Source organism: Oryctolagus cuniculus, chromosome 4 (assembly GCF_051225735.1).
Source record: "Oryctolagus cuniculus isolate XC-2025 breed Fujian yellow rabbit chromosome 4, ASM5122573v1, whole genome shotgun sequence".
Lineage (NCBI taxonomy): Eukaryota > Metazoa > Chordata > Mammalia > Lagomorpha > Leporidae > Oryctolagus > Oryctolagus cuniculus.
The window spans coordinates 132571967-132632914 of record NC_142870.1 but is presented as its reverse complement, the minus strand read 5'-3'; the positions used below and the strand labels follow the sequence as shown (position 1 = coordinate 132632914).

Here is a 60948-nt window from a genome sequence, read left to right as displayed (position 1 = left end):
CTTCCCTTACATACACTCTCTCATTCAGCCCTCACGGTCACTGGTCAGTCACCCTGAATCCCCATTTTGCAGAATGGATAAGCCACCTGCTCAAGGTGATGCAGCTAGTGTCTGGGAGCCAGTCTGAGGTTGTATCTGCCCAAACCCAAAGTCAGGATCTTGTTTTTTCACTGAGTCCAGATCAAATGTACAGCAGTGGAGCAAGCATTCATTGTGGTAGTTTCTAGTGCTGATAAATGTGTCCAATTTCAGGAACATGAAGGCAGTTGCAGAAACTCCTGTTCCTTATCTTCAGGCTTAGGGCACAAAGACTCTGAAGTCTCAAAGAAACTCTTGAGCTTTATTGCACACGCATCAGATGATGAGGAAAAGTTATCACTGCTGTACATACAATAGGGAGATCTTTTCAACAACATCATTTTGATAACAAAAATATCAACCGTGACTCTTTGAAGTTTCATATATGACCACCTATATACTTGCCTGTCTGAAGAGGTAGTTTTTAAAATAAAATTCTCTTTTCTGATTAGATAAATTCACTCACTCTGTTAGGCTACCTACAAGTCTGAGTAAAATGTTGTTCTCTCAGATAATTCATAATTAACTGAGTTGTAACCAAGACTAAATATCCCTGGCCCCTGAGACTTCTTATATGGCCTACAAATGGCTTTCGTTAATTCAACTTTCAAAGAACATTTATTTGGCACCTACCACATCCATTCTCTGAAGGACAGCGTACAATGAGTAAACATTAGAGCACTGATATTTTCTTCTTCTTGAGGAGCCTCAAATTGCTTTCAGATTCGCGGTTACTGGGGCAGGTGTTACGGTAGAGCAAGCCAAACTGCCACTGGGACACCTACATCTGCATCAGAGTAGGTTCCAGCCCTGGCTCCTCTTTATTTCTGATCCAGCTTCCTGCTGATGTGACTGAGAGGCAGAGGTGATGGCTCCTGCTACGATACGGGAGACTCAGGTAGTGTTCCCGGCTCCGGCCTCAGCTTGGCCTTTCTCCAACGGTTGTGTTGTCATTTGGGAGTGAACCAGCAGACGGAAAAACTCTTTCTTCCTCTCTCTCTCTCTCTCTCTCTCTCGCTCTAGCTCGCGCTCTCACTCTCGCTCTCTCCCTTCCTCCTCCCTCCCTATTCTCTGTCACTCCGCCTTACAAATTAATTAACTAATTTTAAAGGAATCAAAGTTACCTCTGACAAAGGAGGAAAGAGAAGGGGAAAGGACTATGGATATGAGTGCTCTCACTTTTTCAGCAATGTTTGTTTCTTTATTTAAAAAAAAAAAAAAAAGAGGTAAGAGAAAACATGGCAAAAGAATGATCACCACAAAATCTACAAATTTAAAGCTCATTCCTTCCATCCTTGAGTTACAAGCACAGCAGTAGAGGAGAATTTTTAGAACAAACAGAACCGGATTCTAATCCCAGCCCAGGGAGCACAATAGGTCTGCTCATTTGAGAAAAGTATTTGCTAAAGTGACTTGTTTTCCCCTTTCTGCAAGTGGAACTATTCCCTACTGTAAAAGGTAGAGGAGTAGCATGGGCATTTAGTGCTAGCGTTTTGTTCTCTCCCTCCCCAACTGATAGAACCCCCTGCAGGTCAGGGACAGGGGGCAGGGACAGTGCAATGAACAGCATGCAAAGAGGAAATCAGCTGCCACTCAAGAGAAAGGCTGAGGCAAAAAGCTTTAGGCAGAGGGTTTCAAGGCAGGCAGCGAAGAACCATGAAGTTCATCCTGCACGTGGTTTTGATCGCGACCACCTTGGCCATCGCTCCTGTCCGCTTTGACAGGTAAACCTCGCTGTCCTCTGTTCCTGTCTCTGTGTGCAAGGCAGATCAGGAAACGTTTCTTTGCAGCTCACAAAGTTTTCATCTTTCGCCTTCCTAAAGGGACAAGGTGCTCCGTGTGAAGCCCCAGGATGAAAAACAAGCAAACATCTTAAAAGACTTGGCCAACACCAATGAGGTAAAGGTGTTTAGAAGGATGTTGAATCTTTTCTTGCTGTTCTCTAAAAGCTGCTTCATTTTAAATTTTATTTTAAATGCCCATGTGGCTAACGATAATTAACCAAAGGGGAAATGAATGGTGGGGGCTATTGTACACATATTTCCCAGATTACACTTCTGTTTTCCTCCCTAAAACCTTGCAAACAGATTTTTCTAGGTAAAATTGTGAAGTCAAGGGACATTCTCAACACCATGATCAGGACCTCTTTTTAATCCCTGCTGTACCCTGCCTACGCCCATCTCCTTCTTCCCACTCCCACCCCAATCTCCTCTGATGGCATAATTTCTGCTCAAGTCCTAACTAACAATGAATGCTGAGATACTGGCCAATATCAAGGCTTGACTTTCTCCAAGTGTGGGTGCATTTTAAAAGGTCATTCTTAAAAATTAGAACAGTCTTTTAAAGTCCAACAGGCTAAAACAATCGTATAATTTATTTAGCAGTTCCTGTACCTAAGGTACATTGTGGCAGCCACCTTACATATGCTATTTCAAACTCTCTAACAGATTTTCCATGTCAGCATCATAATTTAACCGGTTTGAAAGAAAAGAACTGAAGTTCAGAAACTGTCAATCAAATGACCAAGAGCTCATGGTTCCAGTCCTAGCTCATACAAGGCCAAGCCTGCATTGTAACATGATTGCTCCCTCTAAAACTTTACAATCACCTTTCTCCATTTAAAGCTTATTACTTATTGGAGGGCAGCCTACCAGGGAAAGAGCATGTTCTTCAGAGCCAAGTGCTGGGGTTCAAATCCCAGCTCTGCACTAGCTCTCTACCTTGGGTAAACAACTGGACCTTACTGGATCTCAATCCTCCTTTGCTAAAGATGACTAACACCCATCCCTACTCCCTGTGATTGTTGACTAATACCCATCCCTACTCCCTGTAGTTGTTGGCTAATACTCATCCCTGCTCCCTGTGGTTGTTGGCTAATACCCATCTCTACTCCCTGTGGCTGTTTAAGGACTAAATGAGCTTCAGGTGGCACCCAAAAGCAGCCCTCCATGATGACCACTGGAGAAGTGTTTTCTACTGGGATTGGTATATCATTTGAAGTCATTCATTCTCTTCAGTTTCCTGTCCTCCCACCCTCTTTCTTGCCCTTCAAGCTCCATAGACATCAAGAGTTCAGCCACCTGGCCCTGTATATCTTTTCTCATGAGGAATGTGTTTGTCTTCTTCACTTGGCCAGGTCCTACATAGTCTCCAAGACCCTGTCCAGGCAGCATCTCCTGCAGGAAGTCCTCTCTGTCCATCACTTCTCATTGGCTCACTCTGGGTTGCTCCTCATGTTTCCAGAACACCTTATACCTTCCTCTGCCATCAGCTACCATGCTGGAAACAAGCATATATGGCTCTGTCTCCCACACAAAACCTCTTGCTTCTCAAAACTCCTTGATTAGCCTCTTCTGTCATGGCAACAGAGCTCTGTGTGAGGTGCTTAATAAATGCTCATTAAAGTCCACTGAACTCTAAACTCTTGCTCCACATGACCATACTAGAACACAGAAAAAGCTTTTATGATAAGATCACCTGCCTAACGTGCCTTTAAATCATTCTGCATCTCTGATGTCCAACTCATGCTATAGTTTTTGATCAAAATAAACAGACATGTTGTTTGGTTCATAGCAGCTACATACTGTCCCATAATTGAGTGACCCAGAGCTACAGTGGGTTTCTATTATGAGACATCCAGGGGGACTTGGACATGCCCATAAGGTTTGTGTGAGAAGTGAAAATTGAGTAATTGCTTCGCATCTCCCAGGTTGGAAACCTGTACTTCGTTTGGTTCACAACTCAGTATGATTTTTGAAGAACCACAAGAATTAGAATCTTCTCAGAGTCATTCTAAGCTGAATGTTATTCTTCTGGGCTCTTTTACTTAATTTCTGAAAATCTTGGGGAGAGAGAGATAGAGAGAAGGAAATCCACACTTCTTAAATGCCTGTGTTGTGTCAGACCTCAAACTCATTTCATGACTTCACAACACCCCTGGCTATTAGGCCCATTTTTCAGGGGAGAGAAATGAATCACAAAGAGTTTTTGTAACTTTCCCAAGAACATATAGCTAAAACAATGACAAGGCTGAGAGACTACCCCTTCTGTTGGACACAAACCTTCCAGGAATTCCTGAGTTTACAGGGACATCTGGTTTTGAGGCCTGGCCAGGGAGAGAGGGAGACAGATATTTAATATAAATCCCAATTAGATCCAGATGCTATGGCTAAATCAATTGTGAAATAATCCTATTCAACCCCCAAATGGTAGAAGCAAACAGATTGACAAAAACAGCTACTCAGCATTTTTGCCTAAGTGGATGCAATGTACAATGTCCTGAAAAAGTAATCAGTACAAATGATTTCTTCCCAAATTTCCAATATTCAACTGCTCTTTGCAAAAAGCTCATAAGCCTATTAAAAGAAGGGTTCATATCTTAGTCACACTGAACCCCAAGTTCCCTTCATGGAGTTTAACATGGTCATTTCTTTACAAATATGTATTGGGTGAGCAAGTGAACAAGTGTGTCTAACACTGAACTCATCTCTGCAGCTTGACTTCTGGTATCCAGATGCCACCCACCACGTGGCTGCTAACATGACAGTGGATTTCTGAGTTACTGAGAAGGAATCCCGAGCCATCCAGTCTGCCTTGGATCAAAATAAAATGCACTATGAGTAAGTCCTATGTAAATATTTAAATGTATTGGATATTTGAAGTTTGGGGGGCCTTGAATTTGAAAGGAAAGCATTACAATAAAGATATTTTAATTGGGTCCTCCCAAACCTAAAGCTCTATCTGTAAAATCAAGTTCACAGTTACTTCCAGCAGGTAGGATCAAGCCTGACAGCTCATTTCCTCTTATATTTCGTCTGATCTGCAGGAATGACAGTCACCTACATCTGCCTACTCCAGGCCAGCCCCTCATAAGCACTGAGCCCATGTGAAAAGGCAGGGATGGTTCAGCCACACTTCATCACAACCAATAGGCAATCAACCCAGACAGAGCTCCTGAGCTACCGCTGATGGCCAGCACCACGTTCTTGTATTTGAATTCTCCTGAGCCATAAGAGGAGGCCAAAATACAGTGCTTATCCAAAAGCAAAAATGTGTTCATATGAAATATATAATGAATAAATGATTCTTTATGAAAGAAATTCTTTCTCATAGAAGGCAACAAAATAAGGTTTAGATCAAAGAAGAGAGAATCTCAAATAGCCAAAGATACAGAAATGAGTCGTTCTGACTCCACGGAGAAATAAGAGGAAATCAGAATTTATTGGGCACCAACCCTGGGATGTGTACAGTCTGGGCCCTGAGGCAGTAAACAAAAGGGAGTCCAGCAATGATTATCACAAATCAATGCATAATTTAGAAAAAAAATGTTTTATACTTTCAAACATTTAGTGGTTGGAAGTGGTAAGGAGAGCAGTTTTAACTTTCCCAGGCCTTCTCACCGCATATGGAGACGCTCACTGGCAAAGCACCACTACACACTACTTCTCTCCTTGTGAACCTACTATTCCATGCTTCCACTACCTAACTTAGTGTTTTAGTTCAAAGAGCCTTCTCCTAGAAGAGAGAAAGATTCCACTGATATCAATAACATCATTTTGCAGATGCCCATCATGACTTGAGAGCATCTGTGATATTACTAAAACATCCCAAATAAATACTCAGGTAACTCTAATGAAATTAAGGAAAGACATCCATAATATGAGTATGCATTCCTGTGTATGGTTTAAAAGTAGCAGGCTATTCATTGCGATGTTTACTCATCCTTGTTTTTGGTTTTGCTCTTGTTTCAAGTGGGCAGTGATAAAAATGTAGAAGCTAATAAATTGTGAAAGTATGATTAATCATACTTATACCAGCATTTGGCTTTTGTAAGTGAGTATATTGACATGCGCCTTTCTGTTTTTACAAACGGTGTCGTTAAAATTAGAGTAGACAGTTCATAAACGCACCTCCAAGACTGCAGAAACTCAGAGTACGTTACGGGTTCTCATCTGAAAGCAGTCGCCTCTCCACCACACAGCAGCCCTGGTTCCTGAGTCTCCTGATTCACTTCACAGCCAAGCTTCTCAAACGAGTGCCTCAGTTATCACATTAGCCTCCTTCCTTCATTCATATAAGCCTATCTAGATTCCGATCATCAATTAATTCTCACAAAGTATCCAGCCTAAGGTAGAATAAAGTAGTGTACTGGTCAAATTTTATACAACTTTGCTTGAACAATAGGCTAAAAAATGAGATATTCTGTCCTTTTAATAACCTTGTAATGTAGGCAAATATCTAACTGACTGGCATGAGTGTAGATACTGAAGTAAATCAATAGAAGGTGACTGCCATCCTCCCCTTTATTAAACAGCTCACACAGTCCCTCTCCCCACTTTGGTCGTCCAGGTCTCTCCCAGCTTGAAATGACTGTAGCTCAGCTAGAGGCCCGAATCCAGACTCTCACAAACATGTGCCTTTCACTTTGTCTTCTACCAAGAGTGTTTCTTGCTAACTACATCAAAAACCAAAGTGGTAAGCTACCTATACAAATTAGTTTTATCTAATTAAGACACAATTTCTAGAAATTGGCCCAAATTAGCCACAGTTGTGGGAAAGCCACATAATTGATAGTTACCTTCCTCAAAAATATAAATATGTAAAATGATCGGTGCAGACAAGAACTATTTAAAATCTTGTTTCCAAGTACTAATTATATAGATAATTTTATCTGCATATTAATTATATTGCTACTTGGTGTCACTCAGTAACGGAAGAGGGGTTCCAAGAACAGAAACATCTGGTTGGACCCAAGCACCAGGCTGAATAAAACCACAGTAAAAGGCTGGTTTGACACCATGATGTACTCAGACACCCTTCATTAGACAGTGCATAGAAACCACTATTTAGTTTCAAACATCTGTGGGTGATATTTTTTTCAATTTTAAGAAAATTAAATTATGAATTCAGATTTTGTTTTAAAGTAGCCTACTTGTTTCATTTTTATTTACAGTTGCACAAAATCATAAAAGGCTGAGTCCACAAACAAACTCAAACAGACTGATGAACACATGTCGAAAGGAAAACACATCCATCGGCCCAAGCCTCAGGGCAGACACCATATTTATTTAGCAGTTAAAAACCCTGGTGTTGTTACTAGATTTCTTTTGCATTTCAGATATTCTAGCTTTCCTATGATCAAAAGGTAAGATTAAAAATTAAAGGTTTAATGAAAGGTAATCCAGAAGACAACATAAAAGACAATAATAGGACATAAATGCTACAATTAAATAAAATCTTACTAAGGTCCACATAAGATTATGTGAGAAATGCAAAGGAGATATACTGACTGACACACCAATAATCAACACTTCATTTTAATGTTTAATTATCTAATAATGTTCAGTCGTAACTTCATATTCCAAGTGTATACCCAGTCATATCAAAGAAATCATTACAATGTGTCACTGCATTCACTTTTCCTTCTGCTCCACACTTTCACATACTACTTGCCCAAGACCATGACATGTATGTTGGGTCTGCTACAAATGTTGAAGAGGAATCAGTGGAAAACAGAAGAGTGTAGTAGGAAAGAACATAGCATCTGAAGCAATTCTGTCTGTGTCTAGTACCATTCAACTCATGCAGTAAGAAGTTAACACTGATGAAGTTTTTAATATTTTCCCACTTCATTTACCTCACCTGCAAAATGTGGATAATAAGAGAATGCATTAGGGGCCAGCTTTGTGGCACAGTGGGTTAAGCGGCTGCCTGCTATATCAGCATGCCATACAGGTGCCGGTTCAAGTCCTGGCTGCTCCATTTCTGATCTAGCTCTCTGCTAATGCACCTGGGAAGGCAGAAGATAATGATGGCCCAAGTATAGGAGACCTTGATGGAGTTCCAGGCTCCTGCCTTTGTCCTGGCCCAACCTGGCTCTTGCAGCCACTTGGGGATTGAACCAGCAGATAGAAGATTTCTCTCTCTCTCTCTCTCTCTCTCTCTCTCTCATTCCCCCATCTCTAACACTCTGCCTTTCAAACAAATATATCTATTTGAGACTGGAATGTATTTCATAGAGGTTGGCTGAGACCATAAAGTTGCTCCTTGCACATATTCTTTATTTGTGTTAATATAGGTATGGGAAAGGCCACTTGCACATGTGCTTACATGAGTACATGCACACACATACACACATAGACACCCTCATATCAAACACACACACACACACACACACACAAATGCAACAGGGAATAATTAGAGGCTATCACCATATGGTCTCTTTTCTTACTAGCAAATGCATTACTGCCTTAAAGTTTATTATCCCACACATAGTGTGCCCTAAAGGTTGGGAAATGCATGTCAGCAAGTGCAGAGTTTGATGCGTGGCAACCCAGAGAGGGAGTCACTAGGGATAAATTGGATTGAGTGGAAATCTGAACTCATGCTTTGTGAATAGTCCTTAACCTGCTGCACTGCAATAAGAGAATCCAGACCAGTTTATCAGGCATCCTAATAGCCTTCCCCATTGCTTGTGCACACGTGCGTACACACACACACACACACACACACACACCAGAGTCTATGGCCATCATCTACACTGCCCCACAGGTCTGCATTCCTTTGTTACTCTCTAAAAGCATCCTTCAAAATGTCAAATGCCTCTTCTTTGAACCTCTTACCTGTTTCTTGACGCTGGGAGGCAGGTTCCCACAAGACTTGGTTGATTGAGCAACCTCACAAAAGCTTCTAAAGACAATACCCAGGGGTTTCACTTTTGTGATAAGGCATTCTTATAGAATGGTTGCAATTAGGGTACCAAAGTCAGAGATGGCTAAGTTCCAATCTCAACAAATGTACCTTACCGGTAGTGACAGTAACCTCCATAAAAATGGCACTTACATAACAGTGTTGACAGGACAAAATGTAAACACAGTGCTGAGCAGAATGCCTGGCATATAAGAAAGCCTCAATAAACATTAGCCACTTATTAAATCCCCAGTGATAATTATGTGTCCTTCCACCTACATTCAGGAATTCTTTTTTAAAACAAATTAAACCAATCTTGGAACACTAAAATAATATTTGAGAAAAAGTAATTTGGTTTCATCTGCTTAAGCCTTGCTGCTGGTTAGTGGAAGGGCTCATGAAAATAACATCTGGCCCTAGTTCTTAATTTCCAGCCTTAGGCTTAATTTTTAGTCCCTATCAGCAATAATCTGGCACCATTCTCATGTCCTCATGCAGCTGCATTTGTGGGAAGGTTGTATTTTAGCTCACACTATTTCTTTTTTTCTTTCTTCTTTTTTTTTTTTTTTTTTGGCTGCTGTTATCACAAGAGCTAAATTGATATGTGTAAGTCTAAAAATATTCTTAGATACAAGCTTCCTGTGACTAATTAATACCGCCTTATGTTGCAAATCAACCTCTGGGATCACAGAAATTTCTCTTTCCCTCGGTTCTTCTACTTCTATCAGTGCAGGTGGAGCAAAAGCCATATGCCCTCTTTAAAGCTAAAAGCAATTAATTATATCTGTAGCGATCCCCCAAAATATAATTACAAAAATCTCAGGCTCCATGTGAGTTTTAGTGCAATACGCCCTATCTAATCCCCAAATTGCTATCACAAATTTATTTTCTCAGAAATCCCAGATTCCTAAGTCCAAAGCTAAGCATTCAATGAGTTACATATAATGTGCATAATAATGTGTTTGCCAGTGCTGCTAATGGGAATCAATATTCATGAGCAGTACTTGGTCCCATGTGCTAAATAAACTCTAATTAGGAGATACAGCATTTGCGCTGCGCATCAGAACTCAGATCAGTCAGTCAAGCTGCAAGGGGAAACCGAGACGAGTGGAGCTCTGCACTGTCATAGTTCATTATCATAAACAACTGAAGAAATCAAAGAGCCAAACCACCACAAGGAGCCAAAGCCCAGTTTAGAAACATGTGCCATCCATAAAGTGTCTGTCCATTCTGGGACTGAACCTAACTACTACTGAGAAACAGCGGATGTGAGGCCGGCCAAGTGCTTCTCGTATGTCACCTTATTTCATCCTCACTCCAATCTTGCATGCTATATTTTGGCCCATTGTAAAAGTGAGGAAACTGAGGCTCAGCACAGCCCAAGATCATATTAAGTATTGAGAAGCAGAATTGGGATTGGAACCCAAGAATGTCTGACTACAGGACACTGTTTCCTTATTTGACAGGATACACAGCAATGGAAAGAAAGCATCGTATGGTTTTAAATAACTAGATTGAACACTGAAAAACAGACAGTACCTTCCTGCTTACAGGACTCACCGCCAACAAGATTAAAATCACGCGCAGTTCATTACCTAAAATATGGAGTCCATGGGAAATGAGATCATTCAAATAAGAAAGTTGTTCACAACTTCAAAACATCTTTTCTTTTAAATATTTTCATTGAAATATTTCCATTATATAATATCATTCTCTGTCCTGAAAACAGAGTATATTGAACGTAGTTCATCTTTGAGTGAAAAAATATTTTAAACACAAATTTTCATTCTGGGCTATAAGAGAATCACATCTTTAAGGGCTCTCGACACTTCAAAGTATCTTGGACCATTTGGACTCACATCCAGCAACCCCTGTGTTTGCTAAGTCCTACATCAAGGTGGTTTTACCTTGGTGTTATACCTTTATGTTGTTACTATTGCTGTTTTCTGTCAGCTGTCATCTACTGGATGCCTGTGTGCTTGCTTTCAGCAAGTCATCTCACCAACATCCAATGCCTCCCTTCTAAGTTAAACAAGCTCTTTGGAAATGTATCCAAAATATCAGGAACACCGCTGTTTGTGAGGGAGTTTGTAAATCTGCTTTGCTGTAACATAATATTTAACATATTAAGAAATCTAATCAGACTTTAATGCAAGCATAAATGGAATGTATGTAAATTGATCATATAAATAAATATTGCTATATTAATGTCAAAATTACATTCAACATCATACCTAGTGGAGAAAAAAATTTTTTCCTATTTAAAAAAAGCAGGAAAAAAAGAAAGCTTTCTTTTGCTACTTTTATTTTCATTGTTCAAAGAGTTAAGCCAGTGCAATAAAGCAAAGCAAAAAGGAAATAATTCCTGAAGAAAAAGGAGAAAGCAGTTATTTGCAGAAGAAATAGTCATACAGAAAGCTTTAAGAAAACTAAAAATAGAATTACTGATTCAATCTCCATCATGGTTATTGGTCTGTTTAGGTTTTATATGTCTTCATGACTGGATTTTGGTAGATTATATGTGTTCAGGAATCTATTCATTTCTTCTAGCTTTTCCAATCTGTTGGCATACAGCTCTTTGTATTAATTCCTGTTGATTATTTTTATTTCTGTAGTATCTGTTGTTACATATCCTTGTTTATCTCTGATTTTAGTGATTTGGGTCTTCTCCCTCTTTTTTTTTTTTTTTTTTTTTTGGTTAGTTGGGCCAATGGTATATAAATTTTTTTCAAAATAAATTCTATTTATTTTTTCAGCTCTTCATTTCACTGCTGTTTTGTATTCTTATTTCAATTTTGTTTATTTCTTCTCTAATTTTAATTAATTCTCTCCTCCTACTAATTGGGGTTTGGTTTGTTGTTGTTTTCCTATGTTCTTAAGATGCATTGATAGTTCATTTATTTTGTACTTTTCCAATTTCTTCAAGTAGGCACCAATTGCTATAAACTTCCCCCTTAACACTGCTTTTATTGTATCCCATATGTTTTGATATGATGTATTGTCTTCATTCATTTCCAGAAATTCCTGATTTCTCCTTTGATTTCTTCTATGACCCACTTGTTCATTCAGGAGCATTTTTTGGTCAGTCTTCATGTATTTGCATATGATCTAGAGATTCTTGAGCTGCTTATTTCCAGCTTCATCCCACGCAGTCAAAGAAGATGCATGGTATGATCTCAACTTTTTTTAATTTGCTGAGACTTGCTTTATGTCTTAGCATAGGTCTATTCTAGAGAAAGCTCCATGCACTGATGAGAAGAATGTGCATTCTGCCACTGTGGGGTGAAAAGTTGTGCAGATATCAGTTAGGTCCACTTGTTCCATAGTGTCAATTAGCTGTTGGTTCTTTGTTGATTTTTCTGTCTAGTTGATCTGTACATTGATAAAAGTGGTGTGTTGAAGTCCCCCGTTACTACTGTATTGGAATCTATGTCTCCCTTTAGATCCATTAACATTTCTCTTAAATCCCAGGAGCCTTGGCATTGGGTATGTATACATTTATTATAGTCACATCTTCCAGATAAATCGATCCCTTAATCATTACATAGTGCTCTTTATCATCACTTTAGATAATTTTTGTGTTAAAGTCTATTTTGTCTGATATTAGGATAGTTACATTTGACCCTCTTTTTTTGCTTTCTGTTAGCATGGAATATCTTTTCCCATCTTTTTACTTTCAGTCTGCATGTATCTTTGTTGGTAAGATGTGTATCTTTTAGGCAGTAAATTGATGGGCCTTGTTTTTTAATACATTCAGCCAGTTTGTATCTTTTAACTGGAGAGATTATTATGTTTTTCTTAAGTTTTATTATTTTGCCTTTTACTTGAATGACAGAGTGACACAGAAAGACACACACACACAGAGAGAGAGAGAGAGAGAGAGAGAGATCTACTATTCACTGGTTCACTCCCCAAATGTTTGCCACAGACCAAGTTGGGCCAGACCAAAGGTAGGAGCCAGGAACTCTGTCTCTTAAGTGGGTGACAGGAATCCAGGTATTTCAGTCATCACTTGCTGCCTCCCAAGATACACATCAGCAAGCCGCCGGATCAGAAGCAGAGGCTGAACTTAAAGCCAAGCACTCTAATTTGGGATGTGCACATCTCAAGTGGTGTCTCCATCATTGAGTCAAATGCCAGACCCAAGTTTTTGTTTTGTTTTGTTTTGTTTTGTTTGTTTGGACAGGCAGAGTGGACAGTGAGAGAGAGAGACAGAGAGAAAGGTCTTCCTTTGCCATTGGTTCACCCTCCAATGGCCGCCGCGGCTGGCGCACCACGCTGATCCGAGGCCAGGAGCCAGGTGCTTCTCCTGGTCTCCCATGGGGTGCAGGGCCCAAGCACTTGGGCCATCCTCCACTGCACTCCCGGGCCACAGCAGAGAGCTGGCCTGGAAGAGGGGCAACCGGGACAGAATCCGGTGCCCCGACCAGGACTAGAACCCGGTGTGCCGGTGCCGCAAGGCGGAGGATTAGCCTAGTGAGCCGCGGCGCCGGCCCAGACCCAAGTTTTACTATACTTAAGTATTAGTTCTTATGCAAGAGTTAAAAAAGAGATTAATGTAGCTAATTAGAATATTTCAAAACAGACAAAATTCCTAAAAATATTTGACTATATGATGAAAATGGCATTTTTATACATATAATTTTTCAAGATTTAATTATTTATTTGAAAGTCAGAGTTATGGGGCAGGGGGGTAGAGAAAGAGAGAGACAGAGAGAGAGAGAGAGAGAGAGAGAGAGAGAGAGAGAAATGAATGTCTTCTATCCACTCACTCACTTCCTGAATAGCTGCAATGATCAGGGCTGGGCCAGGCCAAAGCCAGAGAACTGGAAACCCCTCTGAGTTTCCCACGTGGGTGCAGAGACCCAAGCACTCAGGCCATCTTCCACTGCCTTCCTAGATGCAATAGCAGGGAGCTGGATCAGAAGTAGAGTAGCTGGGACAACCAGTGCTCACAAGGGATGCAGGCTTTGCGGGCAGGGTTTTAACCTGCTGTGCCACAAAGCAGGGTCCCACATAAATACTGAAGTCAGGTATCTTGCACTCAAACTCCACCATATATAAATCGTGTTTAATCTTTCTGAGCAATAATTTCCCCTTTTGTAAAACTGATAATATTGACAAGATTAAATAAAGTAATGTATTCAGAGCAGTATTTGATCCATATCAAACAAATCAATGTCCGAGCCAAAGCAAAAATATCAGGTCAACTCTTGAATGTCTGGTCCTGGAGCTCAGGGGAGAGACTAGACCTAGACATGCAAGTGGAGGCAACTGGCAGGTAACCATTAGAGCTGGGGGACTCTGTGCAGTGATGAGATAAGCTGATGAGGAAGAGATGAAAATGGGAAGAAGGTGGTGAGATAAACCTGACCCCAGCAGTAGCCTCCCCACGATTTTTCCTGCCTCTTATTTTACCCCTCCAAACTACCCTAGCCATTTTCTAGCTCCATAACATAGCCAAGTTGTTTAAATAATTTCTGCCTCAGTTTTGTCATCTGTAAGATCAAAATAATAATCTCACATGAAGAATAAATTTTTAATGCCCATAAAAAGGTTAAGTCAATGCCTGGCACATCATAAGTGCTGAGTATTTGATGATGAAGATTGATCATGGTCATTATCATTATTGTTGTTATTCAGGTTTCCCCCAGCTTTCTGAGTGTCAAAATAATAAAGGATGGTCATGAGAGTTGTGTATAAAGATATCTTTTGTTGCCTGTCTTGTTGCATGTGTGAATGTGTGTGTGCTTTGGAGGACAATGATGAGTATGACAGCAGCATAATACAAACCACACATTAATTTTAAATATGCTAGTTGCCACATTAAAAAGTAAAATCCCACAGGTAAAACTGATTCTATTAAACTTAACAGATCTGAAATATTATTTCAACACATAATCAACATAAAATTATTTATGAGATAGTTAATACAACTTTCATACTGCCTTCAAAATTCAATACATATTTTTTAAAGATTGATTTATTTATTTGAAAGGCACAATGAGAAAGACAGAAAGATCTGCTATCTACTGGTTCAGCCCCCAAATGGCCACAACAGGGAGTAGGAACAGGCCACAGTTGGGATCTTGGTACTCAATCCAGGTCTACCATACAGGTGGCAGGGATCCAAGTACATGAGCCATCACCTGCTGCCTCCCAAGGTACACATTATCCAGAGCTAGAATGGAGAGTAGAGCAGGACTCTAACCCAGGCACTCTGATATGGGACATGGAGCAACCAACCAGCATTTTACCCACTGGTCGAATGAATACCCCATCAGTATATATTTTACACACACAGAATCTATTTTGAGCAAGTCCCATTTTAAGTGCTCTACACCCACTTGTTGTTGTAGACTATAATATTGGACAACACAGGTCTAGATAAATTGGGAGATCAGAAGCCAGACACGTGACATGTCCGAAGGATATGGCTAGAGGAGAATAATGAAGAAACATCCAACTTGATTAAAGATAGAGGAAAAGGAAGGGAACTTTTCTGCAAATGAATGATAGCCATGCTTCTGTTCCCCATGATAAAAGAGCATTTTGTCACCTCTCTGTCAAACAGGATCCTGGTTGATGATCTACAAGAAGAGATTGAGGCTGGCGCCACAGCTCAATAGGCTAATCCTCCGCCTGTGGTGCCGGCACACCAGGTCCTAGTCCTGGTTGGGGCGCCAGATTCTGTCCCGGTTGCCCCTCTTCCAGACCAGCTCTCTGCTGTGGCCTGGGAGTGCAGTGGAGGATGGCCTAAGTCCTTGGGGCCTGCACCCACATGGGAGACCAGGAGAAGCACCTGACTCCTGGCTTCAGATCAGCACGGTGTGCCAGCCACAGCGGCCATTGGAGGGTGAACAAATGGAAAAGGAAGACCTTTCTCTCTGTCTCTCTCTCTCTCTCACTGTCCACTCTGCCGGTCAAAAATAAATAAATAAATAAATAAATAAATAAATAAATAAATAAACGAGATTGAGAAACAGTTTGATGTTAAAGAAGATATCCCAGGTAGACACAGCCATGCAAAATATAATGACTGGGACAAGGTAGATTATAAAATGCTTCTACTGTAAAGAAAATGTGACCTCAACATTTGTTTTCATTTGGTTTAACTTCTCAAAACTGGTTTTGCTCTTAAGATTGAGGCGTGGACTGAAAAAATGATGTATAAGCATCCAGAAATGGTCTTTCACATCAAAATTGGATCTACTGTTGAAGACAACCCACTATATGTTTTTTTTTTTTTTTTTTTTTGACAGGCAGAGTGGACAGTGAGAGAGAGAGAGACAGAGAGAAAGGTCTTCCTTTTGCCGTTGGTTCACCCTCCAATGGCCGCCGCGGCCAGCGCGATGTGGCCGGCGCACCGCGCTGATCCGATGGCAGGAGCCAGGAGCCAGGTGCTTTTCCTGGTCTCCCATGGGGTGCAGGGCCCAAGCACCTGGGCCATCCTCCACTGCACTCCCGGGCCACAGCAGAGGGCTGGCCTGGAAGAGGGGCAACCGGGACAGAATCCGGCACCCCGACCGGGACTAGAACCCGGTGTGCCGGCGCCGCTAGGCGGAGGATTAGCCTAGTGAGCCGCGGCGCCGGCCCACTATATGTTCTTAAGGTAAAAATAGTTCCAAAACCACTGGTTCTTATTACTTTTTTTAAAAAAAAATGAGTTTAAAAGTTAATTTGAGTCACTACTGAGTTAATATTAAGAAAACAAAGACCTCTAGACATTTCAGCAATAAAATAGAAGTGATAGGTGGTTTTCAGTGGAATCAAGAAAATGTCTGAATAAAATGTCAGAGATTGCACAGCGGAGAAACCCATACAGATATGTCATCCCACAGCTTTCTTACAAGAGTTCGTGATGTCTTTTGTGTATAAAACAGTGAGACCCCAGGACAGTACAGTTTAAATCTTATGTTGAAGGGCAATTCCCTCTGTAATGAGCTGACAATGGCCATTCAGCTGCTACTGGATTTTTGTACATTCAAAGAAATAGCTCCTGAAGCATTCCCTCAGTAACAGGAAGCCCATCCTTACCCTGAATCCCGATCCATTCATCGTCTCCAATCCCCAAAATAAATCCAAACTCTCTTTAAAATGACATTCCTTCAAATATCCAACACCATTCTTCCTCCCCACTCCAAACACAATCTAAGGCCTGCTGCACTCCGGGATGAGCATCTCCAATTTATGAAACCAGAAAAGCAAAAGGAAATGATAGAAGGTATCTTATAATCTATTTCTCATAAGATGTCAGCAATAAGAGAAACGATAGATTATGATATTTTTAAACTCTAAAAGTAGCTCTGACCATAAGAAAAATTCGAAAAATATTCAATATAATAGATTATGAATTATGTGTAGACATTTAAGGACATATACCACGGTCCTCTCAGAAAAGTATGCATATACATTCTACAATAGACAGGGAAAGCACTGTTTTGAGAATATGAATGAGTTATTGGATGACATGAGATCAATGTGTGCGTTCATGCAAAATATCTTAAGTTTATTTTTAAATAGATTGGGAAAAAAGATGAAAGAAGAAAGGCTATTTTTATGGATTGTGGCATTCATGCACGAGAATGGGTCTCCCCAGCCTTCTGCCAGTGGTTTGCTTACCAGGTAAGTGAATCAGAACAGGAACACTCACAGTCTCATTTGACTGTCAAGTCTCAAGTACTACAAGTGGCAACACTCCCTTCCAAACGAGTGCAGCCTCACCTAACTAGAAGACCCACATTTGACGCTGTCAGGGAATAAATGCTCTGGATTTTCCTCCTATTGCTCCTCCTAGAATTCCAGCTGAGAGTTGATGAGCCTAAAACTTTCTCAGCTTTAACATGAAATTTCCCCTTATAATTAAGCATGGGAAATCTAAAACTACCTTTATATTACAATCTGCAAATTTCACCTTTTCTCAATGAGCTTAAAACATAGACCTTTAGTTCTGGTTTGGATGTGTCACTGGCCCCACATGTACTTGGTATTTTCATACTTAAAATTCCTTTCCAAGTTCAAAATAACTCATTTTTTACATTAAAACTAGAGTAACTGTGTGTTATTCTCACTCTACCAATGATGTATTGATTCCTACTATCTTTTCTAAAAAATGATTTATTTATTTATTTACTTGAAAGTTTGAGTTACACAGAGAGAGCAGGAGAGGCAAAGAGATAAAGAGACGTATTCCATCCACCGGTTCACTCCCCAAATGGCCGCAACAGCTGGAGCTACGCCGATCCAAAGTCAGGAGCCAGGAGCTTCCTCCAGGTCTGCCACGCAGGTGCAGGGGCCCAAGCACTTTGGCCTTCCTCTACTGCTTTCCCAGGCCATCAGCAGGGAGCTGGATAGGAAATGAAGCAGCCAGGACCCGAACAAGTGTCCATATTGGATGCCAGGAGTGCAGGCAGCGGTTTTACCTGCTACACTACAGAGCCAGCCCCCCTACTATCTTTTACTTTTGTTCTTCTGCCAACTTCTGCATGCATGACAAGGTTTTCTAGGCATGGATACTTTCACCAGAGAAGAACCTGCCCAGAGAATTGACTTGTTCCTGCAATTGTTGTAGCTCCCTTTATTCAACCCATAAAGGAACATATATGTGTGCCATAAATAAGTACAAATATTTCATGTTGACTAAGAATAAATATAAAATTATAGGACTACAAGAAAATCTCTTAGCAGGCAGGCCTCATGGCACAGCAGGTTAAGACACCATGTGAGATACCCACAGCCCCTTGAGAGTGTCTGAGGTTCCAATCTCATCTCCACTTCCAGTCCAACCTCCTGCAAATGTGAACTCTAGGAGATAGCAGATGATGGCTCAAGCACTTAGGTACCTGCCACCCATGTGTGAGACCCCAGTGGACTTCCTGACTCCTGGCTTCAGCCTGGCCCAGCCCTTTATGATGTGGTTAACTGGGGAGTAAACCAGCAGATGGGAGATACTTTCTCTCTCTCTCTCTCTCTCCCTCTTTCTCTCTTTTTCTCTCCCTTCCTCTCTCCCTCTCTCTGTCTCTCTCTCTCTCTACCCCATTCAAAATAAATTAAAAGAAATAATTTATTTATAAAAAAGAATGGTCATTGCAACTAATGTGACTGGTCTGACAACTGCTTCTCTTTTTCTTCTTTAATATATATATGGGTTGTTTATTTTTGCATCATTAAAGGACAATACATTTGAAATCATCTGACCCTGGGCCAATGACTCAAGGAAGGGTAGTTATTACAATTATAACCACAGCTTTCCACACAGTAGCTGATTTTCACACAAGAGCCTAATTTTTTCCTACTCCCACAGGCAACCAAAAGTTATGGAAAAATAAAATTATGACCAAACTCTTGGATCAAATGAATTTTTATGTTCTTCCAGTGTTCAATGTTGATGGATATATTTGGTCACGGACACAGGTATTACTTAGTACTCTCTTGTTTGCATTTAAATGATATATTATTTATTGGTTTTAATACACATTGATTGTTAAGCATTTAGTTTTTATTAATATAAAGAGAAGAGATTTCATGTAGTTCACAGATAAAATTCTAAGAATACAGTGATATTTCTCTCCATCCCTCCACCTTTCCCTTCTCTTCCTTCCTTCCTTTCTTTTTCTCTTTGGCATTTATTTTAAGGTTGGGTAACTATTTAGTTCTTCTGCTTTCCCAGGCCATAGCAGAGAGCTGGATTGGAAGTGGAGCAGCCAGGTCTCAAACTGGTGCCCATATGGGATGCTGGCACTGCAAGGCGGCAGCTTTACCCGCTACACCACAGAACTGGCCCCCTGCCTCCACTTCTGACCCATCTTCATGTTAATGCCTAGGAAGGCAGCAGATGATGGTCCAAGTACTAGGGTTCCTGTCACCCATGTAGGAGACTCAGATGGAGTTCCTGGCACCTAGTTTCAGCCTGGCTCTGCCTGGTTTTTGCAGGCATTTTGGGAAATAAACCAGCAGACGGAAGATCTCTGCCTTTCAAATAAATTAATTTTTAAAAGGCGGGGGAGGAGTCACTTAAAGACATTATGAATACATTGATTTCAAATGAGAAATTGTTATATTCCATAAGTTAAGGATGGAATTGAGATGAGCTGTTGTATAGAAAAGATTTAAAAAAAAAAATCTGTCTTTTCACCAGATGTTTTACTGCCCTCCTGTTGCTAAATAAAATTAATCTGAACTTCCAGGCAGATAATATCATATCAAGCTCTCTTCCAAAAATTTCATTGAACAGTAATAATTTTATTTGTATTATATCTGAACCTATAAATGCTGAAAATTTTAATAAAATTATAATTAAATATGGGTGATTTCAGAACACTATTGATTATTTTCTAAAATAAAGACCTAATCAGTGGTTTTTAAAGCTAAATGAATTATGTCATCAACACCTAGGAATATTAATATTAAAAACTGTGTTTCTGAAAAAGCACAAATTATAAGAAAATATTTTTTCTTTATAATAAATGCCTCAAATTAACTAGACAGATTTTAAATAAAGCTTTAGATACCTGCAGAGAGAATCTGAGATGATCAAATTGAAAAAAAATGCAAACTGATTTTGTATTAACACTTCTATCACTCAATCTGGCAGTACCGCATGTGGAGAAAAAATCATTCCAAGACCCGAAATTCCAACTGCATCGGCACTGACCTCAATCGGAATTTTAATGTCTCATGGAATGGTGAGTAGCAGACTTCTTCTTCTGGAAAACTGAGCATTAAGACACCAAACTTAAGTAAACCACCAACTTGTTTCAATAAAAGTAGGTATTCCTTGAGTATTAATTTTCACATGATGGAAGATAATCATCACTGCTACTGAGAAACCTTTACTGTTTCACTGCAGGAGGATGTGTGAGGGACAGAGCTGCTTATCCGGCCATCTGTTAAACAATAAATCTAGCTCGTTAAAAATCAGGCACGATCCAGATGCACAAAAATTCAGATAATCTGAAGAGATCCTCTTCCTGGTCTGACAAAGACTGAGAAACCAGTGCCCTGTTGTGGCACAGAGGGCTAATTCACTGCTTGCAATGCCAGCATCCCGTATCATAGTGCCATTTTTTTTTTTATATTTGACAGGCAGAGTTGTAGACAGTGAGAGAGAGACAAAGAGAAAGGTCTTCCTTCCATTGGTTCACTCCCCAAATGGCCGCCATGGCTGACACTGCACCGATCCGAAGCCAGGAGCCAGGTGCTTTTTCCTGGTCTCCCTTGTGGCTGCAGGAGCCCAAGCACTTGGCCCATCCTCCACTGCCCTCCAGGACCACAGTAGAGAGCTGGACTGGAAGAGAGGCAACCGGGACTAGAACCTGGTGCCCATGTGGGATGCTGGCACCGCAGGCAGAAGATTAACCAAGTGAGCCATGTTGCCAGCCCCCACTGTGCCATTTTGAGTCCTGGCCACTACACTTCCAAAGCAGCTCCCTGCTGATGTGCCCGGGGAAACAGAAGATGGTGGTGCAAGTATTTGAACCCCTACCATCCATGTGAGAGACCTGGATGGAGTTCTAAGCTTCTGACTCTGTTGGGGCCATTTGGGAAGTAAACCAGTGGATGGAAGATTTTTCTCTCTTCCTCTCACTCTCTCTGTCAGTCTGCCTTTCAAATAGTAAATCGATCTTTAAAAAAAAACAAGATTGAGAAATTAGTGGTTAAAACCAACATACAGGTCATTTATCAAGAGTTTAGCAAACAGAAACATCTGAGGCAAAGCAAATGAAAAGCCTTAATGAAATGCTCTGCCAAGCAGAGGTCTGATACCTTAGATGGTGTTCTAGGTCCTGATGACTTTGAACTCATCATGACCTATTTCAAAGAGAAATTACCACTGCCCCCCTTCATATCATTTGGTTGTAAGTAATGTCTTAGTTTTTACCTCCATTCTTCCATAATGAATATGACAATAACTGCAGACAAGCTTCCTGATGAAACAGACTGAATAAACTTGGGCTCAAAGATTAGTTCCCAGAGAATGAGAGCTGCAGTTGAGTTGGAACTAGGTCTATCTGGTCCAAGCCCTGAGTTGCCCCCAACATATCAACTCCTGAGCCCTAGGAAAGCAAGGGAAATGAACAAAGCTAAGAACATTCCCAGGAGTTAAGTCTGTTGCAATCTGGCATGTGTGTACAGAGTTGGTGCTCAGTGACGAGGACAAGAGAGACATGGAGGCAGCCCTGTAAGCATGAGAGGTCAGTGTTTAGAATGATTATGGAATCCACGTTAGAAGAGGCAGAGCCTATACTATATGGAGCAGACTGTGATCTCATCCACCATATCTTCTGCAGCTTTCCCTGACACCAGTAACCGTGTCTGAATTTCTATTGGGGCCCTGCGCCAGAGTCTGAGAAAGAGACAAAAGCTGTCGCTGACTTCATTCAAAGCCACCTGAAGTCTATCAAGGCTTCTAGCACCTTCCACTCCTGTTCCCAGATGCTATTGTTTCCCTATGGGTTTACATCACAATTGCCACCCAACTATGAAGATTTGGTATGTACAAAAAATCTGAGTTCATACGTTAACACCATGGTTGCCTTTCTGTCTGTTCTTCATTAACAACTTGGGTTCTGTTGAAAAAATTTCAGATTTTAATGCCAAAGAAAATAACTAATGAAGTTTGCCTTGGAGTTAAAATCATGATCTTCAGACTAATTTTTCACTTAATAAAAATATATCAATAATAAAATCTTTCAATGTGATTCCAAGAAAAATTCAGTAGGAAGAAATGTCTAGGTCTCTCTCTCTCTCATTGTCTCTTGATCTCTCTCTGTGTCTCTATTTCTCAAATACATTTTTATGTAAACAAAAGTTCTTGTATATTATGAAAAACTATGCTATAATTTCAATTTTTACACCAAAATAAATTTAATTCCATTTTTCTATAATTTTTGAAGTACTCTCATATAGATAACAAAGAAAATAAACAAGCAAATGTGACCTGAGTCACTTATTATCCAAACTACCTGAGATTTGACCCCATGAGTTTGATTAATTTATGCAAATTAAGCAATGCAATTTCAGGCTACTCTGGAAAATGATATTATGGATAAAAATGTGTAGATATACAACAAATCACTTTGAGTAAAATGAGAGTTCTGACAAAGCAATTAAATTGACTTTAAAATTTTATTTCTTGGTTATAAACTTTAAAAACATCTTCACCTGAAAAACAATTATGTTAGTGACAATATTCCTGTAGTTCATTCCAACAATCAGTTCTCATGGCACACAATATTAATATACATCAAACGTCAAGAAATACTGCTCTGAAATAGAAACCCCAATTTAACAGATTTATTTTAAAGAGCATCAACTACCTTTCTTCGCTTGGCACGCTGAGGTCAGATGGGGAGAAAGTCCTGCACCAATATAGACCTATTGAAGACAATGGAATGGAGATCACAGAACAAACTGGAGAAATTTACTTGGGAAGAGACAAAAACTGAAACCTGTCTCCAGAAAAATATCTGAGAGGATATTCTTTCTTTCAAAAGAAAGGAGCAGAGGAGAATAAAAACATAAAATGAGCTGTGGCACTACTGTACTTGTACATAATTGATTTTTCATTAAGAAGAATTTTTATAATGACAACATATCTTGTTGAAAATGTTCCTCATTTAACTGTTCATTTTATTTTGATCCTCAAATGCCAAATAATCAGTAACATTTACTTTTTTTAAACCCACTATGTTATGCCACATGGTGGTATTGGCTATAATGCTCACACCACTGATGATGCAAGTATTTACATGGTGTTCTATTGTTCTGCTCCAACTTTCCTTGCTCTCTAGGTCAAGGTTGCCAAGATTGGCACTGACGCTCTGTCAACTCGATATGAAACCCACTACATCTACGGCCCAACAGCATCAGTAATTTGTGAGTTTTTCCTGTTATTTACAGTGTTCTTTTCTCTGGTTCTTTTTTATCAATAATTTTTATTACCACATTTGTGAATTAGGATTAAAATTTAAAATCGTTAATTTAAATGCCACCTTTCATGGGAAATTCTGAATTCTATGTGAATCCAGTGGCTATATTCTGTCTTTTTCTTGGGATAAGACTTCCCTAGGAACAAATTATACTGATGTTTTACAGGGTTATAATGTCAACAGAAATTATTAAATAAAGACAAATTCACAGAATAATTAACCTATTTCCTATCCCCTACCACCACCTCTATCAATGTTTATACTTACAGAAACTAACAAGACCTTATTGACACTCTACATCTCTTTTAAAAAACCATTTAGCTTTCATTGGCCTCTATTCCTTGCCATTGCCCTTATGCAAGTGCAGTCTTTTCCTTAGACATTCAGATCCAGCCACTTTGGTCATATGGAAACCAGTTTCTCTTACATATCCCGTTCCATTGTGCTCAACTGAAATCCACATGGTGGACTAAGAAAAAGTGTCACAAGGTTCTAGTTCTGTTGCTTTTGATTTATATTATTAGTACCACTTCCTATTCTTCACTATTTTTAGATTTTCATTTTCTGTGTTTCTGAGCTATTGACTTAGATTTCTTGGCCTTGATTTTCTTGTCTCTTATTCTGCACCCCAGAAATCAACAGGCTTTTTCTGTACAGGATCACGTAGTAAACCATTTTGGCTTTGCTGAAGGCATCAGCTTCTATTGCAGCTACTCAACTGGGGCATTGTGGCTCAAGAGCAGCCACAGGCAGTAAGTTAACCAATAGGCATAGTTGTGTGCCAATAAAACCTCATTCACAAAAATAGGAAACTAGCCATGATTTGAACAGGCTGAGCAATATGCGCAACTGTTTGTTGTTTTGTTTTGTTCTTACAACTTAGGCACTGTGCTTAGCCCTTGATTTTAATATTCTCAATTAATCCTCATAAAGACCTTATGAAGTAGGCAGCACTATTTCCCAGTTACTAGTAATTGCTAAAGCTGGGACTTAATTCCAGGTTTTAACAAAACCAACGTCTATGATCTTCACCACTGTGAACCTTATTCCCCCATTTGATTTTTGCAGCTACCATTGCTTTTCTATTTTCAAGCAATAATTATAACAACAAAAATGCATTAGTTTTCACCAAAAAACATTCATTCAGACCTTGGGAAATGAGATCATTTCTGTTTTTATGGCAAACACCCACCAGCCTTAGTTTGGGATTACTTTAGTAAAAATTACCTTTTTCCATACCAAGTCTAAGCTTCAATTCCTAATACCAAACATTATCTATAATCTATAAACATTCTATAATCTATAAACATTCTCTATAATTTGCTTATGAAATCTTACCTTTGTAACAAAACCTAAGTCTTCTAAAGTAACAACAACGCTTCAGATCTCTCAACCGCACAACCTAAAGCACAATTCAAGGCATGGACAAACAGCAGAAATCATTCCCATAAAATTATTCAATAAAAATGAAGGCTTGGCTTACTCAAAAGCAGTGAACATGATGAGTTGAAACTCCAACAGAACTGGCCTTGATTTAGCCTCTTGGCACCAATGATAGCCAACCTTGTTAGCATAAAGACTGCTTTTTATCTTGTAAACATTTCACAGATAACCCCACCACCAACAAACACACATTCATACTTCCATGACGCTTTTACAATCTGTGGATTAAAAAAGTAAATATGTGCTTATGGATTCCTTGCAATAACTCTGCATGGCCACAGCTTAGCAACACCTCCTTAACCCAAGCTAGAAGTCCAAATGTGAAACAAAAACTACATCGTCAGTAATTTTTATGGAATTTTAAAAAGTCAGAGTTATCCAAAACAATTTTGACAGCCTATTTATTGAAGGCTTCTTTGGTAAAATTGGAAAAATGACTAAAAACAAAACAAAAAGACAAGTCCCATTCCAAGCAAACATGTACCAACCATCACCTAGAAACCAGTCACTGTTACAGTGCTAAAGCAAAAGTGTACTGACACAGATGATCTCCAGCATCCAAATAGATTTTGCTATAATGTAGCCATTCAGGGATTCATTACACACACAGGTGGATGACAAGATTTCAAAACTGATGAGATACACCCAACTACATGTGTGTGTTTGTGTCAAAAGTGCACAAAGCAAAGAAAAAGGGAACAGACTAGAATAGCAGTTTAAAATGTCAGCCTACTTAGGAGATACTGAGAAATACCCAGGGCCATTTAAAGCACCCAGACAATCATGTAAGAGCAACTAAACTGAGTGGGAAGAGCACAGAGATATTCTCAGAGACAAAGAACAAAGAGTTCCCAACAGGAACAAACTTTGCAAAAGGCAATTACAGTGTCAAAGAATACTTTAAAAAGTTCACGGGTGCTGGCATTGTGGTACAACTGGTTAAGCTGCTGCCTACTACAATGGCATCCCATATGACTGCCTTTTCAAAAACAGGATGCTCCACTTCTGATCCAGCTCCCTGCTAATGTGCCTGAGAAGACAGTGGAGAATGACCCAAGTACTTGGGCCTTTGCACCCATGTGGGAGACCCAGATGGAGCTCCTGGCTCCTGGCTTCAGCCTGGCCCAAGCTGGCTGTTGCAGCTAGTTGAGGGAGTGAACCAGCAGACAGAAGACCTCTTTCTCTCTGTCTCTCTCTCTCTGTCTCTCTCTCTCTCTCCCTCCCTCCCTCCCTTCCTCTTTTTGAAGTATCCTTGTATGTGTATGGGGGGGGGGGCATAGTGGATGTGTGAGTGTGTACATGCAAAATGTAAGGCAGCTATAGCTATGCAGGACATTGTATCACAATCCCTTACTGAACAAGAATTCATGGGACATCTATGTAATAGCTCAACATTCTCAGTTTCAGAGATGAGAAAAGTCAAGACACAATAGCTGCTCTCATGGAAGTTAAATTCTGTTTGCAGGAGCAGACAGCAAAAGATGCCATAGCTCCAATGCCATCTTGCGCGACCTTCAAAATGGAAGGATAGGGTCAAGAGGGGTTACTACTCTGTGTAACTGTGTACCATTGTTTTTACATGTGCTTGTTGTATTATAGCAAAATGTCCTTTTAAAAGATTGAGATTAGGAAGGAATTTCCTGTTTTATACAGGGCTGTAGCAGCTTGATAAATGTTTGAAATTTCTAGGAGTGACTGCTTTAATACTATATTTGATTGAATGTTAATCAAACATTCATGAGAAGCAGAGGGGAGCAAAGTGGTTAACTTGGTAAGAATACAAAACAAATGTACTCCCATGACTAAAATTTAATCATTCTAATATCCTGTCACTTAACAAGCCCCCAGATTTGGAGGAAAGCATCCAGCATTTGCCAGTTTTTCTCTTTCTGTGCTTTGATGAAGATAGAAGAAAAAGGATGAAGGAACACTTTTTTAAACTCAGATCATGGAGGGATCTCTGACCTTCAGAATACAATAAATATAAGTTTGTGATTTAAAACTAGGAAACAAACATATCAGGTAAGTTACGTAATAGATCTTGAAACCTGGGGAAATAGCAGCTGACATAATCTATAGTCTAAAGTCCAACTTCCTATTAGAATGATGGAAGAATGATGATCAGGCCCTACCCAAGATTCTTATTTCACCAGGTAGGTGGAGCCCAGGCACTCTCACTTTAAAGTAGCCAGAGTGAGGAGTTGTCATTTAGCTTAGTGGTCAAGATGTCCAGATCCCACATCAGAGTGCCTGGGTTCAATTCCCGGTTCTGGCTCTGACTCCATCTTCCTGACGTTGCAGACCCTGGGAGGCAGATGTGATGATTTGGGCCCCTGCCACCTGAGTGGGAAACCTGGATTGAGTTCCAGGCCCCTGGCTTTGGCCTGGCCCAGCCTCCCTTGTTGCAGACATTTTGGGGTGAACCAGTAGATGAAAAATCTCTCTCTCTCTCTCTTTCAAACAAAATAAAAGCATATCATTAAAAATCTTTTCCATTATCAGCCCACAAGAGACAATGATTCTCAGTGCGTGCACAGCAATTTCACCTATGATGCCTCTGCCAATAACTTCAAACTTCATTTGCCCAAACCCCTGAGTGATTGATGCTAATACATTCTTTAGTCGTCCTTGCTGTTTCTTTTCCCTATCAGAACCCTCTCTGGGTTCTTTTTCCTGTTAATGTCATTTTTTTCAAGCACCTAGATTGAAAGTTTATTTTTGTTTTTATCAAATTCTTTGACATCCCTCTCCCACTGTTTCTTAGATGGAACCCTTCATTTCTACTCCCAATGTGGTGATTCTTCCCCGTTCTTTCATTTTATAATACTTCCTGAGGGTAGTGTTGTGGCACAGCAGGTGAAGCCACTATTTGTGGCAATAGCTTTCTGTACCAGAGTGTTGGTTCAAGTTACAGCTGCTCTTATTTCCAATTCCACTTATTGCTAATATACTTGGGAAGGCAGCAGAACATGACTCTAGTACTTAGAGCCCTGCCACCCATGAAAGAGACTAGCAGAGAGTTCCTGGGTCCCTGATTCAGCCTGACCCAAACCTGGCTGTTGTCACCATCTGGGGGTAAACCAGCAAATGGAAGATCTGTTTCTGTCTTTCATTCTGCCTTCCAAATAAATAAATAAATATAAATTTTTTAAAAATATTTCTGAATTGATATACTCCTTCCAATCCATATTAATCACCCTAAAGTGCTGAAGTGTCTTTAGTGCCTTCCAGACAAAATCTCAACTCCTAGTCTGATTTAAAAAGTTGGCCAAGGGGCTAGCACTGTGGCATAATGGGTAAAATCAATGCCTTTCGTGCCAGCATCCCATATGGGTGCCAGTTCAAATCCTGGCTGCTCCACTCTTGATCCAGCTCTCCGCTATGGCCTGGGAAAGCAGAAGAAGATGGCCCAAGTCCTTGGGCCCCTGCACCTATCTGGGAAATCCAGAATAAACTTCTGCCTTTGGTTCAGCCAGCTGTGGACATTGCAGCCATTTGGGGAGTGAACCAGTGGATGGAAGACCTTTCTCTCTCTCTCTCTCTCTCTCTCTCTCTCTCTCTTTGTAACTCTGCCATTCGAATAAATAAATAACTCTTAAAAAAAATACAGAGGTTGGCCAGGCTCTCCCCACAAATTCTCACTTGGTCTCTTTGCTCCAACCCAGATAGAACTCACTGGTCCCTAAAACAGCCTCCATGCTTTCCCGTCTTTGTAGCTCTCTATACAGAATGATTTTTCCATCTCCACCTGGGAAAATACTCCCTTTCCTTAAGGCTGTCCTCAAAATCCACCTCAATCATGGGGAGAGTATTGGAGCAGGAACCAGGTGTGAAATGTCATCGCCTCACCAAGCATAATTTTCTTTGCTTTAAATCTTCAGAAACTTTTGTTATCTTTCCTATGGCACTTAACATATTCTGCTCTGTCTCTGTTGGTTTGCACTTTGGCTTCTCTCTCCTCAACTGTAAATTCTGGGAGACACTTCTAGGATCTTCATCTCTGTGCCCTGCACCACTCACCTTCCTCAGTGCCAAGTTAAGTGAACTGAGCAAAGTAAAGGTTTAGGAGATATTTGTTGAATAGTTTAAGAGCCAACCCTGCCTCTTTCCACCAAAATTTTCTTTCTTTCCTTCCTGCTTTCTCTTTTTCTTTTCATCATGGCTGTGAAATCTTTCAAACATAAAATATTTATGCCAGTTAAGCTCCTTACTTGTTCCAAAACACAAATGATTTTATATACCAAAAAAACTTTTCTACTACATGAAGCAAAATACATATATATGCATTTATAGTATGTGTACTCATTTACATAGTAAATCATCTCTAGATGTGTGTTTATATTTCCAATTCTTGACTAAATAATATTATCTTTAGCAAAATTTCAAAAAATGTAACATGGAAATTTAGATTTGGGGTTTAAATATTTCCTTAAAATAAACTGATGTCAGCTTTCTTGGTTATTTAACCATGACATCATTTTACCCTACCAACATGAATAGCAAGTGATTTAAATGACTACAAATGTTTTAATTTTGTATAGTCTGTACAACTTTTCTTAGTGATTTTCAACCACCAGTGACTCCCCCCTGCTTAGTTTCCTCCGCTGCTGGCCCTTGCTCAGAGCACCTTTGTGTGGAACATGTGCCCAATAAACCCAACTTGAAGTGATTTAACAAAAATGTAGTTTTTCAAATGCAGCACAAGTTTAAAATGGATGATGGGTTCCACAATCACAATGATGTTTTATTATATACGCTATTCCATCAGATCACTACTCTCATTCAATTCTGCAATTAACTGTGTCCATAATTATTTTTTGGCTAACTTTATCCCAGTGATTTCTGTTTCAGGGAAAACATTAGCAATTGTCTCTAATTAAATATTTACTGCTTCTGTTTTGCAGACCCAGCATCAGGCATTTCTCTAGACTGGGCTTACAACCTGGGCATCAAGCATACATTTTCCTTTGAGCTCCGAGACAGAGGCAAATTCAATTTTCTCCTTCCAGAATCTCAGCTGAAGTCAACCTGTAAAGAGACCATGCTAGCTGTCAAATTCATTGCTAAGTATACTCTCAAGCACTTAGAGAATTGCCCTCACTTTGGATGAGCCAAGTCATCCCTTGTTTGTGCCTTTTACCAGAAGGTCACCAATCACCACTAGATAGAGCTTCCACACCAGTGTAACAGAGCATCTCTAGCTCTCTTGTGTTCTGTGTGATTTCTTTTGGCTTTCATGTGTTCTCAGTAGCACCTAAGCACAGTAGCTTTAACTGATAACTTTTAACTGCCCTTCTTTGCTCCAAGTGAACTTTGAACACAGAAGAAAGTATTATTTTCATTATTTTGAAAGATATGGTTTTTCCAGAAACTGAGTTTCTCCAAAATCATATTTCATCCGAATCCTGTTTCTCTAGAAACAGATTTTCACCACAAAGCTTCATCACTACAGGTGCTAATATAATAACAAATAAAGTGCTTTCCTGCACTTAAAAAATGCATATATCCAATTATGTGTCAATTAAAAATAGAATACATAAGTAAAAGCACATCTTCTGCTTTCAATAAACTATATTCTCTGCATTTAATCTATTAGTGTTAATAAAATGAATGCCTCTCATTCAGTCTGTTAATGAGAAAGAATAGCTCCAATTTTCAAAAGTATAATTTGCCTATATATTTTTTCTGATAGAAGCAGATATTGTCTATATGTTCAAAACAACAAAAGGATTGCCTAGCAGTAAATTAAATGATTTATATAGAGCTGAGTCTCAGCGCATAAACAACCAATCCAGTTCTCATCAACAGAATGTACACTAGATTCAAAATGGTTCCATTTAACCGGCTGTCATCAAAGGAAGCCACCTGCCAAAACATCTCTTGGGAGTTACAGCCATCACAGGATACCAGTCAGCTGTATCACCTGTCTTCCTAATGAACAGGAAGGAAGGCTGGAAATGCATTACAGGTGGAGGAGAGCAAGCCATGTTGGCCAAAGGCAACTTTGTTACCTTTATGTGATCCATAATCCTACTTTTTAGGATGGCATTTCAAAACTCTCATCCCCAACATCAATCCCTCCATGTTTGATTAACTAACAACAGTGGTGCAGTCTACATTCCACAAATCTGGAACACAGATGCCCATCACAAGGCTGACCAAAACTTGAAAGACAAGTAGAAGGTTCCTTGACTTCCCAAAAAAATTTACTCTCAGAATACTCTGGGTATAATCTTTGAGAATTCTGAAAGGGCTTTGAAACTGTCAGCAAATAATCGGGACACCGGGCCAGCTCTCTGGCCCAGCAGGTTAAGCTGCCATCTGCAACACCAGCATCCCATTTGTGCTCCTGCTCGAGTCCTGGCTGCTCCACTTCCCATCCAGCTCCCTGCTAATGCGCCTGGGAAAGCAGCGGAAGATGGCCCAAGTGCTTGGACCTCTGCACCCACATGGGAGACCCAGAAGAAATTCCTGGCTCTGGGATTCAGCTTGGCCCAGCCCTAGCCTTTGCGTCCATTTGGGGAATGAACCAGAAGATGGAAGATTTCCCTCTGCCTCTCCCTCTTTGTAATTTCGATTTCAAATAAATGAGTCTTTAAAAAGAAATAACCTGGGACGTTCTTCATTAATTCTTTAAGGACTGGTAAAAGAAATGATGCCTTCCAATCTACAAGGTGACGGTGTCTCTGATAGTCATGAGGTAGGTAAAAGTTTTCCACGAAAAATGGTGTGGGGGAAATAAAACTGCTTTACAGGTGGAGAAGGGAAGAGTGGCAGAGCCAAGCAAAGGCAGGAATTGGGCTGCTAGCGGGCATCTGGGCCAAGGTGCAGGTGAATCCTGCGAGGATCAGAGCCAGCAGATGGTGGGCAAGAGCAGCGAGACGCTGCAGCACACTGACTACAGCACGAGGTGCCTCCCGCAGAATTGCCACATCTTCATTGGCACATTTAAGGCGTTTGACAAGCAACTGAATTTGATCCTCCGTGACTGTGTGATTTCAGGAAGATCGAGCCAAAGAGCTCCTAAGGAGCAGACAGGGGAGAGAAGCCAGTCCTAGGTCTGGTGCTGCTGCCAGGGGAGAACCTGGTCTCCATGACAGCAGAGGGACCTCCTCCCACAGATACTGGCTTTGGCCAAGCACCACTTGCTGGAGCTGCTGCTGGCCCAGGGATTGGCAGGGCTGCTGGCAGAGGAATCCCAGCCAGTGTTCCCAGGCCTCAGGCTCCCACAGGACTTGCTGACCCAGTCTGTGGAGCTGGTGGGCCACCCCAACAGGTGAGGACCCCTCAAGGAAGAGGCACTGTTGCAGCCGCTGCAGTTGCAGCCACAGCCAGTATTGCAGGAATCCCTACCCCGGTACCCGACCTGGCTGTGCGGGTCCTCCCCCACTTATGGGCCAAGGGGCACCTCATCCAGGCATGATGGGCCCACCTCCTAGAATGAGGCCTTCTATGGGTTCTCCAATGGGAACTCCGCTGGACGAGGAACTCCAATGTGCATACCCCCTCCAGGAATGGGAGGGCCCCCTCCCTTGGGAATGCACCCACCCAGGCTCTAGACTCATCCCCGCCTTCCTCAGCTGCGGGTTTCCTGTAAGGCTGTACCGAGTCACTTTATTTCCTTGTGGCCTATGAAACTAGCCTATAATGAATTCTTAAGAGAATATCATGCCGGCGCCGCAGCTCACTAGGCTAATCCTCCGCCTGCGGCGCCAGCACACCAGGTTCTAGTCCCGGTTGCCCCTCTTCCAGGCCAGCTCTCTGCTGTGGCCAGGGAGTGCAGTGGAGGATGGCCCAAGTTCTTGGGCCCTGCACCCCATGGGAGACCAGGAGAAACACCTGGCTCCTGCCTTCCGATCAGTGCAGTGCGCCGGTTGCAGCGTGCCAGCCGCGGTGGCCATTGGAGGGTGAACCAACAGCAAAGGAAGACCTTTCTTTCTGTCTCTCTCTCACTGTCCACTCTGCCTGTCCAAAAAAAAAAAAAAAAAAAAAGAGAGAGAGAGAGAGAATATCATTTAAAAAAATAAAAAAGAAAGAAAAGTGTTAGAGGGGCCGGTGCTGTGGCACAGCAGGTTAACGCCATGGCCTGAAGTTTGGCAACCTACATGGGCGCTGGTTGGAGACCCGGCTGCTCCACTTCTGATCCAGCTCTCTGCTAGGGCCTGGGAAAGCAGTAGAAGATGGCCCAAGTCCTTAGGCCCCTGCACCTGAGTGGGAGACCCAGAAGAAGCTCCTGACTCCTGGCTTCAGATGGGCGCAGCTTCGGATGTTGCAGCCAATTGGGGAGTGAACCATCTGACAGAAGACCTCTCTTTCTCTCTGCCTCTCCTCTTTCTGTGTAACTCTGACTTTCAAATAAATAAATAAACCTTTAAAAAAATAAAAAAGAAGAGTGTCAGAGTCAAGAAAGTAAGAGACAAAACTGATGCTATGGAATTATATTGTCTCATACAAAGAATATAACATCTATAACTAAATATTTAGCATTCCAGTCTGCATAAGAACCTAAATTTTTTCCATCAAACCTGCCATGAGGGAATTATACACTCACTCACACTTACGTATCCAGCTAAAAAAGGACTGAAATAAACTCTAACCCTAAAATTCATATAAATTTTTCTAACTCCACTGGGACTTTGGATGGAGGAAGTGAGAGATAATCTCAACTGTTGAATATTGTCCTGTGTCCATTCATTATTCAATTTACAAAAGACATGTAAGTTTTAAATTCCATTCACCTGAGTTATTATGTACTTTAATATTTCTCTTTTCAATGAGAGAAAAATTACCTGAAAGGCTAAATGCCAAAACTACCAAGCCCATTCCTTATCCTAATCAAATAGTCTCTGAATGGCATCCCAGGGTGTTTGGCTTCTTTGACTTCATATGAATTGTGAAAATAAATATGTGAGTTAACATTCTACATTAAAGTTTAAAAACTGAAACTTGGGGCCAGCACTGTGGCATAGCAGGTAAAGACACTGTCTACAGTGCCGGTCGGTATCCCATATGGGCACCTGTTCAAGTCAAAGCTGCTCCACTTCTAATACAGCTCCCTGATAATGCATCTGGGAAAGCACTGGCAGATAGCCCAATTGCTTGGGCCCCTTTACCCACGTATGAGACCCAGAAGAAATTCCTGGCTCTTGGCTTTGGCCTGGCCCAGACTTTGCCTTTGCAGTTATTTGGGGAGTGAGCCAATGGATGGAAGATTTCTCTCTCTGTAACTCTGCTTTTGAAATAAATAAATAAATCTTAAAAAGAATAAAACTAAAACTTCAATTCATTTATGAGGAAGTTTGAGTAGTCAGTGTTGTATTCTTCTCTTGTCCCTTCTCATTTAGCAGTAAAAGGCCTTTGAACCCAAGTTATAAGTTCTTCTGTCTCTTAAGATATTCTTAACAGTATGGCTTACAAAAAAAGGTATTTTAAATTATAACATTCCTTTCCAATTTCCTTGAAATAAAATTCACTCAAGGAGTATTATTTCACATTTTGAATTTTTTAGTCTATGGCAATATTCTGGCCTCTAAAACAAGTATCTTTATTTGATGAAAACTGAAACTTCTTGGGGCCAGCATTGTGGCACAGCTGGCAAAGCTGTCACCAATGACAGCAGCATCCCATGTAGGTGCAATCTTCTGCTGCTTTTCCTATGCCATCTGCAGAGAGCTGGATCAGAAGTGGAGCAATCAGTACTTGAACTGGCCTCCATATGGGATGCCAGCATCGCAGGCAACAGCTTTACCAGTTACACCATGCCTCTTATTTGGTTTTTAACTATATTCAAAAAGTATATAAAATTTCTACTAGATAGCTAGAAAATATAAAACACTTCCAATGATTAAAAACAGGAAAATTATGAACTCTAAAATTTTAATAAAGTTCTTAAATCCTGCCAAGTTGTTTATTATAATATTATGGTCCTTATAAATGATGTCATATTTGCATTAATTGTGTATGGTATAATATTTTGAGACAATTTTATCTACTTCCTTAAAAAAAAAACTCACTGAGTTGGGAAAAGAAGCAATATTCCATCACTTAGGAAAGAAAGAGTTCAGATCGCCCCTGCTTGCAGAGGATCCTGTCATTCAGAGGGTGACGTATAGAAAATGATGGGTGGAACGCAAATTACGGCAAACAAATACATGGGTCCTTCCAAAATAGAAGGCTTCACTGTGTAAAATCACAGTAAAAGCAACATTTTCTAGTGAGGCTAATATGAATACTAGGCAATATTTCAACGATTATCCCTTTACACTTCTTCCTCCTTTTTAACACAATTCTATTTCATGATTAAAATATAAGGCTTTTTTCTGTAATGAGTCCTAATAGCATCTTGAAAGTTTCGGCAGCATATAGGCTACTGTCAGAATTTCCCTAGGCAAAGCTTTTGGGAGACTCGCTTGCATTTCATTGTCACAAAATCCATTATACTAGGACAGATCTCAGCCTGCCTGAGTAATATCTATCTAAGGGTTATAATTTTGTCATAAAAATTTACTCTCACATGAACTTAGCATAAAAGGTCTCCGTCCAGAAAATAGGAATTGAAATGGATATATTATCACTTGAACTGCTTTTCTGCTCACTTATCCTTCAATTACAAGCCTTAAGTTCACTCGTGTCAAGAGAGGTTAAGCCAGAAAAATGTAAAACAATTTTTGAAATATGTGAAGGAAATTTGACACTTAACATTCCAAATGCATTATTATTACCATGGTATCACTGAAGTGTGGTAGTGATTCATTTTACAATGTGGATTAAAGGCTTAAAAGACTGTTCATGAAACAAAGAAAAAATCCATATGTATCATTTCATATATAAAATAATTTTCAAGAACTCTGGTTTCTTTTCTTATTTAAAAAGCCTTCAATGTCTTTAAAAGATCTGCTTTATACAACTTATATTTCAACATGTAATTAAATTATAATGGGGCATAGAGGGGGGAGGTGAGAAGGGCAAGTTTTGAGAACTGCAGTCATACTGGCAGTAATGAGCATAGGAAATGTAACATTTGCATAGCACTGGATAACCTAAAATTTGCCCTCACATGCATGTCTGCCTCTCATCATAAGCTTACCAGACTAAGTTGGGGAGGGTTATTATTGTGCCCATTTCTACATTAGAAATTTTAGCTTACAGTACATCAGTGGCTTGCATATATAAAGTTGCAAATTGGAAACTAGACTTCATACTTTGAAATTCCTGTTCTAGACCAAACTGTCCAATGGTTATCATTTCTCTGGAAGGCAGATGGAGAGAAAGATCATCTGCTTAGTGAGTCAAGCCAATCTAAAGAATCTTGGTTCTAATGACCCATCAGATGCTCATCTGAATGGTCTAGAGTGGAGCGCGCTAGGATCTCGAGTGCACTGGTAGAATTTTCTCTCTGTCTCTCCCTCTCTCTGTAACTCTACCTCTCAAATAAATAAAATCTTAAAAAAAGTTTAAGCTTATTTAAAAAAAAAGCAGGTGCTTGAACACAGGTTTAGGTATTTCAAATCCATTGCACATTAAAATCACCTAGAAATATACAGAAATAAGGATCTCTGCTTTGAAATTTTATTGATTTTACTTATTTAAGATGACTGCTACTCATTTTATTATTCATATTTATATTTTATGCATTAATGTATAGAATTTTAAGATATTTTAATTTTGTATGCTAATTATTCTATCCAAATTCACTTCGGACATATTAAAAATGACTTCTCCCAAGGCCTGGGTTCATTCTGACTACATGAAACTGAGGAAACACTCTGATTTGGACAGCACTTAGAATTCCTTTGGCAGTGAGCAGTGGCATTCTTAATAGTAACGCTGGGCAGATTCTGTGAGAAACGTCTGCCAATTATTTGTGAAGTTAATTGCATTTGTTTGTAGAAGAGCAAGGAGTGGATTCCAGCTTATCAAGTTTCTCAGCCATCACAGGGACAGGGGAGTGGGATCATCTGAGGCTGCCCTGACATTGCCATTTGGCAAAGCTCAGTGTGTCCTCTAATTAACGCTCTGAAAAGACCCAGAAACAAAGAAAGGAAGGAACATGTGCTGAGTCATTAGCTAGAAGGCTGGAAAAGAAAAAAGTAATAAATCAATGCTTCCCTTCCTCCCTCCCTAAACCGCCAGCCTCCCCAAGAATTCCCTAAATATTCCTCCTCTAAGCCTCATCAGAAGCCAACTGCTCAAAGCCCTTTGCCTACAGAAAGCAGATCTTGGAGAGGAGTTGCCTTTCCCCAGACCTCCAACCTAGGCAGCCTCATTAGGCTGGGATGTCCCATGTAACCCTTATTAATGTATTTACTGTCTAATAAAATAACTTTATGGGGGGAAGACCTTTTATTCCTTTATCTTATTCTAAACCAAGTATGTTTCTAACACAGTTTTGCCAGACTAAGCATACAGGAGCAACAGTTGAATGTACAGCAGGTGTAAGGACTTTGAAGTCACTCAAAGGCAGGTGTGCACACAGACTTCACACTCAATGGCATGGCTCATCAACCCATTTGTGAAAATCAGATCATGGTACCCATGTCTATATATCATTGTGGAGATTTGGAGATTTTAAAAGAAATACACACACACACACACACACACACACACACATATATATAAACATACAGGTGACCAAGTGTACCAGTTTGCTTAGCAGTGAGGGGTTTCTCAGGATCTGGGACCTGCAGGGCCCAACCAAGATAGTCCTGTGTCAGCTGGGTTCATCGGTCACCAAGTTGCACTGAGCTGTTGCTCAAGAAACATAAATAAATATTAGAATGGTGTCTCTCTCCCTTCCAATTTTCCAGAAGCTATTTTTATCAGATAAAACACATTAATATTTATTAGTAGCAATCCCTTAGTATTTATTATGTGTCAAACATTTTACATGGATTGGATCACTCATTCTGTGTTCTATTGAGTTATTTATTTATTTATTTATTTGAAAGGCAAAGAGGCAAGAGGAGAGAGAGAGAGTTGTCTTCCATCTGCGGGTTCACTCTCCAATTGCCTGCAACAGCCAGAGATGAGCTGATTCAAAGCCAGAAGCCAGGAGCTGCTTCCGGGTCTTCCATATGGGTGCAGGGGCCCAAGGACCTGGACCATCCTCTGCTGCTTTCCCAGGCACATTAGCAGGGAGCTGGATCAGAAGTGAAGCAGACAGGACTCACACCATCTCCTATAATGGATGCCAGCACTGTAGACAGAGGCTTAACCTCTGTGCCGTGGTATCAGCCGCATTACTTACTCTTTACACCCTAATTTTCACTTCTTTATTTGCGTTTGATTTTGAAAGGCACAGAAAAACAGATCTTTCCTCTTCTAGTTCATTCTTTAATCACTCCCATTTGACAGTTGCCAACATGGAGGCACAGAGCAGCCAAATATTGTCCTCCAGGTTGTGTAGCTGATAAAAGAACAGGGTGGGCGGCGCTGTGGCACACTTGGTTAAAGCCCTGGCTTACAGTGCTAGCATCCAATGTAGGCACTGGTTTGAGTCCTAGCTGCTCCACTTCTGACCCAGCTCCCTGATAGTGTGCCTGGGAAAGCAGCAGAGGATGGCCCAAGTCCTTGGACCCCTGCACCCATGTGGGAGACCCGGGAGAAGCTCCTGGCTCCTGGCTTTGGATCAGCTCATCTCTGACTGTTGCAGCCATTTGGAGAGTGAACCAGTGGATGGAAGACCTCTCTCTCTCTCTCTGTCTCTACCCCCTCTCTCTAACTCTTTCAAATAAATTAATCTTAAGAAAAGTTTGTTGACTCCTGATGGAGTACTCAAATTTGGGGGGAAAAAAAGAACATAAATGCAAGCCCATGCATGCAAATTTTCTAGTTTGTGCCATGGGCATAAATCCTGCAGAGGCTTATGTCACTTGAGATGCTGTTGATGCAGGAAGAAGCCTTGCAGCTTGTTCCAAGGAATAGGATTTTTTTTTTTTTTTTGACAGGTAGAGTTATAGACAGTGAGAGAGAGAGAGAGAGAGAGAGCAAGATCCTCCCTCCACTGGTTCACTCCCCAAATGGCTGCCACGGCCGGCACTGCACTGATCCAAGGCCAGGAACCAGGTACTTCCTTCTGGTCTCCCATGCGGGTGCAGGGCCCAAGCACTTGGGCCATCCTCCACTGCACTCCTGGGCCACAGCAGAGAGCTGGACTGGAAGAGGAGCAACCGGGACTAGAACCCGGCATCCATATGGGATGCCAGCGCCACAGGCAGAGGATTAACCAAGTGAGCCATAGCACCGGCCCCGCCAGGGATAGGATCTTACAACACACCTCAGCCTCCAACCATCACCAGGGAAATCTCAGTCACAGGAAAGGAACAGCAGCTATATCTTTGGAAGGCAGAGCTGTAGTCTTAGAGCCCACGCAGGGAAAATGACCAACACCCCATTGTTTGCCTCTTGCTGTGTATAGATCACATCCAGGGTAGAAGGTAATACACCTCCTTAATCAATCAAGTCTGGTAGCTATGACCAGGTGTTCTTCCATTTTCAATGAGGTATCCTTTGATTTTCAATGGGATTGATAACCACACATATATCTCTACTGTTTAAACTTGACTCAATCTATGTACTATAACTGTAAGAAAAATATAAAATAAACTGGGGCTTGTGGGGCAGCCAGCTCAGGCAACTAACTGGCTTTGTCTGGGTTTTAATCTCCAGCTTGACCAGCTGGGTGAACTTCAATTTTGATTTTTCAATTAACGGACTACTAACCTCTTTCTGCTCCAAGTGTGGTCCTCAGACCAACAGACTGATAGCACCTGGGAGCCTGCTGGAGCTGCAGAACGTCAGTGTCACCTCCACCCCAGAGGAACGGAGCAAAAATGTGTGTCAGGCCACTGTACCTCCTCACCTCAGCCTTTAACACTGGAAACTACAGAGAGACCAGTGATACAGAAAATTTGCAAATTCTCCATTGCCTACCCCTAATTTAAAGCTCACAGAACATAGCCAACGTTGTGGTATAGCGTGTAAAGCCACCACCTGCAATGCCAGCCTCCCATATGGGTGCTTGTTCATGTCCCGGCTGCTCCACTACTGATGTAGCTCCCTACTAATGGCCTGGGAAAAGCATCAGAAAACAGTCCAAGTGTTTAGTCCCCTGCCACCCATGTAGAAGATCTGGAAGAAGCTCCTGGCTCCTGGCTTTGGCCCGGCTCAGCCCTGGCCATTTAGGCCATCTGGGGAGTAAACCAGCGGGTGGTTGATTCTCTCTCTCTCTTTCTTTCTCTCTCTCTTTTTGTCTCTCCCCTCTATATTTTTTACTTCAAATAAATAAATAAATCTTTAAAAAAAGAAACTCACAAATCTAAAGACCAGAATCTCTAAAAGCCACACAGGAACTTTGGGATGGAAATTACAGTTGAACTAGGGTGGAAAAAACTCAAATATCCTAAAATCTAGTATGATCTTGGACAAAGAACTACTTAAACACACAGGGTAAACTTGTAACTGAAATAAGCCCCAAAATAAGCCCTTTTAAAACATAGGTTTTTATTTTTCCTTCAAAATATGTCAGTTTAAAACATGGCTAAAACTGTACCTTTTTCTAATAGAAAACCTCAAGAAGCAGGGAGAGACGGATACCAAGACATTAGGTCATTTTTAAAAGAAGCTTTGAGCTGATCTACTTTTTGTGTGGTTCAAGTTCACGGCTTCCATATAAAACTGAAAATATGAGACAAATTCATAATTAGGAGACTTGCTTAGGGTTTGCCAGGATTTAGAGATTTAAACGTAAGTATAAATTAACAACTTTTTAATGTTCTTTTCTGAAAACAGGGTCTTCGCAGCGATAGTCTATCAAGCACTCTTACCAAAAGCTGAAAGCGCAGCAATAAAATCTCATTCCAGGCTGGAACCAGACACACAAAGTCAGAAGTGATGAAGTCATTATCGTTTGCTAGATTAAAAACACTCAGTCTCAATAACAACTCAGACCCGGTTCACAGTAACAGCTTCAGTCTATCAGAGTAAATATTTTATGTGCCAAAATATGTTGGGTACACAGTCTGTACCAAATTATGTGTTTAATTAGCTGCATTTCATCAGATGCCTTTATACCAGGGCTATCTCTTCTATATGACATATTTTTTCCACATAAAGTGAATAAAATAGTCACTGAAAACTTCATTTAGGAAATAAGACTATAATTTTACCTTCAGGATTCCTCATCTTAAATCTAAATTTTTTTCTCATAATGTTCTCTGTTTAAATTTTTATTTATTTATTTGAGAAGCAGAGAGTTAAAAGGAGTGACAGAGAACAACAGTACCCATCTGCCAATTCCCTCCCCAAATGTCCACAGTGGCTCCAAGTAGGGCCAAAGCTGGGAGCCAGGAACTCAATCCAGGTCTCTCAGGTGAGTGACAGGGACTCAGCTTGGGCCAACACCACGGCTTCCCAGAGTATGCACTAGCAGAAAGCTGAATCAGGAACCTCTGAACTGAACCCAGGTATTCCCATATGGAATGCAGACAACCCAACTGGCATCTTAACCACCAGGCCAAATGCCTACCCCTCACAGGGTTTCTCTTTTTAAATTGTATATGTGTATCTTATGTCTTTCATTCAATGTAAATTGAATTTTTAAGGCTTTAGCATCAAGTATCACAACTGACATCCTTAAACGGTACCAGAATACAACTAGCATTTCTATTGCTCTGTGCCAGGTGCTTAACGTGATGATTTTATTTAATTTCCCAACAACAGCACCAAACAGGTAAAATACACCACTATTTACAAAGAAGGAAACCAAGACTCAAAGAGATCAAGAGATTTCTCATGGTTTTCACCTAACGGCCACTTTTGGGTTGAAACTCAGGTCTGAGACCCAAGCACAAAGCCCTCCAAAAGGGACCAGAAGTCACTCAAATCTTCTAAAGCTGAAAGTGAACTGTTTGCCCTCTAACATATGGGAAATCGCAAACAACACTGACTCACAAGGATGAGTCGACAAAAGGAAGGTCTAATGCTCCTCCTAGTCTCACGTATGCCCCTACTTCCACTGCAAGGGAAAACTTTAGCAAGGGAGAAGAGGGAGGCTTAGCTCCACTGGGTACAGGTCCTTCCAAGAGCTGATCAGCCTCATTTAACAGTGCTGAAACCACAAGTCCCTAAGCAAGCTCCAGCACATGGGACACAGGGCCTTGGACCTGCGTACATGGATCACAGTCCACACATGTGGCTGCCAAACATCTTTCCAACACTGCCAAGCTTTCAATGACAGAGCTTCCTGGGCACCCCCACACACCCTGAATCCAAGGGCATTGGTAAGTATGGGTCATCTCAGGCTGTAGATGACCTGTGGATCTACAAGCTTCAGTTAAGCTACTGGACAGTTTGGTTACCAAAGAATTGTAAGACCACGTTGGAAAATAGCATTTGCTTGAAAGTCCACAGCTCCAAAAAGAATGGGTCCTCGGGGGTGCTTCACACAGATCCCTCCATTCAAATTCTACCCGTTCTCAGGGCACTGCTCAGACCTGGCCTCCTCGTGGGACTTTTCCATGCACACTCTCTTTCCCCGTCACTCCTGGAGTTTGAGCTGATGGCTTTGGAAAACTGCTCCTCACATAGGGTCATTCACAAGAATGCATCTAAACCCCTGGAAATCAGCCATTCTCACATGGGCTTGTTTATTATTTCCCAAAGCACTCAACACGGCTCTGCTGTAGTAAGACTGAGACTGACGCTGGCAGGCCGCTTCAGCAGGGCCTCCTGGGAGAGCAACGCCTGGGCGGAGTGACCATGGCCCAGAATTCGACATGCAGAAATGGAATTAGGAGTGAGCAGGCTCCACCAGATGACTGCATGTCAACCAGACTCACCGCGGGACTGATCCCCACAAGTGACGGCCGAATTATTCCTTTCCTCTGGGCTGATAGGAGTTTACAGTGGACTGGAGATTGTAGAGTAAGGTACATCTGGAGAGACAGCTATCATCCCAAGCAATTGTTAAAGTGGCAGGAATGCAAATAGGCAAGGAGAATAAACACTGTACACGCAGCAAGTGACATGGAAAACAACAAAACCAGCGCAGTGCCTTCCAGGAGTGATATTTCTGTCTTCATCCTGATTTTTTTTCTCTTGATTTGAAACAGTAGAGACCCCCCTGGAAGTTGTGAAGTGGAGGACTGTGTGCTCCCAGGGGTGAAGCTAAGGCCCCGAGGAGGGTCACCTGCTTCCAGGGTTCACGTCCTAAATATGGTCTTTCTGAATTCTTGTCCCAGGCTGGACTTTCCATGGAACACAAAGTCAGAGGGAAATAAAGCAGGGGAAATTGTCATCACCTAGAGGATGTGAAAGAGACACTTCTGTGATCAGATCTGTGGCACCCAGGATACTATGAAGACCCCAAGAATCAACTGGTGGGAAACTTTTTACTGACTGTACATTGAAGTCATTTAATTTCCAGAAACATATCATTCAATTGAGGAAACTAATAAAACTATTTAGTGAAATATAAAATGCTAAGGAAACTGCAGTGGTTATCATCCAGCTGTTAACCAGCTAAACTCCACTGATTCTACCAGTGGAGATGGAGTTTGTGATACAGGTTATAAAAAGAAGCCTAAACCTATAAAGCTAAGCATAACTGACAACAACAGCATGATTATGTGTAATTTTTTTTTATTTTTTTATTTTTTGACAGGCAGAGTGGACAGTGAGAGAGAGAGAGAGAAAGGTCTTCCTTTGCCGTTGGTTCACCCTCCAATGGCCGCCGCGGCCGGCGCGCTGCAGCCGGCGCACTGCGCTGATCCAATGGCAGGATCCAGGAGCCAGGTGCTTCTCCTGGTCTCCCATGGGGTGCAGGGCCCAAGCACTTGGGCCATCCTCCACTGCACTCCCTGGCCACAGCAGAGAGCTGGCCTGGAAGAAGGGCAACCGGGACAGAATCCAGCGCCCCAACCGGGACTAGAACCCGGTGTGCCGGCGCCGCTAGGCGGAGGATTAGCCTAGTGAGCCGCGGCGCCGGCTAGATTATGTGTAATTTTTAATGGACTTTATTTTTTAAAGCAGTTTTAGATTCATAGCAGAACTGCTGAGAAAGTGTCAAGTTCCCACATACTCCCTTTCCCACTCCCTACACCCACAGCCTCACCCACAACCAACATCCTGCACAGGTGCCTGCATTTATTAAAGTCAATGGGGCAACACTGACACATTATCACCTAAAGTTGATAGTTTAGATTATGGTTCTTTTGGTGTTGTACATTCTGTAGGTTTCATATTAAATTTTAAATTATAAAATGGCACCCCAAAATGAGATCATCTCCCAAAGATGTTCTTGTAGGTGCTCAAAAGCAACAGATTGTCACCGAGCCAACTGAAAGTCTTCCAAAATAATTGTCCTAGAACCCAACACAACCCCCAATCAGGTTAGGTCTTGATGCACCACAGGAATATGTATGAAGACAAGCAAAGGACTAGCTCACTGAGAAGTAGAGAATCTCATGGTTATTCCTAGTGGCACAGCCGGATCATCGCAAATCCTCACACTTCTAATTCATAAACCATTTAAGGGTTCTGTTTTTTAAAAAGATTTATTTGGGAGACAGTTCTGTGGCATAGAGGTTAAGCCACCACCTGCAGCGCCGGCAACGCAGGTGGTCACCGGTTCAAGTTGCGGCTGCTCCATTTCCAATCCAGCTCTCTGCTAATGTGCCTGGGAAAGCAGCAGAAAATGGCCCAAGTACTTAGGACCTACGTCCATACGGGAGACCCAGAAGATTCTGGCTCCTGGCTTCTGTCTGGCCCACTTCCAGCCATTGGGGTCACTGGGAAGTGAATCAGCAGATGGAAGACATTTCTGTCTCTCCATCTCTGTAACTCTTCCTCTCAAATAAATAAACAAGTCTTTTTTTAAAAGATTTATTTATTTATTTGCAAGTCAGAGTTACACAGAGAGAGGAGAGGCAGAGAGAGAGAGAGAGGTCTTCTATCCGATGGTTCACTCCCCAATTGGCCATAATGGCCAGAGCTGCACCGATCCAAAGCCAGGAGCCAAAAGCTTCCTCCGGGTCTCCCACACGGGTGCAGGGCCCCAAGGACTTGGGCCATCTTCCACTGCTTTCCCAGGCCACAGCAGGGCGCTGGATCAGAAGTGGAGCAGCCAGGTCTTGAACTGGCACCCATATGGGATGCTGGCGCCTCAGGCCAGGGCGTTAACCCATTGAGCCACAGCACCGGCCCCAATAAACAAGTCTTTAAAAAAAAAAAAAAAAGACTCTGAAGGTGTTTCATTTTTATAGTGCAACATAATTTACAAGTTCCTTGAGATGGGCAGACCAACAGAGAGAGGAGAGACAGAGAAAGAAATTTCCATCCTCTGCTTCACTCCCCAAAGGGCCACCATGGCCAGGACGGGGAACTCCATCCAGGTGTCTCATGTGGGTGGTTTGTCCCAGGTAGCTGCTGACACTGGTGAAGCAGGTGGAAACCCCTTCCACAACCTGGAGCCATTGCCAGAGAATCCCAGAGAGCAGCCGAGCCACAGGCAACCCACATGCAAAAGAGGAGTATTTACTGCTATAAACCCCCAGGCTTCTAAGACTGTTTGCTATGCAGCAAAAATTAACACATGGACTAAACATATAGCACCTGAAACTGTGATTGGCACACATCAATCATAATTATCTCAAGGAACCTTTAAATTGTATTGCACTATAAAAATGAAACACCTTCAGAGTCTTTGCTTAAAGATAATGGAAAGCATGGTCGGCGCCGTGGCTCAATAGGCTAATCCTCTGCCTAGTGGCGCTGGCACACCAGGTTCTAGTCCCGGTCAGGGCGCCGGATTCTGTCCTGGTTGCCCCTCTTCCAGGCCAGCTCTCTGCTGTGGCCCAGGAAGGCAGTGGAGGATTACTCAAGTCCTTGGGCCCTGCACCCCATGGGAGACCAGGAGAAGCACCTGGCTCCTGCCTTCGGATCAGCGTGGTGCACCGGCCGCAGCGCACCAGCCGTGGTGGCCATTGGAGGGTGAACCAACGGCAAAAGGAAGACCTTTCTCTCTGTCTGTCTCTCTCTCACTATCCACTCTGCCTGTCAAAAAAAAAAAAAAAAAAAGATAATGGAAAGTATAAAATGCTTTGTGTCCCTCAATATCAAAAAATACTGCCATTTTCATTTACCTATGTCAAATTAAACCTACTTTTAGTACCAGCTATTTGCTGCAAGAAGTCTTTTTCCATTCCCATCCCTTGTTTGCATAACACAAATCCTGAGACTTGGATAGTTCCAAAGAGAGGGGAAGAGCCAGATTTTCAGACAACTTATGGAAGTAATGCTGATTTCCAAAAGTGTTTTGTACCTTTCCTGGACACCTATGACCTCAAAATATGTGATTAACACATGCTGTCTAGATGGTTAGAGTCTCAGAGAGTAAATGCCACCCATTGTCTTAATTTATATTTGTATTCCTAATTACTTAAATTGGAATTAGAATTAAGAGGATTTTACAGGGCTATTTGGAAGGAATAGTAATTTTGAAAAAAAAAAATGGGAGATGGTCTATCACCATTTTAATTTAATGTATCCTTAAAAAATGTAATCAGAGTAGTGCAAAAATACAGAAGAGAATTTGTCTTAAGTGATATACAAGTTTGTGCATATGCAATTAAGTATATAAAGTGTATTGAAAACCATTCAAAGAAGAGCATCATTCTTTGAGGGGCAATTTGGCAACACTTATCAAGAGCCATAAAGGGTTTACATGCAAAGACCTTGTAATCTCATTCTTAGGAATAAATCTAAACCAATAAGTCTTTTAATGGTATATTTATAAAGACATTATAGCCATCTCTAGTAATGAGAAGTAAAAAATAATCTAAACATTCTATAATAAGAAGTATTTAGTTAGTTTGGGCATATAATTTTTTGAGAAAATTATGCAATATATTAAAAATAAGCATTGGAGAACCATTAAAAACTGAACAAATGAAAAGAAAACTCAAAATAATGTGAACTAAAAAACCATAGTGCAAAAATGTGGCCTGTGGCTGAAAAGTAAAAATGGAACACAGAAAAAGAGCTTGAGTGTAACATTTTATATTTCACATTTTTATTAATCTTAGGAACACCTTTTGTAAAAATAAAATCATCAAACAAAACTATATGTTGCTTTGTACTGGAAAAAAAAATGTAAGTGCCTAAATATTATAGTAGAGTGTGGTCGGATCCACCTCTAGGTCTCACAAGAAAAGTGAGCAGGCTGGTATTTGTTCTCACCCCAAGATCATCCAGACACCAAGAAAGCTATGAGAAATCCCTGGGATAAAGTCAGGGTTGTGGAAGGGGCCGGCACTGTGGCATAGCAGGTAAAGCTGCAGCCTGCAGTGCCGGCATCCCATATGGGCGCCGGTTGGAGACCCGGCTGCTCTACTTCCAATCCGGCTTGCTCTCTGCTTATGGCCTGGGATAGCAGCAAAGATGGCCCAAATCCTTGGGCCCCTGCACTCATGCGGGAGACCCTGAAGAAGCTCTTGGCTCCTGGCTTCAGATCAGCTCAGCTCTGGCCATTGCAGCCATCTGGGGAGTAAACCAGATGGAAGATATCTCTCTCTGTCTCTCTCTCTCAAAGAAATAAATAAAATCAAAAACCGGAAAACAAAAATGAAGAGCCAAATGAATATCTGGATTCCAGTTCTATCAGAAGAAAAAATATTGACACCAATAATTCTGTATCAGCTTAACTGTATCACTATAAGACAAAAAATAGATTAAAAAGAGTAATGAATAGCCGGCGCCGTGGCTCAATAGGCTAATCCTCCGCCTAGCGGCGCTGGCACACCGGGTTCTAGTCCCGGTAGGGGCGCCGGATTCTGTCCTGGTTGCCCCTCTTCCAGGCCAGCTCTCTGCTGTGGCCAGGGAGTGCAGTGGAGGATGGCCCAAGTGCTTGGGCCCTGCACCCCATGGGAGACCAGGAGAAGCACCTGGCTCCTGCCTTCGGATCAGCGCCGTACATCGGCTGCAGCGCACCGGCCACGACGGCCATTGGAGAGTGAACCAATGGCAAAAGGAAGACCTTTCTCTCTGTCTCTCTCTCTCATTGTCCACTCTGCCTGTCAAAAAAAAAAAAAAAAGAGTAATGAAGATATTTTAAAATTCTAATAGTTAAAATAAAAAGCTCTAAAATGAGAGATATTTATAAAGAACATCACTAGGGAAGAAATTAGGAAAGGCAAGGAAGTGAGAACTAAAACTCAGTGGTTGTAAAAATGAGAACCAAAGTGTTAAAAATCCAAATGATAAGAATCACAGAAAGAGGAAATTTTTTTAAAAGAGGAAGAAATAATGTAGACAATGTCCCAAATTTTTAAAGAGATGGAAGGCCCTGAACTGAATAGCCTCCAAAGAGGAGAAAGAAAGAAAGAAAAAAATCCACACATTATACTAAAATTGAGGAATAAATTTTGTTTAAAAGACAAAAAGAAAATTCTAAAAGCAGCAAAAAAAATTAAAAAAGGCAAAGGAGGAGGAAGAGGAGAAAATGCATATCAAGCAAACATCAATCAAATTACTCAAAAACAAAGTTGGGGTAGGCATTTACCCCAGTGGTTAACAAGCATGCAACCCTGGGGCCTGAGCCGTGACATAGAAAGTTAAGGCTCTGCCTGTAGCACCAGCATCCCATATGGGCACTGGTTCGAGTCCTGACTGCTCCACTTCTGATCCAGCTCCCTGCTCATTGTATGGCCCAGGTGCTTGGGCCCCTGTACCCATGTGAGAGACCCAGATGAAGCTCCTGACTCCTGGCTTCAGCCTGGCCCTCCTCTGGCTGTTGCAGCCATTTGGAGAGTAAACCAGCAGATGGAAGATATTCTCTCTCGCTCATCTCTCTCTCTCTCTCCTCTCTCTATTTCTGCCTTTCAAATGAATGAATAAATCTTTAAAAAAAAATGCTTCCCACACTACAGTTCCTGGTTTCATTGCCAGCTCTGCCTCTGGACTCCTATTAGTGCAGAGTCTGGGAGGCAGTGGTAATGACCTGAATACAGTCCCAGGCTCCAGGCTTTAACCCTGGCCCAGCCCTGGCCATCACAGGGCATTTGGGTAGTGAATCAGCAAATGGGAGATGTATCTGTCTCCCTGCTTCTCAAATTAAAAAAAAATATTTTAAACATTAACATTTCAATTTAGCAGGAAAGAACAACTTCCTCATTTAACAAATGAATAAATGATACCAGAAAACTGCTCTCCATTCAGAAAAAAAAAAAAAAAAAAGCTGACAACAAGAGAACACTGTGTACTGTGGAAGTAGAATTTCCAAAGTATTGGAGGAAAATAACTTACAGTTTAGACCCAAGTTTCAGTAAAATCCAAGGGTTGGATAGTCACAGGCATTTAAGGTCTAATAAGATTTGCCATGCAAAGGCCCATGTTGAAACAGTGTGGGATAAAATTCTTTAAAAAAGGGCTAAACCGGGATCAGCACTGTGGCATAGTGGGTATGAGTGCTGGTTCTTTCCCGGCTGCTCCACTTACAATCCAGCTTCCTGCTAATAGCCTGGGAAAAGCAGTGGCCCTTGCCACCCACATGGGGGACCTGGGTAAAACTCCTGGCTCCTAGCTCCTGGCTTGTGGTCATTTGGAGAGTGAACCAGCAGATGAAGACCGACTCTCTCTCTCTCTCTCTCTCTCTCTCTCTTTCTCTGTAACTCTACCTTTCAAATAAATAAAATAAATCTTTACAAAAAATACAAATCAAAGAGACCAAATACCTTGGTAGAATTGGTTGCTCTCTTGAAGACAGAGAAAAATAGACAGAGACAGTCATAAGCAAGACTCTCCTCTTGTAATAGCCCCTAAAGACAGGTTCAGATAGGATCAGTGCATGGAAGGTTGGTTTCTCATAAGGGATTGAGAACATTCTAAACAGTAGAGTCCACCAAACCAGACAGGGAACTTTGCAACAGTTCTTTGCAAGAGAAGGTTGTTGCCCCAGAGTGCATATTAACTACCTCACTTAGCACACTGCTTAATCCAGTTGACTCAAAATTTTCACAACACGATTTTATCAAGAAAGGGAGCAATACTTTCATGTACATTCTGGTATATATGGTACTTATTTCATTGTGGATTAATAAACAATTCCTGGATTAGAATGCTGAACAGACACACCATTAGTGTAAGGGCAAAGAAAGGAAGTCAGTCAAAAGATAGAGACATGCCAGGCTGTGGCATAGCACACAAAGCTGCCGCCTGCAGTGCCCACATCCCATATGATTGCCAGTTCAACTACTGGCTGCTCCACTTCTGATCCAGCTCCTTACTAATGTGCCTAGGAAAGCAGCAGAAGATGGCTCAAGTGCTTGGGCCCCTGCACCCACATGGGAGACCTGGAAGAAGCTCCTGGCTTCAGATCAGCCCAACTCCAGGCATTCCAGCCATCTAGGGAGTGAACCAGTAGAAGGAAGACCTCTCTGTCTCTGCCTATCTGTAACTCTGCCTTTCAAATAAGTAAATCTTTAAAAAGATATAGACAGGGAAAAAAATAAAAACAAATAATAAAGTACCCAACGTGCGTGTGGCAGGGGGCAGGTGGGGAAGAACCACCAGTGAGATCCTGAGGTCAGGCTCACAAGACCATCCCTGCCCTGGGCCCCCAGTGCCCACAGGGTCATCCCAGCCCAGCACAGCCATGATCAAGGTTATCCTCATCTTCAACAACCATGCGCAGCATTGACTCTACCAGCCCTACAGTGAAAAGACAAACAGCAAGTCATCGGGGAGATGTTCCATTTGGTATCTAAAAGAGATGACCATGTAATTTCCTAGAATGAAGATTATTAGAGGACCTGACAACAAACTGATTTGTAGACATTATGCAATGTCACATTTTGTCTTCTCTGTGGATTCTTTAGAAAGTAAACTTGCATTTTAGATCTAATTCAAGTGTTTGTGAAAGCATTAGACCAGTGTTTTGAAAACTTCTGTGAGCCAGATTTGATTTTCCATGTAGACAAGGTTCACAATATTCTTGCAGAAATGGTGATGGGGGGAATGATGTGAGAGACCAACATAAATGAGATTGTTACACAGCTGATGTGCAGAATAAACTGGAGAGATCAGAGGCTGGCTCAGCAGAAGCCCAGCCCGTGTTGTAAAGAATATGAATCTTCCTGAGATCCCAAGAAATATTAACATTTTTGAGATCAGTATAAAAGTGCCAAAATATACCCTCTTTTAAATAAAAAAAATTAAAAGACCACTCCCAGGTAAAATCCAGGAGGAAAAGTCATCTAAGTCTACCAATCAATGGTTTACCAAAAATAGAAGAGGAGAAGCTTAAGTTTCACTCTTTGATTTGAGTCCAGGAATTGGATAGAAGTAGTATAAAATCAGTTTGGAAATTCAACATTGCTTTTCTTGCTTGGTGATTTTAAAGAAATTGTGTAATTCCATTGTGATTTTCTTTCTTTCCTGCCCTGCATTCCTGGGCCGTCTCCCAAGGCATGCCTCTGTGCATTGGCCACCCCACTGTGTCCAACAGTGTTGAGGCTGTTTCCTTAATGATGTAGCATTCAGATATCTGTGTTTGTGTGGCCCACAAGTTCTTTCTGCTCTTTGTCACCATTGTTATTTAAAAAATCAAGTATGTATTGACTGAAAATGTTATGACCTTTTTCTCTTAGTTTAAGTAGAATCTAAGGTAACTGGACTTATAACACCTCTTTCTGTTTATTTGATATCTAGCAATAACTTTTTATGACCCTCTGATTCAACAAAGTAAATAAAAGTATATTTTATCTGTTAAAAAATAAAATAAACATACCCAAATATATTAATAATTAGAATAAATGAATATGAACCAAATTTTCAAGGATAAAATTACAATTTATTTTTATGATAATCTAAACTATGCTGCTTATAAAAGACTTTCTTACTTAAAATATAAAACACACAAAGGTTAAAAATACAAGCATATGGGGCTGCCACAGTGGCATAGCAGGTAAAAGCCTGCAGTGCCAGCATCCCATATGGGCACCAGTTCCAGTCCCAGCTGTTTCACTTCCAATCCAACTCTTTGCTATGGCCTGAGAAAGCAGTGGAAGATGGCCCAAGTCCTTGGGCCCCTGTACCTGTGTGGGAAACCCAGAAGAAGCTCCTGGCTCCTGCCTTCTGATTGGCATAGCTCTGGCTATTGAGGCCATCTGGGGAGTGAACCAGCAGATGGAAGACCTCTCTCTCTCTCTCTCCCTCTCTCTCTCTCTCTCTCTCTCTCTGCCTCTGTCTCTCTGTAACTCTGCCTTTCAAATAAAATGAATAAATCTTTAAAAAAATAAATAAATAAAATAAAAGGATATAACATAAGATGCCAGGCAAATAAAACAAAACAAACAAACAAAAAAAGTTGTAGCTATACTAATATAAAAAACAAAGGCTGGGGTCAGCATTGTGGTACAGCAGGTTAAGCCTCCACTTACTACACCAACATCCCATATCAGAGAACTGGTTTGAGTCCCAGCTGCTCTGCTTCCAATCTAGCTACCTGCTAATGCACTTGAGAAAACAGCAGATGCTGACTTAATTACTTATACCCCCTGCCACCCCTGTGAGAGACCCAGATGGCGTTTCTGGTTCCTAGTTTTAGCCTGGCCTAGCTTTGGCTGTTGAACCCATTTGGGAAGTGAACCAGCAGATGAAAGATCTCTTTCTCTCTTTCTTTCTTTCTTTCTTTCTCTCTCTCTCTCTCTCTCTCTCTCTCTGCGCTTCCTCTCCCTCTCCGTCGCTCTGATTTCAGATGAATAAATAAATCTTTTTTTAAAAAAGGGAAAAGAAATAAAGGTTCAGGTACAACATATGAGGGACATTGTACACAGCATTAAGGACAGATAAATCAATTCACAACCTAATTCACTTCTTTATGAACATAAAGTAATTTTAAATATGTGATTAACCAATAATCACTTTAGTGTATATGAAGTCAATTTTATTGAATGTGCATGGATGGCATAATAAATCTACTACCATAGTAAGAGACTTCAACATACCTCTCTCCATTATTGACAACTCAAAATGAAAAAAAAAAAAAAGAAGCAGAGATACACAGATCGGAACAACACAATCAGAAAGCTTAACCTAACAAATATATATTGAATTCTGCATCCAACAACCAAAATATCATTCTCAAATATGTATGACTATATATGAACACCTACCATAAAGAAAGCCTCAACAATTTTATCGCCACCCCACCCCACCCCCGCCAAAAAAAGGTATGCAGGGGCCAGTGTTGTGGTACAACAGGTGAAGTCGCAGTTTGTGACCCTGGCATCCCATATTAGGGCTGTGGTTCCAGTCTCAGCTGCTCCACTTCCCTATCAGTTCCCTGCTAATGTGCCTGGGAAAGCAGCAAATGATGGCTCAAGTACTTAGGCTCTTGCCACCCATGTGGGAGACCTGGATGGAGTTCCAGGCTCCTGGCCTTGGGCTGGCCCAGCTCCAGCTGTTGTGGCTATTTGAGGAGCGAACCAGTGGATAAAAGATCTCTCTCTTTCTCAAACAAATAAGTTGCTTAAAAAAAGGGGAAAAAAGTTCATACCAGTCCACAGCAGCAAAAAAATAGAAACATCACAAATCTCCATCCACAGGAAAATGGATACTGAGCAGATCATGGCTTGTGCACGCAGCAGTCAAATCTGATGAACTAGACAGGGACAGGCTGCCATGGGCAGCCTCAGGCAAAATGGTACTAACATGAAAAAGGAAACCCTCTAAGGAGAATTTGGCATGAAAATCTGGCAAAGATAAAAACAAGTAAAATACAAGTTACATAGGAACAGAGATGCAATTAATCTACATATCACCCCCCACAAAAAAAAAGGTTTCAATTTCCAGGAAGCTGGAGCAGGTACACACTTTTCCCTATTCCTCTAACCAAGTACAAGACACCCTGGATATATAGCAAACATCAGAAGGCTCTGAACAATGGAGAGGCTAACACAGGCAGGCTAGGGACATGGAGACCCAAGGAAGGACCTGGGGGTGACTGCCAGGATTTCTTTTATTTTGTCATATAGACAAGGCAAATCTTCACTGGATCAAGACACTGTGATTTGGGTGTTTATTAAGACAGCATAGTCTAGCCTACCCTGAATAACATAGATGCTACAGAAAGACCTCCTGCCCCCAGAAGCTGCAAAGTTGCAATAGTGAAGACTGGAACTGGCAATTCATTGGCAAACCCTAGGAGAAGTGGTCACTGTTAGCAGAGCCCTTGAACTGGGTTGAGAAACACTGTTATCAGTGGTTAAGCCGTGAATGAGCTGGCACTGGATCACAGCAAACCCGATGGCTGAAAAGAAGGCAGCAAGATGCTCTGCCCCTCCCCACTGTCTGTCCTGGCTCAGAAATGCCAAGACAGTGCCAACCAAAATCTGGAGCAGCCACCACTTCGCTCCTGAAGATCTGCTTGCAAAGCTGCTTCCACCTGGTGCTGTGTCCTCCCCTCCACCTTTATCCCAGTCTCACTGGACTTCACGAAAAACAATGACAGCTATATACTTTTAAATTTTGTATTTATTCATTTTATTTATTTGACACAGAGGCAGACAGACAGGGAGAACACTACCATTCACTGATGCACTCTCCAAATGCCCACAACAGCCAGGGATACATTAGCAGGAAGCTGGAATTGGGAGCAGAGCCAGGACCTGAACCCAGGTACTCAGATAGGGAATGCTGGCACCTTCCAGTCTCAGTGAACTCCAATTATTAGACTCTTCTCTTATAATTAAACCTAACTTATGCAGTGTTTACTCATTTATTTTCCTCTTCTGAGAGAGAGAGAGAGAGAGAGAGAGAGAGAGTCTTCCATCCACTGGTTCACTCCACAAAAGGCCACAACAGCCAGGAATGTGCCAAGCAGAAGCCAGGAGTCCAGAACTCCAACTAGGTCCCAACATGGTGGCAAAGACCCAAACACTTCAGCCATCACCTGCTGCTTCCCAGGATGCATCAGCAGGAAGCTGGATCACAAGCAGAGCAGCTGGGACTCCAACCCCAACAAGCTCTGTGATATGGAGTGCAGGCATCCCAAGAGATAGCTCAACCCACAGTGTCACCATGCATGCCCCTTGGAGTTGAATTTGCCACTCTATCACCAGTTGTCAGTCCTAGTTCTATCCTCCAGAGAGAGAAAGAATGTTCCAAATTAAAAGTCTTAAAATAATTTGGAGTAACTATTATATTTCTACACACACCCCACAATCTTTTTATTTTTTGAGCCTAAATAACTCTGGCTACTTCAATCAATTTTTCCAACAGACGTACTGCTTGTTTATTGTATCAAAATGTATGGATAAAATCATAAAAAGAAATCAGCTGAAAGATGAAATTGGCATAAAGGATGTGATCAAATAACAGATGGTTATAATTTCCTCTCCTTTGTTTTTGGGAGATATTTTTTGTAAAATAATATAAGAATTAGATTATAAGAAGAAAAATTAATAATAAAAATAAATTAATTATCAAAAGGAGTTATCTTAATTCCTATACATCAAAGAACAATATTGCAAATATTCAATCATAGGGCATAAAAATTGGCACTTAAAATTAACCTTATCAAGGATTCTTTATTAACATTGCATTTCCTTTGATAGTCACCCAAATGAGAAATGGAAAAAAAATCCTCCTGAATATTTCCAAGTTCTATATCCATAATATAAAACATCTGAGCACACTACTAATTGTTTTTTAAGCAATTGTATCTCATTTTTAGTTTACTCTTCATCCTAAGATCTAAAATTGAGCTCTAAAATTCTATGTGTGAGATTTTTATTATGTCTTTTATGTGAGTCTATCTTCTGATGTCTCAACAGAGACAGTAATATCAAAAAATCATAAATTTCCTTTTAAAATTGACTATCACAAAATGACCAAACTTACTATTGGTAAATATTAACCAACAAGAAACCTAAGGTTAGATATAGTCCCATATTTATTCAAACAATATAGGGGCTAGGGCTGTGGCTCACTTGGTTAATCCTCTGCCTGCAGTGCCAGCATCCCATATGGGTTCCGGGTTCTAGTCCCAGTTGCTCCTCTTCCAATCCTGCTCTCTGCTGTGGTCCGAGAGGGCAGTGGAAGATGGCCCAGGTGCTTGGGTCCCTGCACCCAGCTGGGAGACCAGGAGGAAGCACCTGGATCCTGGCTTCGGATTGGCGCAGTGCCGGCCATGGTGGCCATTTGGGGAATTGACTAATGGAAGGAAGACCTTTCTCTCTGTCTCTCTATCTGTCTATAACTCTACCTGTCAAATAAATAATAATAATAATGTAGAACAAATCTCAGTTAGTCCTTATTTAAACCAACAAGTATTATTTTGAATTCATTTGCTTTAGGAAGCGTCCCTGAATCAGAGAATGTTAAAAACAGTAACTGCAAAAGATTTTTAAATGTTTACAGGACAAAAACATTTCTATACCATTATCCTTTTTAAATCAGTTTTAGAAACTAATGCATAAGAAAATTTTAAAATAACAGTTTATGTCATTAGAATGTAATGTTAGAACATTAGATAATCCTTTAATTTGAAGTTCTTGGTAGGGTACATGGTGTTGCTGGGTTGGGAATGGTAAGCATAATTGTTTTGTTGAATCCCAAAGATTAGAAACCTATGAAAATATGTTTCGGGTTACCAATCTCATATCATTAAATAATTATCTAGTAGAGGAAAAGAAGTAAGCTATGTAATGTCCCTCTAAGGCACTGTATAGTACTTTGCTATGGCACCATATGGTTCAGAATTGATTTTTGTTTTTCCAAGCCAAGTTTGAAATAAAATAAAATAAATTTCCTTCAATTCTCTGCCATTGAAAAAACTTGGATATTATATTAGGATTCTCTGAGTAAAGAGAACTAATAGGATCTGTGTACATAGAAAGAGACTAATTTTTTGTTCCCCCCCCCCCGGCCCCCACTATTAGTTAGGTTGGCAATTCCAAAATCTGGAGGGCAGACCAGCAGTCTGGAGATCCATGGAAGAATCATCGTGGTTCAACTCCAGAGGCAACATGCTGGGAAAACGCCCTCTTTTTCAGAGCTGGTTGGTCTTTTTTCTGAAGAATTTCCACTGATTGCATGAGATGCACACACATTATGTAGAGTAAGCTGCTTTACTCAGAGTCTACCAACTTAAATGTTACTGACATCTAAGAAATACCTTCACAGCAGCATCCAGATATGAGTCCCCTACTACGTAGCCTGGGCAAGTTGATGCATAAAATTCACTATCACGGACATTCTGAATGGTTTTCACAAAATACATAAAACGCAGTCAAACATTTCTAGAAACATTTCTATCAAGGAAAAAGAAACTAACAATGAACATAACAGGATAAATGCTGTAGCATACACAAGTACAGAAAGAAACTTTGGCAAATGAATGCTTTCTGAATTTTATACATTAAATACAAAAGGAAAGAAAATTATGAAATTTCATATTTCACATTGTTCTGACATCCCAACATGGAGTTGGTGTTTATCTTCCGTGTTATCAATGACATGAAAACTTTTCAACACTTCTAATCTTGTTAAGAGGTTAGAAACCTCACTCACACCAATACATTTTTTCCAATATTTGTTTTTCCATTTGAACTAAATTTCCTTAATATCTGAATCTCAAGTGGAAACTACTATGTTAAAATACCATGAAGATTTTTCATGTGTGTATGTGTATTGAATATGCATTCTCTTTTTCTAGGATGTCATGAACTGAATGCCTGTTGTGCACAACTAAAATGATCTATCCCACACCCACAGAAACACAAATGGAATCATGAAGAGTTTTGTTGATGTTTCACAGTTACAAGGCTATTTCACGGCCAGTGTTGTAACATAACAGATTAAGCCACCACCTACAATTCCAGCATCCCATACAGGCACTGCTTTGAGTCCCAGCTGCTCCACTTCCCATCCAGCTCCCTGCTAATGTGCCTGGGAAAGCAGCAGAAGAGGGCCTAAGAGCCTGGGTCCCCATATCCATGTGAGAGACCTGGATGAAACTACTAGCTCCTGGCTTCAGCCTGGCCCAGCCCCAGCCATTGTGGCTATTTGGGAACTGAACCAGTGGATGGAAGGTCTCTCTCTCTCTCTCTCTCTCTCTCTCTCTCTCTTTCTCTCTCTCTCCCCTCCCTCCCTCCCTTTATATAACTCTGACTTTCAAATAAATAAAATAAATTTTTAAATAAAGAATATTTCAAAAACTTCATGAAGAAATGGAATTAAGAGGGCAAGCATTTAAACAGCAGTAAATGCCCCCTTGGGATGCCTGAATCCCCTAGCAAAGTGCCTGGGTTCAAGTCCCTGCTCCACTCCCAACTCTAGCTTCCAGCTAATGCAGTAGATGAGGTTCAAATTCTTGGGTCTCTGCCACCCACGTGGTAGCCCCAGACTGAGTTTCAGTTTCGTGATTTCAACTTGGTCCAGCCCCAGCTGTTGTGGGCGTTTGGGGAGCAAACAGATGGAAGTGGGAGATAATGCTTATTTATAAATATTTCTCAACATTATACATATATTTATTTACTTTTATTTGAAAGATAAAGCAACATGGAGAAAAGAGGAGAGATCAAGCCGCCAATTCACTCCCCAAGTGTCCACCACAGCAAGGGTTGGGCCAAACTGAACCCAGGGTCCTGGAACTGCATCTGGGTCTTCCAATGTGGGGGCAGGACCCAAGAACTTGAGCCATCATCTGCTGGCTTATATGATGCACACTAGCTGGAATCTGGATCAGAAATGGTGCCAAGACTAAAACCAGGCACTCCCCACTATGGGATGTGGGTGCTTCAAGAGGCAAGTTACCTGTTGTACCAAATGCCTGCTCACTTGCTCACTCTCTCTCTCTACCTTTGAATGAAACAAAATAAATAAAACTTAAGAAAAAAAGAAAACTGAATTAAAAGATAATTTTATTTTTTCAAAATAACTTTTAAACCCATGCGTAGTTTTTTCATGCTATGAACTTTCCAAGAGTCCCTCACGTGCCTTGTTTCTCTCATTGCTGGTATGTTCTTTGCATATTCCTTCTTTAAAATAGTCTGAAACAGTATATCCAATATCTCTGGGCTTTTCCTGCCAATCGTCTAATTGACTATAACTACGCTCTATTAGCTCTGTACATGTGCCAGATTTTCAGACCAGTCAGTAAAGACTTGGATGAGCCGCTACTCTGCATGGTGATGTTGGAGGAAGATGAGTGTCAACTCACTTTCAGGTATGAGAAGGCTGCTTTTGCTCCCCACTGCTGTGCTGTGCCTCAGTGTTGAACAAGCACACCCTACAGGTGCACTGTAATGGCTCAGGGTAACTGCTGTCTACCTTCTCTCCCTGTGCCCTACAGAATGACATCGTATCAGTGAAATTTCCTCAGACATGGCCTTGAACTTGTGAGGATTCTCACTGATTTACTTTGAACTTTTCCCCTCTCTCTTCCTCTCTTTCTCACTCATCTTTAAGAAGTTTGTGTTCATTTTCTTTTTAAGGTGTTTTTCCAGAACAATTTTCATTCTTTTAAAATTTTTTAATATTCATTTACACCTTTGTGCTTTTTAATTCTTTTTTTACCTTTAATCCCCTCTACCTTTACATTCTAAACTTTCAGATCATGGGTGTTACTCTTTTATATTTTGTTTCTTTTACTACTACAGTTTTAATCTCTGATTCTTTATATTTTTATTTTAGATAATCTATCTTAATTTTAGTTTCCAATATTTTGTCTTTGTCAAGATTTAATTATCATTTTCAGATATTTTCCTTTTTAATTTCTTTTTTTTAAGATTTATTTACTTATTTGAGAGGTAGAGTTACATACAGAGAGAGGGAGAGACAGACAGAAAGGTCTTCCATCTACAGATTCACTCCCCAAATGGCTGCAACAGCCCAGAGCTGGGCCAATCCAAATACAGGAGCCAGGAGCTTCTTCCAGGTCTCCTATGTGAGTGCAGGAGCACAAGTATTTGGGCTATCTTCCACTGCTTTCCCAGGTGCATTAGCAGGGAGTTGGATTAGAAGTGAAGCAACCAAGACCAACCAGTGCTGGCACCACAGGCAGAGGCTTAAACCTACTACGCCACAGCACTGGCCCCCTCCCTTTTCATTTTTTCTGCATCTCAAATAATTGTTGCCGGGCCAACGCCATGGTACCATAGGTTAATCTTCTGCCTGCAGCTCCAGCATCCCATATGGATGCCAGTTCTAGTCCTGGCTGCCCCTCTTCCAGTCCAGCTCTCTGCTTTGGCCCAGGAAAGCCGTAGAAGATGGCCCAAGTCCTTGGGCCCCTGCACCCACATGGGAGACCAGGAAGAGGCACCTGGCTCCTGGCTTCAGGTCAGCACAGCTCCAGCTGTTGCAGCCATTTGGGGAGTGAGCCAATGGAAGGAAGACCTCTCTCTATGTCTCTCCCTCTCACTGTCTATAACTCTAACTCTTTTAAAAAATCATTGTTGTAATCTCCCCATGATACTTTAGAGTAGCAAGTAGGAATCCTTCCTGGACAGAAGCCCTCACTCCAAACAGCTATGCAGAATAAAATGTTGGATGGGGTAGAAGATATTATATTTCTGAAAATACCAACTTGTAGCTTTCAGGTATAGCTAAATTAGAAATTTCAACACCTTTCTCTCCATGTTTCCTTCCTTGGTAATGCTATTCCACACAGGTTCCACCAGCACCACCTACAGGGTGGCAAGAGGTCTACAGCAGTTCAACCTAAAACAACCTTCCTGGTTCAAGTTCCTCAAGAGGCACTGCTCCTACTCCTACACAGGACTGCAGATTCACTCTGACTGCTCTAATTGAG

General features: G+C 41.1%; 1 protein-coding gene and 2 pseudogenes across 1 annotated transcript; all 3 read left to right on the top strand.

Moving 5' to 3' along the window:
• Positions 1-1606: 1606 nt before the first annotated feature.
• CPA3 (carboxypeptidase A3) lies at positions 1607-30377 on the top strand. Its single transcript, XM_070072681.2, is given in 13 exon segments — positions 1607-1802; positions 1902-1977; positions 4573-4697; positions 15341-15374; positions 15747-15815; positions 15909-16001; positions 17290-17391; positions 19070-19085; positions 19088-19179; positions 20360-20454; positions 22056-22257; positions 23559-23643; positions 30044-30377. Coding segments are annotated over 13 exon segments (1263 nt in total). The 5' UTR covers positions 1607-1734; the 3' UTR covers positions 30250-30377.
• A 1622-nt stretch (positions 30378-31999) lies between these two features.
• Positions 32000-32698, top strand: LOC108177888 (small nuclear ribonucleoprotein-associated protein B pseudogene; annotated as a pseudogene).
• Positions 32699-50787: 18089 nt separating this feature from the next.
• Positions 50788-51340, top strand: LOC100356208 (AP-3 complex subunit sigma-1-like; annotated as a pseudogene).
• Positions 51341-60948: the final 9608 nt, after the last annotated feature.